Source organism: Populus trichocarpa, chromosome 10, assembly GCF_000002775.5.
Source record: "Populus trichocarpa isolate Nisqually-1 chromosome 10, P.trichocarpa_v4.1, whole genome shotgun sequence".
Lineage (NCBI taxonomy): Eukaryota > Viridiplantae > Streptophyta > Magnoliopsida > Malpighiales > Salicaceae > Populus > Populus trichocarpa.
Genome location: NC_037294.2, coordinates 8083940 through 8139664, shown reverse-complemented (window position 1 = coordinate 8139664; position 55725 = coordinate 8083940). Strand labels below are relative to the sequence as shown.

General features: G+C 34.3%; 6 protein-coding genes and 2 pseudogenes across 10 annotated transcripts; 3 read left to right on the top strand and 5 right to left on the bottom strand.

The window, feature by feature from the left end:
• Positions 1–10094: 10094 nt before the first annotated feature.
• LOC7460737 (E3 ubiquitin-protein ligase RGLG2) lies at positions 10095–14998 on the bottom strand. The gene is made up of 12 exons (XM_024610340.2): positions 14623–14998; positions 14174–14542; positions 13318–13402; positions 13086–13226; positions 12860–12973; positions 12669–12766; positions 11929–12008; positions 11694–11799; positions 11475–11602; positions 11169–11370; positions 10787–10843; positions 10095–10669 (listed from the first exon to the last, which is right to left on the bottom strand). The coding sequence occupies exons 2-12, from the start codon at positions 14459–14461 to the stop codon at positions 10589–10591; spliced, it is 1380 nt and encodes a 459-aa protein (XP_024466108.1). The 5' UTR covers positions 14462–14542; positions 14623–14998; the 3' UTR covers positions 10095–10588.
• Positions 14999–29773: 14775 nt separating this feature from the next.
• Positions 29774–31253, top strand: LOC18102413 (mitogen-activated protein kinase kinase 7). The gene has a single exon (XM_024609246.2). The coding sequence runs from the start codon at positions 30030–30032 to the stop codon at positions 30990–30992; it is 963 nt and encodes a 320-aa protein (XP_024465014.2). The 5' UTR covers positions 29774–30029; the 3' UTR covers positions 30993–31253.
• Positions 31254–35521: 4268 nt separating this feature from the next.
• LOC7477074 (uncharacterized) lies at positions 35522–39057 on the top strand. Its single transcript, XM_002314548.4, has 5 exons — positions 35522–37212; positions 37308–37384; positions 37493–37604; positions 37742–37858; positions 38466–39057. The coding sequence occupies exons 1-5, from the start codon at positions 35848–35850 to the stop codon at positions 38814–38816; spliced, it is 2022 nt and encodes a 673-aa protein (XP_002314584.3). The 5' UTR covers positions 35522–35847; the 3' UTR covers positions 38817–39057.
• Positions 39011–40809, bottom strand: LOC112328954 (cytochrome P450 71B36-like; annotated as a pseudogene).
• A 1091-nt stretch (positions 40810–41900) lies between these two features.
• Positions 41901–44255, bottom strand: LOC7460739 (cytochrome P450 71B36-like; annotated as a pseudogene).
• A 654-nt stretch (positions 44256–44909) lies between these two features.
• LOC7460740 (serine/threonine-protein kinase AFC2) lies at positions 44910–49345 on the top strand. 5 transcript variants are annotated; one of them, XM_024610864.2, is made up of 12 exons: positions 44910–45213; positions 45796–45982; positions 46535–46561; positions 46698–46851; positions 46937–46985; positions 47083–47197; positions 47452–47543; positions 47717–47861; positions 47945–48009; positions 48090–48187; positions 48303–48405; positions 49104–49345. In XM_024610864.2, exons 1-12 carry the CDS (start codon positions 45088–45090, stop codon positions 49122–49124), a joined length of 1182 nt encoding a protein of 393 aa, XP_024466632.1. In that variant the 5' UTR covers positions 44910–45087; the 3' UTR covers positions 49125–49345. The 5 variants fall into 5 exon arrangements, with proteins under 5 accessions (XP_024466632.1, XP_024466631.1, XP_002314585.1 ...); XM_024610863.2 differs by lacking the exon at positions 49104–49345 and adding an exon at positions 48550–49102 and having other exon boundaries at positions 48303–48433; XM_002314549.4 differs by lacking the exon at positions 49104–49345 and adding an exon at positions 48550–49102 and having other exon boundaries at positions 44912–45213.
• On the bottom strand, positions 49324–50863 carry LOC7477076 (NDR1/HIN1-like protein 6). The gene has a single exon (XM_002315621.3). The coding sequence runs from the start codon at positions 50596–50598 to the stop codon at positions 49435–49437; it is 1164 nt and encodes a 387-aa protein (XP_002315657.1). The 5' UTR covers positions 50599–50863; the 3' UTR covers positions 49324–49434.
• A 2998-nt stretch (positions 50864–53861) lies between these two features.
• LOC18102412 (pentatricopeptide repeat-containing protein At1g13040, mitochondrial) lies at positions 53862–55375 on the bottom strand. The gene is made up of 5 exons (XM_024610668.1): positions 55222–55375; positions 54676–54819; positions 54474–54630; positions 54248–54310; positions 53862–54162 (listed from the first exon to the last, which is right to left on the bottom strand). Exons 1-5 carry the CDS (start codon positions 55373–55375, stop codon positions 53862–53864), a joined length of 819 nt encoding a protein of 272 aa, XP_024466436.1.
• Between the last annotated feature and the right edge of the window lie 350 nt (positions 55376–55725).

Genomic DNA, 55725 nt, shown 5'->3' with positions numbered 1-55725 from the left:
CCAGTATGCATGGAGTGCTACAACAGAGGTAGAAGAGTGCGCATCAGGTGTGGGAGGGCATTGAAGAGTGTCATCCAGATATTTCATTAGATCATATCCAATGAGAATGGTGAGAAAAGTTGCTCGCCAGGAAGGATAATTTGAGGATGTGAGTTTGTATGGTAATTGGCTGGAGATGTTGATGGTAATGAGAGGGAGTGAAGATGCAGCAGACTCTGAAAGAGAAGTAGGGTTGCTACCGGTTGCCATGGAGATAAAGAATGTTTCTAACCTCGTGAGAGAAGAAGGCTCTGATACCATAAAAGGATTTCACGAATGATTTGGTGAATAACTTAATTGATATTCATTGCACAGTATTGCCTATATATATTACAAAACATATAACTATGTAAGGAAAGCTAGTAAAGGAATATACACGGCTGCAACTATTTAGGAAACATAATAAAATAGAGGTGCTAAACATATAATGAGATCATTGATGAGCTGAAGTCATGGTGTAGATCCCTGATGAGCTGAAGTCATGGTATTTTCCTTATAGACAAGATGTGGCCCAAGTGGTCTAGGGTTAAGCCTTCCAAAGTAGATTAGGGAATGCATTAATCACATGTCTACAAAATTTATGCACTTCTCATTTATCATGTTAATTATTTGTGAATCAGGTCCCACAAGCAATGGATCTTCTTCTTGCTGAGTTCCATAAAGCTTGCATCTACATTGTCCCAAAGCACACAGTCGTTTTTAATCCCAGTAGCTTTACACAAGTGTGTTTAAATAATACATCAAAATAAATCAAAAGGATCTTGAACACCCTTTATTTGGTACATGCTTTGTAAACAATAGAGGATACAAAAGGCAAGATCAGAGAGACTGGAAACTAGGGGAAAGAGTTCCTTCTCTTCAAATTCTATTAGGGTGATATGGAGTCTGCTATCAACCTCCTGTTGCAATCCTCTGTACGTATGAACACCATAAGAATTCCAATGTGCTATGTTTCAGTAGATCAAATGATGACCCTGTGAATTCTTGTCTCTATCTTTCAAACATTTCATCTTCGATTAACAGATAGCATCGCATCTAAAGGTGTTTCTATTATGTAAATGATTTACTTAGAGAACCTATCCAATATCCATGTCTTAGTTTCAATCTTGAAACAATTTCTCAAAGTAGCAAGATCGTCAACTGGGAAGAGCCTAAAGTTAAATCTGCGTCGAAGTGAATGTTTTCTGAAGTTTCCTCTAGTCCCTCACTTGTGGGCAACCATCAATTTTTCACCGGAAAGAAAAGCGCTACAATTTTCTCGTAGCTATTTTTGTGGTTCTTTGTTACTTTGGAACTTTATGACAAAATTATTGATGAATGATTTTCGCACACCACTTTCATTAATTTATCAACATATAAAAATAGAAGAAGTTAAGAAGGTTTGTTACAGATTCTAGAGATTGCAATTGATATATACAGCTAAGAAAGATTTTAAACAAATCAATTTTGAATGAGTCATAGCATTATCCTAGGACTAACAATAACATAGGTTAGTTAGAACACACATTAGTTTTCTGTTATGCCATCTTAAGATGGAGTACGGGTCTTCAATCTTGAATTTGAGATGAATAAATCATTGTCTAGAAACATGCTTGGTAAGAGCATTAACGAGTTGATTTTCAGAGAAAACATGAATGACATAGAGAGCACCACTCTGGACTTGATCACGAATAAAATAAAAATCAATAGCAGTGTGCTTCATTCTTGAGTGAAAAGTTAGGTTGGAACAAAGTTGGGTAGCTCTCACATTGTCACAATAAATGGTTGGACAACATGGAAGCTTAATACCAAGATCAATTAAGAGTGAACAAAGCCAATTTGATTCAGCAACGGTATTGGCAACAAAGCGATATTTTGCCTCTGTGAATGATCTGGCCATAGTCCGTTGCTTTTTAGAGCTCTAGGAGATGGGATTTTTGCTAAGATAAACAACATAGGCCCTTTATGGAGCAGTATGTGTCTTTGTCGTTAGCCCAATCAGCATCAAAGAAGTGACACCAAGAACTATGAGAGTTTGGAGCCTAAGTAAGGTCATCAAGGTATTGTGTTTCGACCGGTGGGATTTACAGTAGTTAAGAAGGGAGATGGTTCTGGCATTGTTATTTGTAAGGAGGCTTCAAAGTTTAGTAATTTTTCATGAAGTTCTTTAAAGATAATTAAGGAATCTCTAGGTTGAGCAACATGAATCAGTTCCTTGTAATCATCTCCAAGACCATATAGGACGTTCTATGTGAGATCCTTTGTATCAAATGGAACTCCAAGAAGAGCCACTTCATCAAATCACACTTTTATGGTATGTAAAAATTCAAATATGCTTTGAAAACTTTTTGTAAGGCTTTTTAATTGAGTTTTAACCTATTTAATACGTCCATGAGAGGGCTTGGTGTAAGTGTTGGTCAATATAGTCCATGCTTCACATGAAATTTTGGATTGAGCAATGAATGGAATAATGGTTGGGGATAGGAAGCCAATGATGGCATTAAAAATGAGTTGGTCTTATCTGATCCAAAAAATATGTTCTGGATTTTGGATGATGGTGTTATTGTGAGGGAGGTTGGTGGCTAGACATGGTTTTGATCCATCAATATAGCCTAGGAGGTCATACCCAATGAATAAGGTATGAAATTGCAATTTCTAGGAGATGTAGTTGTTGGATATTAGTTTAAGAGGAGTTTGGGCAGCCACGTTGATGATGACAAGGGTATTGTGAGTTTTTTTCGTGTTGTGAATAATGGTGTGAAAAGAGTTGTTGGCCATGAGTGAGGGAAAGCTAAGAAAGAAAGAGAAGAATTGGCTATCACTTAGATAAACTCTGATAACAGAAGACTAATGAGTGTTCTAACTAACTTTTGTTACTTTATTTACTGAAACTTCAGATTTTAATTCGTAAAGTGTTAAAAAAAGACCTCCATTTTATTGCTCATGCCAAGTATTCGTGACTAATAGATCTTATGAACTACCTATATAGCTTATATTTCTTGAATCTTACTTGAATCTCACCTCATTTTCCATCAGCATCCATTACGAATCCCTATTCTACTATTGTAGTCTTCAAATTTAAGAAACATAGTTCTAGAAATATTTTTATCAGAAACTATGAATGGTTATCTTTCTCAGCTTGACTTGCCATCCTGATTGAAATCTAACATAGAAATAAAAAAACTAATAACTAAGCAGTGGTCTATAAGTGGTAAGAGATAAGAGAGCAAGATTTGTTTGTGGCATTTCTTCCTTTTTTTTTGTTGTAGCTCCCATTCTTCATGTTGACTCCTTTTCTCTTTTTCCCCCTAATTTCAATTAGTCTTTGAATTAAAAGAGGGTTACTATAAAGACATCGGAGATCGAGAAGACTACAAAAAGATTGAGAGCGTTAAACATTATTTGAAATGTTTAAAATCTTACATGAAACTATATGTGGCTCTGGTTCAAGTTGTTGGAAATTTGTTTTAATTAAACAAATTATGAGTGAATGAGAAATTAATCTCAAAGAACCCTTGATTTTTCTAGATTTAATTCTTGATTTATGGTGTCTAATTCAAGGTTGATAATGATGAGAATTAATTCTTCAACATTTTAGCTTCAAAAATTCACTATATAAGGCGATGAATAAAGAGTTTTTAATTGATTTGTTTTTTAGATTTTACACACTCCTCCTCACCTTATTTTTAGTGTTTTTCTTTTTCTTTTTGTGCTTTGATTTTTTTTCCAAAACTAGAGTCTAGGTTCATCTTGTTGAGAGATATTTTAGTTACATAATCTTTGGTTTAAAGACCTTGTTTAAAAGTGCATCTAAACCAAGATGGAGTTATTGAAGTCTTGAGAGACATATTGCAAACATCCTAATTGCACAAGTAAGGAGCAATAAAACTTTAAGGAAAAATGATTCATTATTAACAACAACAAAATATTCATTATTTTAAAGTACTTCAACAAGTAAGTACAATTCTTGTTTTAATTTAAGCATAGTTAATTTTATTATTAGTATGCATGCTAATTTTTTTATATCAATTGCAAATTTGAATATATGCTTAGTATGCATACTAGTATTTTATTATTATTTTTGTATTGAAAGCATGTTTTCTATTAATTTTACTTTTGCATGCTTATAGATTTAAATTTCTATGAACTCTAGGTTTTTAATGAAAACTTTCTTATGTTTAGCCTGTCTTGTTATGATAAACTAAACATCATTACTCACTGGTCTAATATATATATATATATATATATATATATATATATAAACTATGGTTTTACAATCTTAAGGTTTTATTCTTTTTATATTAGAATAATGAAAATAATAATATAAATTAATTATGAAAGAGGTTTTTAGCATTTTTAAAATTTAATTTATTATTTAACTTTCTTTCAAGTTTTTATATTCTCTTATATGGATTTAATTTTATTTCTATATACTTTAATCTATAACCTTTTGGTATGCTATGATTTTTTTTTAATTGTAGAAGATTTCTATATATATTTGTTTTAAAGTTATAGTTTATATTTTAAAATTATTTTTCATGATATTTGGATGGTTTGATGCTTGTCACAAATCTTATTAATTTATATTTTCCAATAAATAAATTATTAATTTGTTTATGATAATTTATATTATCATGCTTATACTTTATAAGATTGACATTTGTTCACATATACATTATTATTCACATAAACAAAAAGTTAGTGTGATGAATAGATACGATTTAGAAAGTTTTGTACGAGAAGATTGAATTTTAAATGGGACCGTTTATAACCCCTTCAATCTTTCCTGAGAACATACTTAGTGAAAATATTATTCAAATTATACTATTTTGTACATGGTATAGTTCGTAAGTGAAATAATGATGATTGAATAAATATTAGTGAGCAAAATAGGGCTTAACATAATAATCTAAAGAAATGAATGATTGTGGATTATATCTTGAATAATTTAAATATTTTAATTTCAAATTTTGTTTTTTCCAAGTTTTATTTTATTACTTTCTTATTGTGAAGCCATGATATTTATTTAAAAATATTAATGGCTATTTATTTTTATAGATTATATAATGTCTTTTACTCTTTCAACTCAAGATTTGGTTGTGTCAACAAATGTTACTTTGACAAGTACTACTTTGGTAGTGAGGATTTCACCATCACTTTCTATGGTACATTGTGAGAAACCTGAGAAGTTCAATCGATTGAACTTTAAGAGGTGGCAACAATAGATATCATTCTATTTGACCACCTTGAACTTGGCAAAGTTCTTAACAAAGAAAGCACTAAAATCATTAGAAAATGAAGCTAATCGTACTATTGTGATATATATGGATGTGTGGAATCATATTGTTTTCATGTGTAAGAACTACATCTTGAATGGGTTGGACAATACACTATATGATGTGTATAGTTCAATCAAGAGTGCAAAAGTATTATAGAAAGCTTTAGACAATAAGTACAAAGTTGAAGATGACGGTATAAAAAATCTATAGTTGGTAAATTTCTAGATTTTAAGATGGTTGATTCAAGGACCATAATGAGCCAAGTTCAAAATTCAATCATGATATACATGCTGAAATTATATCTTTAAGTGAGTCATTTTGAGTGGCTACAATCGTTGAAAACTTATCATCATCTTGGAAAGACTTCTAGAACTATCTTAAACATAAGCGTAAAGAGATGGGACTTAAAGACCTCATTTTAAGCTTCATTTGAAGTTGAGAATAGAAAAGGACAATAAGTTATTCGAAAGAGAGAACCAACTCTTTTGGTGTCCCAAAAGCAAATATTATGGAACAAATAGTAAATCCCCACAATAAAAACTTCAAAATAAGTTCGTTGTGAAAGGTAAAAGAATTGCTAAGAAGTTCAATGGTAAGTGTTTTATCTGCAACAAGATTGGATATCTAGTCAAAGATTGCAAAAATAAGGATAAGCAAGGAAACCCTACAAAAAGGATTGTTCAAGCCAATTTCACCGAGGTTGATCACCTCACTAATAAAGTTTCAGAAATGAAATTGTCTTGCGTTGTTTCTGAAGTTAACCTTATCAATAATCATGATCAGTGGTGGGTTGATACTAGTGATACAAGACATGTATGCATTGAGAAGATGATGTTTTCCACTTACAAAAGAGTAGATGAAGAAAAACCTATACACGAAGAACTCATCAACCTCTAAGGTACTGGGTGTTGGAAATGTCATACTAAAGATGACCTCTAGAAAGCTTCTCACCATCAACAATGTATTGCGTATTGCTGACAGTAGAAAAAACTTAGTATTTGGCTCATTGTTCAGAGAAAATGGTTTTAAGATGGTTTTTTAGAGTGGTAAATTTATATTTTCTAAGAGTGCTATGTTTGTAGAGAAAAAATATGCGTGTGATGTTCGCTTTAAAATAAATGTAATAACTTTTTTAACCAATGATGAGAAAAAAAAAATGTCTCTTCTTTTTATTTGCTTGAGTCATGTGAAATGTGGCATGAAATGTTAGATCATGCAAATTATAATTATATACAAAGATTAATAAACCATGAATTATTACCAAGTATGATTTTTTAGAAAAGTGTTATAATTTTCTTATAGCTATTTTTATGGTTCTTCGTTACCTTGGAACTTTATTTACTAAAACTTTAGATTTTAATTTGTAAAGTGTTAAAAAGGGACCTCCATTTTATTGCCCATTTCAAGTACTCATGAATAATAGATCTTATGGTCTGCCCATATAGCTTGTATTTCTTGAGTTTTACTTGAATCTCACCTCATTTTCCATTAGCATCCATTATGAGTCCTTATTCTACCTATTATTGTCTTTAAATTTAAGAAATTGATGATGCTAGGAAAATAAAAGCAACTTGAGAGCAAGACTTTTACATTAGATAGTCGGATAATCTCTTGATTTCAAGAGTTGGATTCATTCTCCCTAACCAAAATGGTCGATATCAAATACATAGAGTTTGCATAACCATAGTGGTTGATGGTCAATACTTGCAAAAAGGTCCCTCTCTCCTGAATTTAGAGACTCTTTGATATTTAAGTAAGTATATTTTCTAAAGAGAAAAATAGGTGGGGGGGAGATCTTTTTGGATAAGATCTTGTAGAAAGAGAGACTCCTAAAATATATGTGTGGAAAACATTCAGAAAAATAAATAGATTACCCTTTTTTTTTCCTTATGCCTCCCCTTTTATATAGTCTATCATTCTTATTCTTTTATGGAGAGAAGGGCTTAAAGATCATATTTCCCTTATAGCATCAAATATCTTTGACTTTATCAGAGGAAAAATATATTTGACTGGGCCCAAGGATGTTGAGTGTAACAACCTTGCTAGAGCAATATATACTTAGGTTTGACTAGGCCCAAGGATGTTGAGTGTAACAACCTTGCCAGAGCAATATATACTTAGGCTCAAAGCTTGATTAAGCCCAAGAATGTTGGGTTTGGTAGCCTTACCAGACCCATGTATGCTTGGGCTCAACACAAATATGTTAGGCTTGGTAGCCTTACGAGACCATGTATGTTTGGGCTCAACCCAAGGAAGCTGGGTTTAGTAGCCTTGCCAAACCTATATGCTTGGGTTCAATCCAAGGATGTTGGGTCTAGCAGCCTTGCCAACCTCGTATGTTTGGGCTCAATGCTTAGCAAAGATATTGGGTCTGACAACTTTTTCATACCCATGTATACTTGGGCTCAACGTTTGGCTGAACTCAAGGTTTGTTTGGGCTATCACCCAACCCTTAGTTCTTCTCAACGAGGATTTAAGTAAAAAATAACATATTTGAAAAATATTGTTCCATCAATTGCCTCCCAAGTCTTTGTGTATTCAATATACATATTTTGAAAGGTCAGCATCTTTAATGAAAGACTTTTTCACCTTCCATGTGATATTTGTTTATCCCACGCAGAACTGTTGGGATCCTTGGATCTAGGTGGCTCGTTCTTATTAAGGCATGTGTCCTTTAAGAAACAAAAGGGTGGCTTGTATTTAATGTGGTAATTGAATGGATTTCTAGAGATTTAAGATGATATGAAAGGTCATTCATTCAATGGTGAGAGTGAAAAGATGTTCCCTTTGTAAACCTAATCATTATTGTTTGTCTTTTCTTTTACTTTTACCTTATGTGATTTTCTGGAAAAAAAAAAAAATTCTTTACCAAAAACCTTAAACTAGTTTTGTTTTACATTAATAAGAAAACTTTATTATAGGTATCTTCCATCTCAAGCTTCTTTTCCTTCTTTTACTTTTAAATAGAAATATGGACCCCAAAAGAGTCAGATCTGTCTCTAGAAAAAAAGATGTCGCTGTCTTTGAATAGGAGTTTAAGTTTCAACCCGGGACAAGGATGAGTAGTAGAGGACAATGGTTCATCAAACTGAGCCCAAGAACTAGAAAGGGTGCAGCCCTAGCATCCGCCTCAGACAAGGGGAAAGTGGTTCTCTCCACAGGAGAAGTACTTCTCCTGCTGTTTCCAGCGAACCTTAGGTGAGAGGGAGGCCTTAAACCCTAGAGGAAAACACTATTAACACACTAAGTGCAAAGGATAAAGAGTTTGTTACTCGCTTGCAATCAAGAAAATATATAACTCAAATGCTCGATAAAGCTGAGGCCTGAGCGTATTAACCAGGAGACCTTAGGCTCTACTCAAGGTCAGTTCTAAATTATAGGTCTCATTTACATGTATGTGTTGGGGTACACCTTCCCTATACAAGAATTTATAAGGGATGTTTTTAGATATTATTAGCTAGGTCCAAGCCAGCTGCATCCTAATGGGTGAATAATCTTATTAGTTTTTGATAAGTTTCTTAGGCTTGTAGGAATCGAGCTTATAGTTAATGTCTTTAGGACCTGTTACCATCTAGTTGTTAGCACCGATAGTGGTAATGACGTGTGTTAGTTCTTTACTTTCGTCAACTGACCCACTAAAGTTATGAAGGGAACTCTGCAGAGAAAACTTGCCTATGTCAAAAACATAGAGAGAGAGGTGGGATGTAACACATTTGGGGTTGTTCCCACTATTAGAAGGTACTTCCCCTTATGTCAACAATAAACCTCGTCTGGGTTCAGATGAGAAGAAGACATGTGTTGTATTAGCATTGACCTCAATCGAGTATGAAGTCAATAGGATGGCTAGAGGGCATTACCAAGCCCTCCCTTTCCTTTTTGGTTTATGTTTCATGTGTTCACTGTTGGCTTTGTTTTTGTGCAAAAATGACAACTGAAAGAGAATGAAAGACTTCAGTCAAGTCTACAGAGAAAAGTTCACAAAAAGAGTTTTTTTCTTATGCCTTAAGTAGAGGCAAGACTAGAGAAGAGATGGTAGGCAACCCCATCATCATCGGTGAATTCTCGATTCTTAAGAGAACTATGGTGGGAGTCAGAACTCCTATAGAAAGAGAAGTTAGGGGCAGTCATACTCTCCCAACCAGGGGTCAAGTAGATTTGACTCCTTCTAATATGATTGCGGGTGTTGCTGCCCCACTTCAAACTAAAAAGGATCTCCGCCTTTGTGGAGACTAGTTCTTCAGCCCTAACCTTAGAGGCTCATGTGCTGGTTTTCCCTTTGCCTCAATCCCAGTCTTGTCTGTAGAGGCTGCAATAGCTAGGTTGTCCTTGAGGAGGTTGATTTAAAGAATGCTTTTACCAACCTCGCTTTTGGTTGTGCTCCCTTAAATTTTGGGAAGACTGATCTTCAGATGGTAAGACTGCTAAAGAGAATCTTTTTTATTCCATCATATATCTCAATGAAATCTGATGAGAGTTACAATTGTCCATAACTGGACAAATGACCTTTAATATAAGGGATTTTTTTATTTCGCCTTTTTAGTTTGGTTTTGTAACCATCTTTTGCAGAGGATCCTCTTCATTTCATCAATATCTTGTTTCACCTTTTAGAAAGAGAGAGGGGGATGATTACACCTTTTCCATTGTTGTTTCTTATAGATGTCAACATGTTTTTTTTTTTCCCAGTTAATGAAAACTGGAATATTTAACTTTGGGCACATATAAAGCAAAATTTTGTGTGCAATGTTAATAAAATTATACAAGTTCCTTGGATTTACCTGTGTGCTCACATCTCCACGATACATAAAATCCAACTCAATTTTATAGACTCAATACTTCACCGTTACATCAAAATCATTCAACATTACTACAAAGACTCCTTCCCAAGCCAAAAACAAATGTATTTACACATATAAAAGAATAAATTTGCAAAGTGAACACAAGTCTGTGGAGGAGTCCTCAGCTGTGGTATACACTTGCATGAATCAAACTAGCTAGTTTCCCGAATTTCTACAAGGCCGAGGCTGGCAGTTTTATACATCTACAGCTTGGCCTTTATTTTGGCAGAAGAAAACATCCACTAAGAAACAGATCAACCCTGCACATCCTAAAACTGTTTCATTCTTCATGAAGGTCGTCTAGAAATCTCTCTCTAACAACAAATTAACAGGTGAAAATGGCACTATTGAATGGCTAACCTGCCCCTGCCTCAGAAAAATGAGCATTTGATTCAGCTTCCACCGAAACAAACATGTAGGGAGCAGAAATAATCTCAGAGATTGCATTGAAACTTATTAATAGAGCCTGATTCTGGTCTGTATTGGGCGTCGACAAATAGGGCACAGTTGGAGGTCTTCTCCACAGTCACAACAAGTCTGCAGAACAAAAGAGGTGTCAATAAAGTACTTGCGGTTATGATCCCATTGTCCTGACAAAATAGCATAAAGAGAACATGGTTCCCGCTTAAAATAAATAAAATGAACATGATTCACCTGGTGCCCGCAGCCGAAGGCCATGTCCTTTGGATTGGTAAGACAAATGACGCAAACCTGTCAAAGTTCATAAAAAGAAAGTGTTAATTGCTTCCACACAGATCAAAATGAGAGAACTGAAAGTGTTGGTATGGATGTGAATATTGATAGCAAGGGTTATTTATTTGCTTGTTAATGCCTATACCAAGGGAAGAAGGCTAATTTAATAGCAGAGGAATGAACTCAATATGTTCTTGTATTGTAGTTTACATAGAAACAATTAAACTTGTGAGGATAGATTGGAGACTAGACCTAAAGTATAAGGACATGTTGATCAGTAATGTAACAGAAAAGAAATATTAAAAATCAATAAAATGAACTGCATCTGGAAAAGTTTTTACACCTGATTATCGTACACAGAGCTAGGAGATGGAGCCTTCCCTGATGCTGTTTCGTATCCACTAACTGGTGTATCATATCCAGAATAAGAAGGTACCCGCCGCTGGAAGCTGCTTGAGCGGGAAGCATTTGATCTGCTTGAAGAATGCGGGCCGTAAAGTGGTGGGGGCAAAGGAACCCTCTCTGGCGCATTCCCACTATGGTGACTGTGTTATCCATGGAAGCATACAAATGAGATTTATGAAAGCTTACGTGACTAACGCATCGAAGTGTATCAGTGAAAAGGACTGGACTAAGACTTCATTCTTACCCTAATAAGCCAAGCTCAATAGTTGCTTGATGTTGAGAAGGTATTTCCATCAATGATGCAAGAGCAAATTCTGTTTCTTTTCTTGATTCACTCACATTTTTGGACATTATTTCTGTAAAATTCACAAACTAACAAGACAGAATAAAGTTTTCTAATTAGTATATGTGTAGGTGAAGGACTGCAATGTCTGAACAATTACATGACAGAACTACTGGTTACCTGGAAATTGTCGAAGGCTCGAGCAGGGATGTTATCATCGAACTCCCTCATCATGTCCCAAGGTCCATCACCAACTCCAACTAAGATGATCGATAGAGGGTATTTGCTGGAATTATCAAGCGTGTAAGCAAGCGGTCAGGCAAATCTAAAACTAGCTATTGAGACTGTAATATCACATATATCTACCTTGCCCACACACACACATACACAGAAACATGTAGCTAGACTGTGTTACCTTGCTCTGACAATTGCATCAATTGTCCTTCTCTCTTGTGGACTGAGCTGGCCAGACTGCGTGTCAACACTTCTCGTCACCTATCATTGATTAAGTTTTCTTTTAAGCGGAAGTGGCACAGCAAAAAGCATTGACAGGCCAAGTACATGGAAAAACTATGCATTTTGTGCGGGAGGAGTATCTTAAATATCAACAAAAAAAAAAAAAGAGTACATATCCTTTTGTTTTGCATTTTCCATGAACCAATAAAATGTCATGACCATCACAAGCAACTGTAGCTTCATGTGATCATTGAAAACATGCAATTCATTTCCGCCTCTGTCTGATTAAAAAAACTTCACCGTGGAGAGACCTGCTTAGAAAGTAGTCTTTCTGCGAACGGGCAGATATACTGGTCTGCAAATGTTCCTTTTTCCTTTTTATTCTAACTGACGCAAATGTTTCTGACCAGTTTTTGTTTCTTCAGGAATGGATTCATAGTGGTGTTCATATAACAAATAATTGCAACTTTGATGTTGTTATGTGTATGTTTTCGAAGGATTAGTATTGCCCAGCACTCAAAACCTTGAAAAATGAGGATTAAATGAGCTACTAAAGGCAGAACAATAAAAAATTCCCTGCCTTTCAAGGATACTAACCATGGATTGTTTCACCAATCTTAATAGAACATCTAGAATCACACATGATAGACCTAATCTAATCTACTCGAAAAGATAAAATCCATCTTTAAGGTGAAATACCTGTCCATCAGCAATTATCAGTAAAACATGGTACTGCCCACCACTTTGCTCAACAATAGTTATGGCCATCTCAATAACAGGTGCAAAAGATGTCGGTCCTACGATAACAAAACATAAACAAAATGCCTTAGAACCACCTGATCGAATGTTTAGAATAAGAAGACATGGTTAGACAATGAACAGAAGCTGACCTGCGAGCCGAAGGTTGGGAACAATTTCTTTGTATTGCATCAGCACCTCCTCGAATCCATTACAGAATCTCTCATCCGGAAAGAAACTGAAAACATCCTGATCATGAGTTGATGCTGCAAAAATTGATGTGAATATCATCTTCCTCGTAAGAATACTAATTCTACAGAGCTTAATTCAAGAGAATTCTTCAAAAACCAAAAACAAGAATGCTTAATATAAAATTACCATCTCCGAATCCATAACATGGAATTAAGTTATCCTCATCAAATGCAGATAAAGTCCTCCCAATAATTGATATTGCTTGTTCATATGGATTTTGACCATTTCCAATATGATGTAAGCTTCGCCGATTGAATGATCTTGCACCTGATATGATTTTGAGAAAAGGCTGAGCATGGCTTCTGTGACTGAATCATAATGGATGCTATACATCAAACAAATCAGGATAAGACTAAACCTGTCCACTCGTTGCTTTTTGTGAAGTCAATTCCAACAATGAGATTAGAAGACTCTAACCCAGCTTGAGCAAGAGCAGCAGTCACCTGTGTGCAGTGATTTACTTTGTTTAGTACTTGGCAGCATGTTGAATACTAAAATTATCTAGCACGTACATTTGGCCATCTACAGAATTTTACAGAAAATCATCTGGTATAGATAGAAACAAGCACTAATTCTTTCCCAGTTCCTTATCCTAAAGATCGAAGTGTCAATGCCAGCTGCCCCCATAGGAATGTTGCCATAGAAATCCGCATTAGCTGCTAACTTGATTAACAGGGGGGGATTTTATCACCAATGGTTCAACCACAAGAATCCACCACATTTTATAATCACATTTGTGTGCTTACATATGAGGAAGCTCTGAGTAAATTATAAGCATCAAGTAGCTAGTCTTATTTCTACTCAATCTTTTGGTAGCCAAAATGTTTTTCAATAACAACTTTATCTTTCTGAGCTAAAATCTAACGAATTTTCTCTCTTCTTCACCCAAAAAAAAACTAAAAAATAAGAATTAAAATCGCTTAAAACAATAAAGAATTAAAATGAATATTTTAAATAAATTACATATATTACTCTATTTTTCAATTCAACCTCCCCCAAAAAAATTATACAATTTGTAAGATGATAAATAGTGAAAATAGCAACAGTATTTTTCCATGTGCTTTAGTTTTCGTTAATGCTCCCACAACATTTTGATTAAAGTGAAAGAGTACTATCAATTTTTTTCAGTGTGCCACTAACACCCTTAGAAGTCTTAAACCATAGGAGCCATAAATAGAAGCACTAAAATTACAAGTAATTATGGTCCAACCAACCTGATCCAGGGTCTTGTAATTGTCAGCTATTCTCGAGTATTTCCTATCCAACCTCTTCTGTGGATGTTGGGGGGTTCTTTGTGATTCATAAGGATAAGATGATGAACTAGGAGCAGGCGCATGGTGATTCTGAGATGTGTAGTAGGAATTATGTTGAGGAGATGGATATGGATATGGTGATGCTGGAGGATAACCATTCTGATTCGATGAAGAAGAAGAAGAAGAATTGGCTGAACCATAAGAAGAATAATCTCTCCAACTGGACTCTTTTGAGCTTTTACCTCCCATCAGCAATCAAATTAGTTCCAGACAAAAAAAAAATCTCTCTCTTTACCAGTTGAGCCGAATAAGCACTTTATCTCTCTCTACCTGTAAAGAAAACTCACCATCATACACAGACGCCATGGATATTGAAGGTGTCAACTCCAGAAAACAATATCAGATCATACCTTAAAGCTTGGAAGACTCGGGGAATGCAAAAAAGCTGCAAGATTTATTTAATTATGGGGTATTTAAGTTGGAGAAGAAGGGGGGAATTAAAAGGAAGTTTCTGAGAGTTGAAAAACATTCAGGACTAGTAGCATGGAACAGAGACTAACGAGATTTAAAAGGCGGCTTATTGGAAACTAATTAACGACCAATTCAAAGACGGAGAACCGCCGACCTCAGCTCAGACGACACAAATGTTTTGCTTCATTGCTTGCGTAGAGAAAATTATGTCACTCTCCCGTAAGTTTCCATGATAAAGCACTCCTCCATTCCACGCCCCAAGTAACGAAAGAAATAAGAAATGCAGGAAAGCCAAGTGCGTTTTGTATGATGAACACGCAACTCAATATATATATGGAAATATTGATATCTTCATATTTATATAATTACTGTTTCAAAAGTAAATTATTTAAATATTTATTTATTTTATATCTTTAATACATTGAATCCGTTTGGGAACGCGGCGGCGTAAACCGCGTTCCTAAAAATTTTAAAAATATTTTTTTATATAAAAATAATATTTTTTTATGTTTTTAAATCGTTTTAATATACTGATATCAAAAATAATTTTAAAAAAATAAAAAAATATATTATTTTGATATATTTCTAAATAAAAAAATATTTTTAACCGTAACCACTATTACAATCTTAAAAACTCTATTTCAGTTAAATAATTTTTTTTCTAAGTTTTTTTTTTTTTTTTTTATTTTTGAAATACTAACGAAAAGAAGGCAAATACTTCCCAGTCAGCTTTCCTCTTCTGATTCAAGTTCTAAATAAAAAAATATTAGACTAATTAGCTATAATGAAAAAGCATATTCGAAGTATCGTGCATGTAATCTCCTCATCTTTCTATTTATAGGCCCCAGCTTGCTGTGACCTCTTTCATTTTTTAATTTAATTAATAAATAATAATGTTACTATCATCTAGATGCATTTTAGAGCGGGAAAAAAAAAAAAAAAGATTAACGTGATTGCAATTAATCCCGCATGTGCTGGGGACGTTATCTTCATCTATTTTTTAGTTTATTCGTGGGAGCCTTAATGGAGATGATGAGAGGTGGGGGTAGATTTGTCTTTTTGGTGATCAAGATATTTTAGAATATTTTAAAAAAAAAACTTTGACTTGATATTTGAGGAAATACAACAAATGTTTAACGATTAAATAAAAAGTTTAAAAGGTGAAATTGGTCAAACGATAAAGTAATGGAAGTTTCTCGTAATTGAAAAGGGGGGGGGAAAGTTCATGAGTTGATAATATACGATAATGGCTATGAGTCAACTATTCACTTTATTCTTAGATATGCTAAAAGATGGGACAAAACAGTGAAGTGTGGGGAAAACACCTATAGGAATTGTGGATTATAATACTAATTTATAGTGTTTTCTTTTTGTATTTTGATCCTTTTTTATATTAATTTTTTAAAATTTAATCTTTATATGATTTATTTATAAGGATTTAAAATTAATAATTTATTTTTTATATGGTTATCACGATATTAAAAAAAAAATTATTTCCCAACATTCATTAGCATTGGGAATTTAGAATTGATAATATATTTTAATTTTCTTTTTATATGATTATCGCGATATAAAAACAAATATCATAACATTGGGTTAGTATCAGAAAAATATCTTAGTATCATGGTATGAACTATTTTTAAAAAAAGTTTAGTTAAATAAAAAATGAAAATATTGTTTCCTCACACCCATTAACACTAAGAATTACAATAGTAATCAACGGTGTTGTTTATTTTTTGCATTTTGACCCCATTGTTTTCCTTTTGGCTATTGATTTTTTTATTTAGTTTTTATATGATGTGTTTATAAGGATTTAGAATTGATAATTTATTTTAATTTATCTCAGATATAGTTATCGTGGTATAAAAAAATATCTCAACATCGATTTGGTATCGGAAAAATATTTCAGCATCACATATGGTCTATTTTAAAAAAAACAATAGTTAAATAAAAAATAATTTTGAAAAAAAACTAGGTTATTAAACTTTGTGAAGTCAATGACCCGGTTTACAAGTTTAGTAAGGTAACCCTAGTTGTTCCGATTCACGGGTTTAGCAGGATACCTTTTTTTTTCTTTTTTCTAATTAAACTTAATTATGTGATCGTCTATTTTTATTTTTATCATATATTTAAAAAATATAGTTTTGGAAAAAAAACAAATTATTAAATTTTAGAATGTCCAACGACATGTTGACGAGTTTAACTTTTTTTTTTTAATTTATTTTTTATGATTTTATCCTTCGATATTGGACTAATTGAGAATTGAATTCCATAATTTTTTTTGTATAGTTAAAAAAACACTTCATATACCTTGATAAACCTATATATGACCTCAAATAACCTAAAAACCGGTCAAAAACCCGAAATCAATATGAAACCAAAAGGCTCTTTAAGCTTATATCTACCATCTCAGGCGATGGGAGGTCCAAAGATCACTTAGGTGAAACTCTTCATATTAAATGGAACTCATTGACACCAAGATCGATCTTTTTCGTGGAATAAATCGGTGTCAACTAGGACTTTTTTTCTCTAACACCATAATCGAGTGACTTTCTCACATAAGAAAACAGAAGTTTCATACCATAATTGAATTTCCAAAACTTTGAGGAACTGCAAAGGTATCATTTAAAAAGCAAGAGGATCAAAGTGCTCTTTTGATTCCATTTTTGAAACAACCACCCATTTCTTTTTTTTACACTTTGGTCCCCCTTTGTTTCAATTTTTTTTCTCTCCTTAACAATCTTTGATAAATTAGCCATGAATCTAAACATCAAGGGATGCAATTGGAAACAAATAAAGTTAGAGAACTAAATTGTAAAAAAAAAAAACTACAGTGAAAGACCTAGAACCTACGTGTTTTAGATTTTCTTTCAAATTTAATTAATTTTTGCTAAAGTGTTTTCAAACTTTAAAATAGTTATCAGTTGACAATTAGCATCCACTTGTACAGGTTGCTTTCTAATCATTTTCTTGGAAGCCAGTTAGCTAGTCTTTGAACAATATAAGAATCTCTACTTATTTTTACTCTCTTTCATCTACGTTTCCTTCTTTTCTGAAAAGCTTTTTTTTTTTTTTTTTAATATTGTGCTCTGTTTTCCTGGTCATGATCTGAGACTGTTCGGATTGATTCTTCAGCTAGCGCGTGGCGTGGAAAATGGTGCTTTCAGACTTTCATTGATCCTGCGTTTTTCAACGCAAAAATTATAAGGCTCATGCATAATAAAAAATTGAGTTTTAATAATTATTAAATATTTATTTTTATAGTTAATTTTAAAAGCAGAAGAAAAAACAAACATGCTATAATTAAATGTCCCTTAATATATAAAGTTATTTGATCCTCCAGCTTGAAGTATTTGGTTAAAGAGATAATATAAAATAAATATGTTGTTATGATAGTTTTGTAATGAGTTTTTTGTATTTTAAAAACAGAAAATATATATAAATATTTTTTTTATCTCTATTATCTTTATTTTTTATCTCGAAACAATAAATAAACACTAACTAATAGAAATAATAATAATGATATAAAATAAATATGTTTTTATGATAGTTTTGTAATGAGTTTTTTGTATTTTTAAAACAAAAATATATATAAATATGTTTTTTTTATCTCCATTATCTTTATTAATAGAAATAATAATAATGATATAAAATACCTATAATTTTTTATCTTGAAACAATAAATAAACACTACCCGGCAACAAAACTTAGCACGACTGCGTGGAGAAGTCAATCTTTTTCTTACCTAATTTTCTCTTGGGTTAGGTGGATTTGCAATCAAATTGTGTCTTCGGTACAAAGAATTTCCTAACCGTTTTAGTATTTTTCCCAACTATTTTGATGTATTTTTTATATAGTGTGCAGTGTATTTGTTTCTACTTAGAAGTTAAAATTACTTGTGTTCACCCTATATATCCAACAACACATAGTTATCCCGAGATATTATAAGATTATATAAACCACTTAAAAGTTTATAAATGTGATAGAAATCTCATATTATACTTGAAATGTGATTAATTATTATTTTCATAAACAATGGTTAAATTAAGAAATTAAAAAAAATCAGAGAGAATATCAAAAAAAAATTGAAAAAAAAGTTGACTAAAATTAAATAGCGAAATTAATAATTTTCATGTAGTCAGAAATAATCATATGTTTTTTATATTACTTCTCTAATTTTTTTTAAATTCTTAATTTACTATATTTTCTAAATAGTAATTAAGGATATTTTAGGTATAAAAAAGGTTTATGAAATGTATTTTTTTTAAAATATGGAGGAGAGTTTTGTCAATTTCTTAAAACTTTTTAATAATTATTGTAATTTACCCAAATAATTATTACCAAAATCATTTATCATGTGTATGAATTAAAAGCTTTATCTATTTATCATGATTCTTCTTAGCTAAGAAAACATCTACTGCTTCCAATCAAGTAGAATATGTACCCTCACCACTTTAAGATGAGGTTCTAAAATCCAAGATACTTAAGAATAAGATTAATGTGTTGGATAATCAATTGATCTCTTAGTTCAAGCAATTTGATTCATTTTTCTTAGCCAAAATGTCTGGTGGCTTAATATAGAAAGCTCAAATGGTTGGTAGCTTGTAGCTGGTGGCGTTTAGTAGTTGGTACCTGTAAAAGGTCTTTTTTGATGGATGTAAGGACTCTCAGATGCTTAAGTCATAAACTTTATACTGAGAGAAAGTGCAATGATATTTTAGAAAGATAAGCTCTAAAAATATATATGCTGAAAATGTTAAAAATGAAGAGATTGTGAACCTTAAGTTTGAAGGATTCATGATATATTTATAGCTCATGAGTCTTTTTTTTTTTTTGTGGAGATGAGAGGCTAAAATGTAATTTCACTCTTATGATATTTTGAGTTGTAAACTACTCAAAATAATATGTATTGGATCAATATAAAATACTAAGGGAAACGCATGGGATCCTAGAAAAATTATCAATTCAGTGTTAGGCTCAGGCAAGGTGTTTGAGCCCATTAAAGGTGAAAAATAGATCTAGACGTGTTGTCTAAACCCAAGCACGTTAGGCTTAGGCATGATAGCCCAAGCCTATGTGGGTGATGGGGTGCATGCCCAGCACCAAGGGTAGTGGGCAGCATGTCCAGCACCAGCTAGGCATGTCACGCCCATGCTAGGCGTACACCGAGCATAGGCTCAGGCTACCATGCTTAAGCCTATACACCTTAGTAGTAGTTGGGCTCGAGTGTGGTAGCCAGATCCTATAGGGATTTGTTTTGGGTTTTGGGGGGGTTGAGGTCAATTTAGGGGGTTTTTTAGGCCCATTAAATCTAGGTTTATTAGTAGCCCCTAATTCTTGGTGATATTGATACGTAAAGACTTATAAAAGTACCCGGTACAATGAGTTTTGTAGAGTTTTTTTTTTATGTGAAAAGGGGTGAAAACTCCAGGTAATATATTGAAAAGCCCGAGTGTAAGGGTATGCATTATGGTTGAAGAAATAATTTCTAAGTATATGGAGGAGAACCATGGAGGAACTCATACTTAGAAAATTTCTAAGTAATGAGGGGAACCTATGGAGGGTGGAGCCAGTACTTAAAAAGTTTCTAAGTGGCTAGGGTGATGGACCTATGTTGATGCCCATATATGGAAAAATTTCTAAGTAGTTAAGGGGATGTATCTATGTCGATGTCCATACTTAGAAAAATTTCTAAATGGATAGAAGGATGGACCCATATCGACACCCATACTTCGAAAAAATTATAAAGGGCAAAGATGAAACCCAATGGGGTGGAGCCTATACTTAGAGAAATTTCAAAGTGGCTAGGGGATAGATCCATGTTGACATACATACTTAGAAAAGCTTTTAAGAGGAGGATGAGACAGATTCATGTTGATGCCTATACTTAAAAAAATCTCTAAGAAGAGAAGGGGACAGACCTATGAAGGGTGATGTTATTGCATCAATGAGATGAAGTTCATCTCTTGGAGAGTGTTCATATTAGAGTGTAAGAAGTATATGACCTCTCTAGGTTGGCATAGGGCATAATAACCCTCAATTGGAGAAAGATCTCACTAAAGAGTGAGAGGTTTATAGCCTTTCTAGTGATGGTGTGGGGGTTTGGGAAACCCCCACTGAAGAGTGTGCAAGATATGTGACTTCTCTAAAATTGTCATGGGGCGTGGGAGCCTCCCACTAAAGATTAGTTTTTTTTTCTAAGAGTGAGTGGCATATGACCTTCCTGACAATGTAATAGGGTGTGAGAGCCCCATATTGGAGAAAGATTATACAAAAGAGTGAGCGATACAAGATCATTCCTGGAGATAATATAAAACTTAGGAGCCTTATTAAAGATTCATGTCAGTTTAAGACTATATTGGAGATACGGGAGATCTATGATAAATCCATGGCAAATTGGTGAAAGGTTCATTAGCATCACTTGGATAATGTGCTAGTTTGAGATTGCACTGGAGAATGAGAAATTCGAGATCAACCTATAGCAAATTAGTGAGAGATCTTTAGGCATCACCTGAAAAATGTGTTAGTCCAAGACTGCACTGAAGAATAAAGGATCCGAAATCAACCCATTGTGAATTGGTGAGAGGCCCTTAAGCATCATCTAAAAAATGTGTCAGTTCGAGACTGTACTGTGGAATGGAGAATTTGAAATCGATCTCTAGTGAATTTGTGAGAGACTTTTATGCTTCATCTAGAGAATGATGCTATTGTAATAGAAAGACCTGAAACCCATCCCTTGGATATTATAGGGCTATTGCCTTAGAAAGCTCAAGTCAATCCCCTTTAAAAAGAGTGATGTTATCACACTAAAGAGACAAAGTCAATCTCTTTTCTAGAAAGTATCTGCAAGTCCCGACTAAAGATATGTAGATAGAAAATGTATAATGGAGATTCATTATTTTTATTTAAAAAATAAACTTATGTTTCTATTAAAGATTATGCATCCTAAGGTGATCTGAGTGATAGGTTTATGGGAAGTTCTTAAAAGGAATATGTTTTAAAGGTGGCACCAAGGTGTTTGTTTTGACTGCCCTAATGACTTTGAATAAGTTATCCTATTTTAATTAAAGGGAGTTATAAATCCTTAGAATACACCAAATGTCTATGAGTTGATCCCTCATGGTTCTTCCTCAACCTTTCATTTTTACTAGGAGAATGTTTTCACATAAAAGGTCTTTTATGCTAGTTATCCTTGTAAATATAAAGAGATTCATGTCGTAGCAAACTAGCATCTTCTACCCATATGTGATTTTCATGACTTTCTTCACTTTAAGTAAGTTTTGTCTGGTAAGCACATAAAATTTTCTCTAAAGGACATGTTTCTTTACCCCTCTTATCAAGGCCTTTAAGGCTATTGAATCAAGCAATTCTTCTACCTTGAGCATCTCCTCATTGAACCTTTTAAAATATATCCGTATAGACTCATTCTCTTATTGGGTAACACCAAATAGCTCTGTGGAGTTTTTTTTTTTTACAGGTATACTGGTGTTAAAGCGTGTCACTAGCTTGGCACAAAGGTCACTAAACACTTCAATAGAGCTTAACATTAAATTATTGTACCATGTATGCACAAACCCCCGGAAGGTTATAGGGAGGATTTTGCACATTGAATCATTATCCTAGATGACCAACTCTAAACTACCACGTACATTATGTACATGCTCTCTCAGGTCGATCAGGTTATCATAGTTGTCTAGACTCATTTTTGCATAAATATAGTCCTTAGAAAATTGAATGTTCAATACTTTTTTGGACAAGGGAGAACCCCTCTACTAATGAGGGTTGTAGTTATTCTCCTAGGTATATTCATTTATAGACCGTCTTTTAGTCTTTTATCTGTTAGGCTATTAGGAGCCTAAAGAGTTTGGTATGAAACGACGGTTACGATAATTGGTGTCCTTCTCATGGTAGCTAGAAAGAGTACGATCGGAATACCAACTTTGTACATGAGTATCATAATGGCACGAGCGACCCTTTAAAGGACTCTTGTGAATGCAATTTTTATCAATCTTTTCAAGGTAGAGCAATTATCTACGGACACTTGGTATGGTCGGTGGTCGTGGCACTAGGATGTTATGTGTTGCTGAGGATGTCAAGACTTATTGGGGTGACAATGTCGAATTTGGCCCTTAGGTTGCACCTGACTGATGAGTTATTGAAGGTCTGATTGGGTATAAGTGTATGCAATAACAAATAGATTTGTCTCGTGTCCTGGCTTAGGTGTGTCTTGGTTATGTGCCATGTAATGGTCTAGAAAAGTCAAAAACAAGTTTTAGAAATTGATGGCTTTTTTAGTTTCCCACAGGTGGTGGCACCAATTGATGAGGTTCTAAAATCCAAGATGTTTAGAAATAAGGTTGATGTGTTGGATAATCAGTTAATCTCTAAGTTCAAGCAATCTGATTCGTTCTCCCTAACCAAAGTATCTGGTGGCTTAATATAGAACGCTTAGGTAGTTGGTAGCTTGTAGCTAGTGGTGCATGGTAAGCCAAGATGGTTGATAGTCGGTGCTTGTATAAGGTCCCTTTTAATGGATATAGGAACTCTTAGATGCTTAAGTTAGTAACTTTGTAGAGAGAGAAAATGCAATGATATTTTAAAGAGATGTGCTCTACAATTTATATGATTAAAATGTTAAGAATAAAGAGATTGTGAATCTTAAGTTTGAAGGATTCATGATGTATTTATAATTCACGAGTCTAGTCTTTTTATGGAGATGAAGGGTTAAAGTGTAATTTCACCCTTATAATTTTTGGAGTTGTATTCTACTCAAAATAATACGTATTGGATTACTATAAAATACTAAGGGACCCGCGTGGGGTCCTAGAAAAATTATCAAGGGAGTGTTAGGCTCGAGTAAGGTGTCTAAGCCTATTAGAGGTGAAAATGAATTTAGGCATGCTGCTTAGACCCCAAGCATATTAGACTCGGGTATGGTAGCCCGAACCTATGTTCGTGTTAGGCAGCACGTCTTAAACCAACTGGGCATGTCACGCCCAGCCTGGGCTCAAGCTACCATGCCTAAACCCATGCATCTTAGTAGTAGTTAGGCTCGGGTGTAGTAGCCCGGGTCTATAAGGATATATTTTTTTGGCATTTTAAGGTTTTTTTTAGGTCCTTTAAGGGTTTCTTTTGGCCTGTTAAATTTGGATTTATCACTTTCAATTCTAATACCATGGGTAATCTCGTTCACTCTAAAAGATAGGTATGCGATGAAGAGATAATTAAAATATATGTATTTTTTATATATTTAGACAGATTTATTTTTGTAATTTTTTTTTTGAGTTCTAATATGATTTTCTAAATTAAGTAAAAAATGATAATTAATGATTAAATATTTTTAAAATTTATCTAATTCAATAGGCACCCATGTCCTATTATGGAATCTGCTACCCAACCCTCTCTTTTGTAAACAACTACAAAAACAATAATGAGTGATGCAATTCCATTACTTCAAATGATGAAAGAAAAAGGCTTAAATTGTCCATTACCTCAGTTACTTTAACGGATGGAGGAAGAAGCCCAGATCAAGGGACTTTTAATTCAACAACGATTGGTCATGTGGAAGGGATTTGCAAAATAAAAGGATATTATCAAAATTAGTTTACATATTAAATAAAATTATTTTTTAAAACGATTTTTAAGGTATGACTTTCATATTAATTAATTTAGTGCATTTATGAAATTAAGTTCTTATAAATAATAATATTAAAGTTCAAAATCAAAATTTGTATGAACAAAAACAACAAGTCTTTTTAACTATAAATATATTAAATATATTGCTTATGATTAAAAACGTCGGTCACATCATCACAAATGAGTATTGTGGTAGCTTTTATGGTTGTGGTTTGAAAAAAAAATTGTTTTATAAAAAGTAATTTTGGTTGAGGTTGGTTTGATATTTATATATGTTTGATTAAAACTGTGGTTGAAATTGAGGTTGAATAAAAAGTAGTTTAATGTGTTTGGTTAAACATGTTTTTCAAATTGAGGTTATAAAATAACTAAAAAAGATATATATTGTTATTGATGGTTTTTAATTTAAATATTGTAGATTTAACTATCACTATTACATCATTAAATAAATAATACTTTATATCAAATATTTTTTTATTATTCTATTAACTTATCTATAATTTCATCATGTATGAAATTCATATGATAAGGACTATAGTTTTCATAATTTTTTGAGTGTGCAACAAAATCAGGTAAAATATCATCAAAAACAAAATTGGAATTGCAATCAAATTCCGCAAATGCTACGTCATCATACGATGTCTTTCTAATTTATGTAGTATTATTAAATAATATTAAATATTAGTTTTTCGAGTAAAACACAATTTAAGTAGTTAGAATTCACCTGGCACTGTTCACGTGAACAGTGCCAAGTGAATTAATCTTACCTAGACACTGTTCACTTCTTGAAGTGAACAGTGCCCAGGTGAATTAATTCACCTGGCATAGACGCGGCAGGGGGAAAAGCAGCTCTCAGCTACTTTATACAAACCGGCGGTTTCAACATAAAATATATGAGTCCCACATAAACAGTAAATAGCTTTTTAATGTTACCAAACATGATGTTTACGTGGTTTGCTTTAAAAGTTAAAACTACCGCGTAAACATACACGCTCTATAAGCATTATGGAATAGGATAGCCCTTCCTTAATTTTGAGATTTCCTTCTTATTATTTAAAGATTTTGAAATTGAGATTATTTAATAAAATATCAAATTTAATCGTTCAAGTGCATGCTTTAAAGGGACAAGGTTTTTTTTTTTTTTTTTGATAATCTATTCAAGTCGATTAAAAATAGTTAATCCTCGAGAGTTACATTGCTGGTTAATGTAATATGTTTGATTATATATATATAACAAATTTTATGTTAAAACATTTGATTTGAAAAAAAATATATTAAGAATTATCATATCATTAGGATGCTTTTATTGATAAATACTAAATATATTATCTTATTCTAAAAATACTCTACATGTGAAAATTAAAAAGACTTCTAAGTACTCTCTATATAAAGAGAAATATTTATTTTCTTATATAAAAATATAAAATATATGTCAATACTAATATATAAATTCAAATTTATCTTTAATTGAGAAAGAAATTAAAAATTAATATAATTAATAAAAAAAGGTTATTCTCATTTTTTTCATTATATATCTATTTATACATCACATAAAATCTCAAATAATATAAAATAAGCTTCATAAATCACTCCTAAACTATATAATAACTTATTGGCACTTCATTATGACCATCAAAACTCTAAAAATGCTTTAAAATAGGTAACAAGAGCCAAAAGTTATTATAAAAAAAACACAGTAATTAAAATCTAATCAAAACTAATAAATTTATATCAAAATTTATCAAATTACAATCAAATAAGATCCTTTTCTATATGATATATATCCTTGGTTATTGTTTTATGTTATTTTTCCTCATTTACACTAAAAGATTCATATATTTTTATTCCTTTTTACCATCGATGCCAATATTAAAAGAAGACTTCTTTGCATAAAACAATTCATAAATTGGTTTTTTATATCTATATATAGTTTTAATTTATGTTCATCCCATATATATACATATAATTAAAACTTAAAAACAATAAATTTATATAAAAATCTAAACCCTTTGTTATTATTTTTTAAAGGATGTTTTTATATCTATATATTATAGTTAGAAGGTTTCGACACAAATTATGAGAGGGGAGAGTATTGAGATAAAATGATCTCATCTAAGACTGGTAGAACATGTAGTTAACGGAAAACAAAAGGAGAGAACTAACGTCAGTTCATGTCAGGTTAGCACTTTGATTGGAAATGAAAAGGGATTTCCATTCTCCATGCTTGGTACGATGTTGTTTAATTCACGATTTAGATGTTATACTCGCATGATGCCGCGGGTTTGTAGTATGTTTGTGCGTTGTCGTGAATTTAAAAAAAATCATAAAAAAATCATATGAAGAAAGACTATTATAATCTATAGTGTTTACAGGAAAAAAACTATAAAGATAATTTTAGAAAAAAAAAACATAAAAAAACGAAAGGGATAAAAACTATGTAGGGAAACACTATAGCAAATTTATAGTGTTTTGTAGCGAAATATACAGTTGTAATTCTCAACCAGCTTAATATTAAAAAAATTAAATTGACAAAGATAATTTTGATAAAAATCATAATAAAAAAAAAACCATGTAGGGAATGACTGTAGCAATCCATAGTGTTTTAAAGAAAAAAAAGTACAAAGCTAAATTCTCAACTAGCTTACTATGAAAAAAAATAGAAGCAACAAAAATAATTTTGAAAAAAATCATATAAAAAACAAAAGAAAAAAAGAAGAAAAAAGACCTATATAGGAAAACACTACAACAATCCACAATGTTTTGCAAGGAAAGCTACAGTTGTAATTCTCAACCAACTCAATATTAAAAAAATAAAATCGACAAAGATAATTTTGGAAAAAAACATAAAAACCATGTGGGAAAATATTATAGCAATCCACAATGTTTTAAAGAAAAAAACTACAAAGCTAAATTCTTAACCATCTCAATATTAAAAAGATAAATTCGACAAAGATAATTTTAGAAGAAAAAAATACGGAAAAAAACTGTAGCAAAACAAAAACCATGTGGGGAAATACTGTAGCAATCGACAATGTTTCAAAAAAAAAAAACTATAAAGCTAAATTCCCAAACAGTTCAATAGTAAAAAAAAAATCGACAAAGATAATTTTGAAAAAAAAACACAAAAAAATGAAAAAAAGAAAAAGATAATTTTGGAAAAAAAATGAAAAAACAAAAAAAATGAAAAAACATGGAGAATGGAAAAAAAAATGAAAAAGAAAAAAAAACAAACATGCGGGAATGAAAAAAAAACAAAAACACAAAAAAAATATTAAAAAAAACATGTGAAGAAAAGTTACAATACTTTTCCCACAAGTTTTAGAGTATTAACGAGATGACATGTCCGCGCGCTGCCGCAGGCTTATAAAACAAATGCACTTGATAGTGTTATAATTGTGAACCAGCGCTAGATAAGTAATAGAAATTAAAGGTATGATAGAGCAAATATTTCATGACGGAAAAAAAATTGTGTTGGTGATCAAAAACTTAGAGACTGAACAAAATAATTTGTAGCAATCTACAATGTTTTGTGAGGAAAGATACAGTGCTTTTGCCACATGATTTAGCTTTTCAGTTAATAAAAAGAAAAACAATTACAAAGCTAAATTCTCTACCAACTTAATATTAAAAAAAAAACAACAAAGATAATTTTAGAATGAAAAAAACCCATGAGAAAAAACATTGTAGCAATTGACAATGTTTTGTGAGGAAAACTATAGCGCTTTTCCCAATAAAATAAAATAAAAAACCATTTAGAGAAATATTGTAGCAATCCACAGTGTTTTGTGAGAAAAACTACAATACTTTTCTTATATGATTTAGCTTGATTGTAATTATAATTCTTAACCAACTCAATATTAAAAAAAAAATCGATAAAGATAATTTTGGAAAAAATCATAAAAAAATCACATGGGAAAACACTGCAACAATTCACAGTGTTTTAAAGAAAAAAATTACAAAGCTAAATTCTTAATCAGCTCAATATTAAAAAAAAATCAACAGAGACACTTTTAGAAAAAAAAATAACAAAATAAACACTAAAAAAAGGAAAAACAAATCATGTTGGAAACACTGTAGCAATTCACAGTGTTTTGTGATGAAAGCTACAATGCTTCCCCACATGATTTAGCTTTATTTGTAATGACTTGCAATTTAATTCACAAACAACTCAATATTAAAAAAATAAAATTGAAAAAGATAACTTGAAAAAAACTATAACAAAAAAAAAACCATGCAGAGAGACACTGTAGCAATCCACAATATTTTATGAGCAAAGCTATAATGCTTTCCCCACATGATTAAGCTTTATTACAAAGTTAAATTCTAACCAACTCAATATTAAAAAAAATAAAATCGACGAAGATAATTTTGGAAAAAAAATATTACAAAAAAAACACAAAAGAAACTGGAAAAAAAAACCATGTGAGGAAAAACTGTATCAATCCATAGTGTTTTGTGAGGAAAAACTTGTATTTACTTATAATTGCAATTCTTAACAGTGTAGCAATCAATAGAAAAAACAATGTGGGAAAAAACATTGTAGCAATCAATAGTAATTTTTGAGGAAAGTTACAGTGCTTTCCTCACATATTGTAACTGTAATTTTTAACCAGCTCAATATTAAAAAATAAAATAAAAAAAGATAATTTCAGAGAAAATCATAAAAAAAAACCATGCGGAGAAACACTGTTGCAATCAACAATGTTTTAAAGAAAAAAAATTACAAAACTAAATTCTCAATCAGCTCAATATTAAAAAAATCGACAAATATAATTTTGAAAAATAAAGAAATAAAATAGAAAAACATCGCAGCAATTCACAATATTTTAAAGAAAAAAACTACAAAGCAAAAATTTTAACCATGTCAATATTTAAAAAGTAAAATCAACAAAAATAATTTTGAAAAAAAAATAAATGAAAAAAAAAAGAAAAAATAGGAAAGTTGAAAAAAAAATTTGAAAAAAAAAGAAAAACAAAGAAAAAGTTAGAAGAAAAAAAAAAGAGAAAAATCACTATGAATTACTGTTGTAATCCACAGTGATTTAGGTTTTGGAAAACAGTGATTTCTCTATATCTTTTAAAATATGTTATAATATAATAATTAATAATAATAATAATATATATTAACAACTCTACCGAGAAATGAGATATTGCATTAGGAGATCGGTAAATTGCTCCATTGATCAGTCGGTACGAGGTAACTAATTCCTTTTTCAATAATATATAGATTAACCACAGCACTGGTTCTTTCCGAAACACCGAAACACGGACATTACGGGACATAGGTGTGGAAGAAACGACCAACCAAAATATCTCAAAGTGTTCTATCCACAGGGAAAAGAAAAAAAAAACCGGAGATAGTGGCTTTGGATAGGTTTTCATGGCGAAGACTGTTTGCTCAAACTGTCTCTAAAGTGCCATGTCCACTATAACCATGTTCTCAGAAGTCCGAGAATTGTCCATCCTCGTTTTTGTACATACGATATTATATTGCTAGTTGTCTAATAACTTTGTCGCCAGTGGCACGATCATCTTCCCTAAATGCACTACGTCCACCATTAACACCATCCCTCGCGTCTCTTTCGCGTCCTAATTTGGTCTGTAGACAGTATATAACAATAGCAACTGGAAAATCAGAGGAACAAAATTACACTTATCAAATTTTCCTTGAATCCCTTTTGTCAAGGAAAGAAAACCAACAGTTAGAAACATGGTTCTTATTAGACACAGAATGCAACAGCATCTTAAGCTTGATCCCCTTCCAGAATTAGAGATCGATGAATGCGCTCTGTGTCCTTGGTTCCCTAAGCCCATGTCTGGCACTACGATTCAAGGGGTGGGGGACTTCTTGGACTTGGAAAAACTCTGCGTTCTAGGCCGTGGTAATCAAGGCAGTGTCTACAAGGTACGCCACGGGCAAACATTAGCCATCTATGCACTGAAAATCATCCAGCAGGGTATAAATGACGCTTATGTATCCCACGAGACAGAAATCTTAAATTGCATAGACTCTCCTTTCGTCGTCAAATGTCATGGGATTTTTGAGCCACGAGCTGGAGAAAAAGCTATACTCATGGAGTATATGGATGCAGGAACACTTGATACAATTTTTAGAGCCAACGGTCCCTTCTCTGAGACTTCACTTGCCAACATTGCCTACCAAGTACTCAACGGCCTCAAGTACCTCCATGAACACAATATTGTCCATCTAGATATAAAGCCTTCAAATCTTCTTGTCAGCAAGGACATGAAGGTGAAAATTGCTGATTTTGGAGTGAGCAAGATTGTCCATGGGACTGGAACTAGGGCTGCCACTAACCATCACAATATGTGTGAGGGTACACATGCTTATATGAGCCCTGAAAGGTTGGACTCGCACACATTTGGTTCAGGCTATGTGTATGCAGGAGATGTCTGGAGCTTGGGAGTTACTTTATTGGAGCTATATGTGGGGCATTTTCCATTTTTTCCAGCTGACAAGAGGCCCAGTGATTGGATGGAGCTTGTATTGGTGGTATGCTTCGGAGAATTCCCTAGCTTCCCGAAGGAAGCATCAGAGGAATTCAGGAGCTTCATCAAGTGTTGCTTGGAAAAGGAACCAAGTAAGAGATGGACAGTCTCACAACTCCTGTCACATCCCTATGTTTGCTTGGGGGAGAGATTGGGGAAGTGACGGTGGGATAAATCAAAGCTTTTTCAAGAATTAATAAGGTAGGACGCATTCACTGGTAGCAGCAGCTAGGAGTTTTGAAGATTGTGTAGTGTAATTGACCAAAATAAGAACAAAATTAAGGGCCTTTTCAGCTTCTTCTCCTTTCTTTCGCCCTTAGCATTACAATGAATTTTTGTTTTTGTTTTTGTTAGTCTGGCTTAATTACAAAAACAGAAGTTGAAATAAAGTCGGGGAATTTCTAACCCTATTTATTGAACTTAATTTTTTGTTCTTTTTTGTGGTAAGAACGAGCGAACAGCTTAAAGAAAGCAAAGCAAAAGTACAGTGGCAAAGTGCACCGGAGACCAAAGAAGCCGGGAACCAGTAGTAGAAGAAAGCTCTACGAATGGAAACAGGCAAAAACACAAGATTGACAGCAGCCGAAACTTGATTTATATAATTAATGGTTTTGCGCGGAGTAAAAGCACTTTATTTATTGACTTTTTTTTCTGTCTTTGGTTTTTCTTGCACGTGGAAAATGCCTTCTAGGACGCGCCGCATAATGCTGTTTATGCTTACAGAACACCCAATAACTTGATCCATAGTTAAAAGATTTTTTTTATTTAGATTTTTCCATCAATATTTTTTTTTAAATAGTAATTTCTTTAATACATAAAAACGATGTAAAAGGTGTAAAAAAAATTAAAATCATAGGAATGGTGTTGGTTTCTCGTGCTCCTAGTCTCTTATCTTGTATCTAAAAATAAATTAAAAGACTATTTTGTTCACTTAAAGGAATTTAAAGTGGTGTTTAATATAAAAAATATATATTTCATTCGTTTATCGAAATTTCTAATCTATTTTTAACTCTATTTTTCAGTTTTTCAATGAAAAACAAAAAATGTTTATTTATTACAATTTCAAGATATTTTTCTATTTTTTTAAGTTAAATTATTCTACTAAATGAAAAGAAGGTGATGATGCACTTGATTAAAGAATGCTAGGAGATAAGCAATATGTTTAAATAAATGTAAAAGATTATGTTTGTTGAAATAATATATTTAAAATTATAGTTTTTAAATTTGGTTTTATAATTAAATAATCTAAAATAATATTAATATGATCATGTTGATTCAATCACAACTCTTATTAAATATTAAAAAAATACGAGAAACCACCTAGTGTAGGAATTTAGTTGATGAATTGAACATTAGTACTTTTGGCTAGTCTAAAAAAACTTTGTCAACTCAATGTGAAAAAAATATAGTTTTAATACTATATTCTAGTTTCAAATAAAAATAATTTGTGAAAGAAAAAATATGTGAGATTTAACTCATGCCCTCTCCTAACTCATCTCATTAAAGCTAATTATAAAAAAAAATTAATATAAAATGACAATTAATATATTTTTGTTTAATTTATATCACCATAATTAATTCATGATTTTAATAATTTAAAAATCGAGGTTAAATTTAAATCAAGCTCTAATTCAGATTCGACTATCGTGCTAAAAACAAACTTTTTATGGCATTTTCTCTTCTCTCGCAGACAATAATTCAAACTTATTGTTTTGAATAAATTTTATTATTTTGAAACCTTTTAATATACGGGTTAAAAGAAGTGTTTTTTTAATTCCTTTTAAACACTTTGTTTCACACTAATTAATAAATAGCTACTATGCAATTGGCTAATATTTTGTATTATCATTTTTAAGAATTAAATATCAGTTGCTTACATGCATATTATAATTTTGCACTGGCGTAAAATAATAGTTTAATCCGATTTTTCATTGAAGTAATTAAATTAACATTTTTTTCGTTTATTTAATAAAAGAAATTAGTGTTTAATACATAATATATAAAAAGAAATCTATTGTGGGGCAATTTTCATTCTACTCTGAGTATAGTGATTTGTTGAAGTGAGCTATTGAAAAGGTGTTTTTAATGAAAAGGAATAATTATAGGTATTTTCTATTGATTAGTAACTAATAAAATTGTTTCTTTATATATATAATTTATCTATAAATCAGTCATTTTATTGGAAATCGTCTGAATAAATCGAAAAAACGCGAATTTTCACATATGTCTACGTCTAGCGTGAATAGCATTTCTCTTTCGTAGAAATGTTTTTTTGATATTATTATAGCTGATGTGATTGGAATTTAAAAAAAAATATTTTATGAAAAATATTTTTGGTTGAGGATGTTTGTTTACGCGGTAGCTTTAGCTTTTAAAGCAAACTGCGTAAACATCATGTTTGGTAATATTTAAAAGCAATTTAGTGTTTGTGTGGAACCCATATATTCTATGTTGAAACCACCAGTTCGCACAAAGCAGCTAAGAGCTGCTTCTCCCCTGCCGCGTCTATGCCAGGTGAATTAATTTACCTGGGCACTGTTCATTTCAAGAAGTGAACAGTGCCCAGGTAAGATTTATTCACCTGGCACTGTTCGCGTGAACAGTGTCTCCACTGTTCATTGGACCGCGTTTGACCCGGTAAAAAAAAAATTATTTTTTTTAAAATTATATTTTATTCGAAAAACTAGTGTTTAATATTATTTAATAACACTACATAAATTAGAAGGACATCGCATGATGACGTAGCATTTGTGAAATTTGATCGCAATTCCAATTTTGTTTCTGATGATATTTTACGTGATTTTGTTGCACGCTCAAAAAACCATAGAAACTATAGTCCTTATCAGATGAATTTCATACGTGATGAAATTGTAGATAAGTTAATGGAATAATAAAAAATATTTGATATAAAGTATTATTTATTTAATGATGTAATAGTGGTAGTTAAATCTACAATATTTAAATTAAAAACCATCAATATTAATATATATACTTTTTAGTTATTTTATAACCTCAATTTGAAAAGCATGTTTAACTAAACACATTAAACTATTTTTTATTCAACCTCAATTTCAACCACAGTTTTAACCAAACATATATAAATATCAAACCAACCTCAATCATAAGTACTTTTTATAAAACAATTTTTTTCAAACAACAACCATAAAAGCTACAACAATACCAAACACATATATGTTTGGTTGAAATTGTGGTTGAAATTGAGGTTGAACAAAAACTAGTTTAATGTGTTTGGTTAAGAATGCTTTTCAAATTAAAGTTATAAAATAATTTTAAAAAATATATATTAATATTGATAGTTTTTAATTTAAATATTATAGATTTAACTACTGCTATTACATCATGAAATGAATAATATTTAATATAAAATATTTTTTATTGTTCCATTAAACTATCTACAATTCCATCACGTATGAAATACATCCGACAAGAACTACAGTTTCATTGGTTTCGTAAGCGCGCAATAACATCAGGAATAAAATTGGGATTGCGATCAAATTCTTTTAAATGTTACGTCATCAAGTGATTTCTTTCTAATTTATGTAGTGTCATTGAATAATGTGAAACACTAGTTTTTCGAATAAAACACAATTAAAAATAAAAAATTTAATTTTTTTTTTTTTATTTTACTAGGTCGGACCTGGTTCAATGTATTTTTAGCTTTTGACTAGATCCGGTCTGGTCAGAATAATAGAGACAGCCTTCATTGTTTATGTGAATAGTAAAAACACTCTTTATGGAGAAAGAAAAAAAAAAAAGAAACAGATAAAAATTACTTTCCATAAATTAAGGTTCGGCCTCAGTTTTTAAATGGGAGCATGTGAAAAAAAGTGTGGTTTGTTAAAAGTTTTTGCTTCTTGCCCGCTGCCGCAGTTGCAGCTATATTTGATTCGATCTCAACGAACACTAGCTAAGCTAATGATACAGCCCAACGAGCAACAACGGACCCGAGGGGACCATCAGGGCCTTGGCCCTAAGATTGAAAAAAGCTTGACCCACTCAACCTAAGCATTCATACATTCAATCTTATTTAACCTTTTCATTTTGATCCCTGTAATTTTAAACTTCATTCCGATTTTCGCCCCTACAGGTAATATTTACCTCCGTAAGAACGGATTTTTTTCTCTCTCTTTGCCTAACGAGTTAATTCAGTTATTCATTGACCTGGAGCTTGGTCAATAAAAAAACCTCTTTCTTTTCTATTAAAATTATATTGTTTTGATATTTGTTTTAAAAAAATAAATAAATTAAAGGATGAGTTAATATGGATCAACTCAAGATCAATCCTTAACCCATAACTTAAGTCTTGGACTGAATCGGCCTCGAGTTGGCTGTTATAATTATACTGAAAAATATGATAAATGTGTTTTATATTTTATTTTAAAATTTTCAGTGTGATCCACATAGTCAAGACTTGGTTGTTAATCTCTACCTGTTCAAAGAAAAACATTCTTTAGGTTCCCAAGACTTCTTTCCTGATTCTATCACTGAATTACAATCTAACTATCACAATATAAAATATTGAGTAGAAAATTGAACTCATTATGAAACTTTAGAGCCTACCTAGACCTTCTAATTATTTGAGGGACCAATCATTACCATCCCAAATAATCAGGGACTAATTTGTAACTTCCTTGCTCTTGTTGTAAATTTCCTTTGAAGAAAAACAGACAGAGACCGGTTGTTGGGAAGTCAGATTGCAGCTTCCTGTGATTGTCTCATTCTCTCTGGCCTTCAATTTCGCTTCTTAAACTTACAATTATCTCTCTAATCAGTCCCTCCCTTTCCCAATCCGTATCAAATTCCAACTCCTCCTTTCCTTCTGTTTTCCGTCTATTGCAAGTTATCCTTACTTGTTCCATCAAACTTTTATTTTCAATTTTTTATTTTATCTAATAGCGGGTGCTTAAAAAACAGACTCCTAAATTATAGTAATTAAAAATAAATCATGGTCTGATTTCTTCGATTGAAAAAAAAAATTATAGTACTGGAATTTTCAAATGGCGAACACCGTCGACGATGACGCCGATGCGGTGTTGAGCGATGTGGAAGGGGAAGATCCGGTGGAGATTGTAATAAAAAGTCCGAGTCAAGAAGATATTTCGGTTGAGAAATTCCGTGAGCTCCTCGATCGCGAGCGAGCGGCACGGGAGGCAGCCGAGACTTCGAAATCGGAACTGCAAGTGTCATTTAATCGATTAAAAGCTCTCGCGCACGAAGCATTAAAAAAGCGAGACGAGTGCTCGAGGCAGAGAGACGAAGCGCTGAGAGAGAAAGAAGAGGCGTTGAAAGCTAACGAGAAATTATCGAATGAATTGATTCAAGTGAACGGATCAAAAGAGGAGATTGAGAAGAAATTCGATGATTTGCAATCGCAGATTGAGAATTCGAGGCATATGTTAGTTAGTGGAATTGATAAGATATCAGGGAAATTTAGTAATTTCAAGAATTTCGCAGCGGCAGGATTGCCTAGGTCGCAGAAATACAATGGATTGCAGGCGGTTGCGTTTGGAGTTATTAAGAGGACGAATGAGATTGTCGAGGAGCTTGTTAGGCAGATTGATGTCACTGCAAAATCTAGAAATGATGCTAGAGAACAAATAGAGCAGAGGAATTACGAGATTGCCATTGAGGTTTCTCAGCTTGAGGCTACAATTAGTGGATTGAGAGATGAAGTTGCCAAGAAAACGACGTTGGTTGAGGATTTAGAGAAGAGTGTGGTCGAGAAAGAGGGGAAAGTATCGGAGATTGAGAGAGAGATGTTGGAGAGGAAGCATTTGGTGGAGAAGGAAGCATCGGGGTTGAGGGACTTGGTTGGTGAGTATGATGATAAGTTGAGAAATTTGGAGTCGAAGATGGAATCACATAGACTTTTGTTGTTTGATCAGTTGAATTTGGTGGCGAAAATTCATAACCGTCTTTATGATGTCATTAAGATAGTTGATAGCAATCATTTGGATTCCGAGGTGTCAGAGTCATTGTTTCTCCCCCAACAAACGGAAGTGGAGGAGAATATACGTGCTTCTTTAGCCGGGATGGAATCAATTTATGAGGTGAGTAGAATTGTTGCTGAAAAAACAAGGGATTTGGTAGAGGAGAAGAATCACGAAGAGAAGAATTTGAATGAAACAGTGGGTATATTAGTGAAGGAGAAAGAACATATCGGTTCTTTACTTAGGAGTGCCTTGTCGAAGAGGATTGAATTACACCCATCCTCCAAAACAAGTGAGTTGTTTCAAGTTGCTGAAAATGGTTTAAGAGAGGCTGGGATAGATTTCAAATTCAGTAAGGTGGTTGGGGATGGTAAGGTATCTTATGATAAAGGCGGCTTGCCGGACACAGAGAGTGATGAAATATATACTCTGGTAAATATCTTTTAGAGTTGATTTGTTCAATCATATTTGTTATGTTTGTATGTTTGAAATCCGAATTTGTCGTTGCACTTGTATGTTGTACACAGGCTGGTGCTTTGGAGAATATCGTCAAGGCATCTCAGCTTGAGATCATTGAGCTGCAGCATTCTGTGGAGGAACTAAGGTATTTCAAACGATTCATCTAATAAGGCTGCATGTAGATAGTGAACATATTTTATTTGTGTACTGACTAGGTATTCTTCTGTTATGTTTTGTGCTTTCCTTTATGAAGGGCAGAGTCAAGTTTACTTCAAGAGGATGTAGAGGTTCAAGCGAAGGAACTGAGCAATAGAATGCGCAGGGTAGAAGAGCTTGAAGAGAAGGAGAGAGTGGCAAATGAAAGCGTGAGTTTTTAATGTTGTGTTGAGCCAGTTCAATATTAGGCAGTTAACTGCACAGTTTATGGACAACTTCAGAACGACAAATAATTTTTAAGCGTTTTGGTGTTTTGATTACCAAGTTGGCCTCTCCGGCATTGTAGGTTGAAGGACTTATGATGGACATTGCTGCTGCAGAAGAAGAAATTACAAGGTGGAAAGTAGCAGCTGAGCAAGAGGCTGCTGCAGGCAGAGCTGTCGAACAAGAGTTTGCGGCTCAGGTATACTGGATAAATTGGTCATAAAAATTATGCTAGACATTTTACCTGATATTTGATGTCTGATTGTATGAACTCGTGAACCCCACTTTCTTTATATCGTAATTTACTTGAATATCCTAATGATAACAGAAGATGGTTGCGCAAGTAACTTTGGAGATAATGGCTTTTTGATTGGTGATAGCGATTTAATTTGAGCAAAATAAACAGTGAGAGTTAAGCTAGAAGCTTGTTATTGTTAAAGCCAATGAAGGAATGATTTGTTACAAAATCAGAACCAAGCAGGTTTTGCTGAATAGAAAATGCTTTAGAATAATGATGTCTTGAGAATTTTGGAACACTTGCTTAGCCTTATTATAGTTGAATGCCATGATTGATTCCATATCCACTTTTTTGCTGGTGCTACTCATAGACTGAAACATGTGAAGCATAATTGGTTATTTGAATGTTGAAATTATGGAATCGGGTTATTATGTTTACAGTCAATATGGTTTGCGGCTGGTTGATGAGGTGTTTAAAGCAAAGTCAAATTCCAACGTATCTTATACTCAATATACTTTCCAAAGAAGTCCTGGTTGAATCTTGTGCTTAATCAATATGTACTTGGCAGTTGTCGGCAGTTAAGCAAGAACTTGAAGAGGCAAGGCAAGCCATGTTAGAATCAGAGAAGAAGTTAAAATTCAAAGAAGAAACAGCAACTGCTGCCATGGCAGCAAGAGAGGCTGCTGAGAAGTCATTGAGTTTGGCAGACATGAGGGCATCTAGGCTGAGGGATAGGATAGAGGAGCTCAGCCACCAGCTGGAAGAGTTGGAAACTCGAGAAGATTCGACGGGACGAAATCGGCCTAGATATGTATGTTGGCCTTGGCAATGGCTTGGGCTGGACTTTGTAGGCCATCACAGACCTGAGACACAACAACAGGGTTCGAATGAAATGGAGCTTTCTGAACCCTTCTTATGATCGTCTCCTTTATTTTTCTTTTTTGTGTATGTATCATGAACTTTCATGATCTTAGAAATGGTAGCTAATCCACCTTCATTCTTCAAGCTAGCTTTTTTTCTTCTTTTGTTTGTTTCTTCATACAATGATGAAGATTTGCACTAGTGCCTCTTTGTTGTATACGACTCTGATGACCTACTTCTCACTGTTCAAGATTATGATGATGTGCTTCACAGTCAAGATGGAGCAGTTTCTTGTCGTATCTCTTCAATTCAAACTCTCTTTTCTTCTCAGTATTATGATGCACTTAAAGGTATTATGCCGCCTTCTCCACGATCCTTTTGTATGAAGGGAAGATCTCTTAAGTTGCCCGTGTGCATCTTGTATGCTACTTCAGCTTTTTGAGACTGATTTTTTTTTTTTCTTTTTCTCTTTAGCTGAAGAAGATAGGTTCTGCAATTCATAACAAAACAGCGCATCCTCCACCACGTAAATTATACACAGATATCGTTAACATACAGACAAACCGATACACAGGAGTATACAGACACGTAAGAACACGAGTTTGGAGATGCAAAACAGTGGTATTCAGCACATTTTACCATCTTTTTAGAGATGGTAAGACCAGCTGCCTCTTCCATGTTGATATCTATTGCTTTGGCTGATTTCCAATCCAAACAGTATAAGAGATTTGCTAGAGCAAGCTCCACCATTGTTACTCCCATAAGTATCCCAGGACAACCTCTTCGTCCTGATCCAAATGGCAAAAACTCAAAATGTTGCCCTTTCTAGTCAATGGAGCTGTCAACAAATCTTTCAGGGAAGAACTCCTAAGAATCGTTCCAGTACGTGGGATCGCTTCCGATTGCCTAAACATTAATTTGTATCAGTATTTTGGGGTAAATGTGATAACCATTGATTTTACAGTGAGACATGGTTTCTCTTGGGAGAAGTAGTGGAGCAGGAGGGTTGCCATCTCAGAGTTTCTTTTATTACCAGGGTGAAGCTCATCTATACTCTCCTCGGCCAGTCTTCCTTTCTTCCCAACAGAGTTCCTAATTTCATCTTGTGCTTTCTTCATTGTTCTTGGATTCCAAGCAAGCTCCTCCAATGCCCAGATGACAGTTATGGCACCAGCGTGGACTCCGCCTAGGAATATATTATGAAACTCGCGCCTCACAGGTAAGTTGGATAAGATATCTTCATTTCTTTTTGTCATAAACATGACATGCAGGAGAGATATCAGGATCTTAGTTTCATTGAGTCCTAAAAAATCATAAGTAAATAAGCACAGAATGTGTTTCTGCTTTATTGCAACAACTTGAGGAACATATGGCAACAAAAACTAGGCTTTTTTCCACACGATATACAAGAGTAGCACCCTGCTTCAAATTGGTGCTACTCAGCCCACATATAGAGAGAGGTCAAGTAATCTTGAAAATCTCAATTCTATAAGCAACAAAAGTGTCATGGGCTCATGGATGGAGAACTCGTTCAATTCTTGCATGATGATCTGTAACCTTGTCAAGAATTCAACCTGCATAGGGAAAGTACAAGCATCCCAGTACTGCCTCAACTTCATGAATCACTTGTCGAAATCTTTCATTATCAAAATCACTTCCTTGAAACTCTTCCCAAAATCAATCCTAAGGACTGCACTTGCAAGTAGAGAATACAGCATCACTGTGAGATAAACTGGAGTTGCAGGTGATGATGACTGAGGTATGGAATTCATAATCCGGGCAACTTCTCCCGTAATGAACCTAAATGACTGCACTCTCTTCAAGATAAAAGGCTCAAGAACAAATAATTTTCGCATCTCTCACCAATAATCACCATACGGCGCAAAAGCAACATATACATGGTTGTACGTCAGTCTTCCTGAGCCGGATAAGCGAGGTCTACAGCAACAGTCAAGATCATGAGTTTTCAAGACCGCTCTTGCAGCTTCAGCAGAGGAAACTACAAGAGTTGGAGTACGACCGAGTGATAGAATTTCTGTTAACATTCCAATGTCAAGTGATAGGTAGACCGACAAGTCAGGTAACAGTGACAAGTGTAAACAAATTTAAATTAAAAAAAAAATGTTTGAAATTATAAAGCATGGGCTTCTTATGGTTACTTCAACCCACGATAGTGCCTTGTGTTTTATGAAATAATAAATATCTATATTTATTATATCATAATAACTATAATGCTAATTATTATTTTTTTAGTTTACGTGGGTATCCGGGCCAGCTTGCGCGTACCTCGACTAATCCCACGGGCCCTGAAGTTAACGACCATGTAAATCTTCAGTGGCCATTATATGAGCAACCACAAGGCTCGAACCTGAAACCACAGAGGAAGCAAACCTCTTGGTCTTAAATTCTTACTATTGGACCATCACTTAGATGGTTACTATAATGCTAATTATTAATATTATTGTTCAAATATGATTCTAAAAAATATTATTAGTTTTTTAAGAAAAAAATATTATTCATTTTGTAAGGAATATCTTATCTTTTCATAATTTAACTAATTAATTTTTTGGTGATTATGATAGTCACATGCAATTAAATATAATCTTAATTAAAAAATTACTATTTAAATTATAAAAAACCGTTAGTAAAACTCTGTTACTGAACACAGCCTAAAAATTCCACTTTCTTCTTCTCGTAAGAGCAATAACTCTTAAATTAATCTCGAATCTATTAATTGTAAAACCCACCAGTTATCTTTGACTATATCTATCCATACACAGCAAACAGAGCATAATCTGGGATTCATGCCGCAGAGAGTGGTGGTAATTTTGAGTGATTATGGAGATGAGGTGATGTCGCAGAGGGTGACGCTAGTGCTTGAGATGGATTTGAGACTTGAGGAGAAGGGAGGTGAGGATGGTGAGTGAAGAGACCGGATGATAAAAGAGAGATTTGGGTTTTTTTAGGAAGGGTAAAGAAAGGCAAGAGCAAAGTTATGGTGTAATAATGGTGTCTTGTGATTTCTTCACTGTCAAATGATTCTGTTCTCTCTTTTGACACTATAAAGCATATGAATTCTACAGATTCAATGGGATGATATGATATGCTATGCTATGCCCCTGGCTCAAATGGCATCCATATCTACACCCCGAAAGAGGTCTTTCCTGCTCGACCCTGTTCTTTATTTTGAACACACATGCAAAAAAAAGGCACGGATCATACATTATTTAGTGCATACAACTATTTGAATGCTTATGAGCTTATGAAATCTTCTGATAGTCACTGAAGGTAGTTGACAGGTACGAGGATTACAGGTGTCTTCTTAGAGGGAGCAAGGCTAACACCAGCTTTCTCTTCCATGTTGATATCTTCCTTCTGCATCCCATGGGGCAAAATCCAATCAAAACAATGCAAGAGATTTGAAAGTATAATCTCTACTGTTATAGATCCCATATGAATTCCAGGACAAATTCTTCGACCAGATCCAAATGGCAAATACTCAAAACTTTGTCCATTGAAGTCGCAGGAGCTGTCCAGAAATCTCAGGAAAAAACTCTTCAGGATCCCTCCAGTACTTGGGGTCACGTCCAATTGCCCAGACATTAACATGGACCAGCGTCTTCGGATAGATATTGTAGCCACTGACTATACAGTGAGACATGGTTTCTCTTGGGAGAAGTAGAGGGGCAGGAGGGTGCAGTCTCAGAGTTTCTTTTATTACCATCCTGAGATACTCAAGTTGATCGACATCCCCTTCAGTAACTCTTCCTTTCTTTCCAACACATTTCCTCACTTCATCCTGCACTTTCTTCATCACTCTTGGATTCCTGACAAGTTCTGCCATTGCCCAATTCACCGTAAGTGAACTAGTGTCTACTCCGCCCAAAAATAAATTCTGACAGACAAACATCAGAATCCAAGTAGACAGTTAATATGTTGGAACTATAGGGAAAAGTAGGCGATTAATTTCATAATAACAGGAAGCAAATATTTGTTTCTAGCTTTAGTTTATAACAACAATTTCATCGCATGATGCTGCTGGACAGCAATCTGCTTCATTAGCATGTTGCTCATGCTATCCCCATACACTTACAGAGAGATGAATCCCAAGAATCATGCAAATATATTAAGCACAACAACTTATTTTTAGATTATATTCAAAGGAATGTTTTTTTTTGTAAATGGGACGTCTTTCATGCCACGCAACATCAACACAAGGGCACAAAGCACATACAACAAATTTTTATGATTAAATTCAGGTATGTTAGATTGCATTCTTATGATATCAATTTCATCATTGTAATAACACGTGAAACTATCTAACTTTGAGGCTTATCAGCTAGAGCATGGCACTAGATGAATAGATTCCTGTTTCAGACAAGCAAAGGCCAGTAGTGCCTTGTGCTGCCTATAAGCCTGGTAGCAAATTCTGAAATATGCTAGCAGCAATGAAATGACAGGCACTGCATATACAATAAAAAGAGGATTTCATTTAATATATGATGATCTGCATACCAGGAGGACTGCCTTAATATTATCACTCGTAAACTGAGATGCACCCAGCTCAGTTTGTTCCTTCTCTATTCTCAGCAGAACATCTATCATGTCATCGTGATCCTTTATCCTTCCAGGTTTAAGATGATTATCAATTACATGCTGGAAGAAAGTATCTAACTCGTGGAAAACTCTTTCCATCCTTGCACGGTGACCAGTAAGCCAGTCTACAATCATCCTAGATATGGGACGTATTCATCTGCTGAGATGCTTCCCACCACAGCCTCGGTGTCATGAACCACTTCATGGAATCTATCTCGATCAAAGGTAGTCCCTCGATAATCGAACCCATAAGCCACCCTGAATGTTATATTCGCAACCAGAGCATATACCTTCTGAGTAAGATCAACTGGTGCTGCTAGAGCTGATGACTCGGAGAGAGAATTGACCAGAAAGCCAACTTCCTCTTCCCTAATGAATCGGAAAGATTGCACCCTTTTCAAGCTGAAGAGCTCCAAAGTAACAATTTTTCTCATGTTTCTCCAGTGATCGCTATATGGTGAAAATGCAATGTCTAGATAATTGTACGTGAGTCTGCCAGCGCCAGATAACAAAGGTCTACTGCAAAAGGCAAGATCATGAACTTTTAACACCTCCCTTGCTGCCTCAGCGGAGGAGATTACAACAGTTGGTATTTGACCAAGTCGAAGGAGCATGACAGGGCCATATTTCTTGGAGAGATGCCACATAGATTGGTGAGGCAGTGAACTAAGCTGGTGCAAATTGCCTAAAATTGGAAGCTTGGAGGGCCTGGAGGAAGAAGCTGCTCACTTTGTCCCGCATCTTTCATCCTTTTCATAAACAAAAGCAGTAGAGGCAGAAGTAAAATAAGAGGAAGCCACAAAGGCACAGCATAGAGAGCCATGAGAGCTTTTTATCTAGAAAAACTGACTGGAATGCCTCGAGTATGAATGTCCTTTAACCTATATATATATTATCATCCAACCTAACATATCCAACTTCGAGGGTGTTTGGGAGTGTGGTAGTGGTTGCTTTTCAAATAGCTTTTCGTGTCGAAATACATGCCAATGATGTTTTTTTATTTTTTAAAAATCATTTTTGATATCAGCACATCAAAACGATCCAAAAGGTACAAACCGCACTCAATTTTAGCAAAAAAAAAAAAAAAAAATTAAAATTTGTTGAAAAGCAGGTTGAACAGCAGAGCCAACCGTATTCATATTTATAAATCAAACTAGACATTGATTAGTCAAACAAAAACATAATATAAAATAATCGAATTTCTAAATAGTTTTCACTTAAAAAAAATGGATACTCTATAAAAAAACAAAAAAAGAGATTGCTTGGATACTAATATTTGACAAACAACCATGACAAATGATTATTCTATTTGAATGTATAACTTTTTCATTATTTAGTGGGTGAAATGGGTTGTGATGGTCTTTGTTTTTAGATTTTTTAAAAAATATATTTTATTTTATTAAAAAAACAAAAAAAGAAGATTGTAGGATATTAAAGATAATATTAAAAAAGACAGTATATTAATAGAGATAGAAAATGAAAAAAAAAAAAAAATGGATGTTAACTGAACCACGGTTAAGTTGAACGCGCATCTAGCCTACTATGGTCAAACAGAAGGAATGGCCAGTTGGTCACTACCTCCAAAAGAACAGGGGTTTAAAAAAAACAAATATATTATTATTCTGTTGCAAATAAATAAATAATTGAATTAATTTGATCGATCGATCAATGAAAATCTGATGATCTGCAGGTGGTTAGGGTTGGGTTTATTGTATGAATGAAACAATTAAGAAATGGAGATGGAGTATGTGAGTGAATTCCCTCACAATTACATGGATCGTCGTCCCAGAAAGAGGCCCAAATTAGCAGCAGCAGCTTGGGATATCCCTCCTCAACCTCAACCTCACACTCACACCAAGGTATGGTATTCTATTGTTATTATTACTATTATTATTTTGGATAATTACATGTGAGAATTGTTCATATATAAAAAAAAAAATCGTTTTTGGTAGTATTTTGATGGTAAAATGCATGGAGTTTGGCAGAGGAAAAGAAATATCTGATCTGTTTTTTAATAATAGAAAAACTTAGATTTGGATGCTATTTTTTTATTGTGATTTTTTCCTAGAATGAAATTGCAATTCACCCATCAGCCTATAACTGAAATTGTATTATTAATTGTTGAATTTCATAACAAATGGAGCCCTTAGGTCTAAAGATCAATTGTTAAAGTAGTCTTTTTTGGGGTAGATTTTGAAAATTTTAAATGGTTTTTCTCATGTTTTAATGAGTAATTTGTTAAATATGTCTGAGATGTGTGCTTATATAATTTCATCGTTTTGGATTAGGACTTTTCAATAATTTAAATTAATTTCAGTATCATGTTATGTTGCTGTTTAAAACATTTGGAGTTGTTCTTTGGTCTGGTAGAATGCAAATGCAAGGGAACATTTTGCGATTACTATTTGTTTAGTGGAGAATGAACAAATGCCTGTGTGTAGGCTCAGTCAGGATTGTATTATGGGCAAGTGGTTGGAAATGGGACAAGCACTGGATCATCAAGGATGCTCCCCGACCATGCCAGTCTTTTTGTAAAGGGATTAGCACAAAAAGGCTCTCCCCCATGGCGAGGCGATGACAAAGATGGACATTATGTATTTGCTCTTGGAGAGAATTTAACATCCCGCTGTAATTACACTTAATCACCATTGCAGAGGCTTTTGCATTATTATTATGTCTTGCTATGTTGCATGCTGAGTTTCATGCACCTCATTGCCTGTTGTTACATAATAATAGTTTGTTCCTTTGCATTAGTTACTTTTTCAATTTTTAGTTTTATTTTTCTAATAGGGTGCTGAGTTTTAAATCACAAAGGATTTTAAAGAGTATTGCTGTGGCCTTTGTAGTTTTCTTTTTCTTCGATTTTTTATTTATACTTTGAGTTAAAAGTTTTTTGTGTCCTCAGTTATCTACTCTGTTCTGCAAAACTAGATCTCATTGTCCCCTCCAAATCAGATATTGCCAACTAGTGATCTACCAGATAATTAGAATTAATTGACACCCACTCAAGATTTATTCATTATTACCTTTCATTATTTCCACCTCATGCTCTGGGTGTCGAAAAGTCTGTCTAATTAGATAAAAGCCTTGAAGTATATTGGTTTTGTTTCATGGGTCTTGATCTAGTTTGATTTTTATTTTGTGAATTTTCCTTCTGTGTTTTTTTTCATCTACTTGCAGATAAGATTCACAGAAAGATTGGTGAAGGTTAGTATTCTTGTTTCTTTTGAAAGAAATTCTACTAGCTTTTAGAACTGATACCGTTCTCTTCTAATGTCTTTCTATCTACACGTAGTATCTTTTTTCCGCTTAGAGTGCATTCTGAATCCTTTTGATTTCACAGGCACTTTTGGTCAGGTTTTGGAATGCTGGGATAGGGAAACAAGAGAGATGGTTGCTGTAAAAGTTGTGCGAAGTACTAAGAAATATCGTGAAGCAGCCATGTTAGAAGTTGATGTGCTCCAATTGCTTGGAAAATATGATAGAAATGGCAGTCGGTGAGTGTAATTTGTCTTTCAATTTTCTAATCTGCCTACTTTGATGTAACTTCTGTCAGTAGTTTAGTGGATGTGTTCTTTGCAGCTGTGTTCAAATACGAAACTGGCTTGATTATCGTAACCATATCTGTATTGTAAGTATCACTTAATTTAGTTGCAATTGTTTTATTTTTGCCTTGTTCACAAGTATTCTAGGGCTTACTTGGTGGTGAATTGAAATGGTTCTAACAGGTATTTGAGATGCTGGGACCAAGCTTATATGATTTTCTTAGGAAAAATAACTATTGCCCATTCCCAGTCAATCTTGTTCGCGAGCTTGGCAGACAGCTCTTGGAATGTGTAGCATGTGTGTAGCTGTTGCTTCTGTGATTTCTCTTACCTTTTTAAACTCCCTGGTTTTTTTTTTTTTTGAGTTGCACTGACCTCATTTGTTATACTGCTCAAGGAACTAAGTCACTTTTCTATAATTTGTTTAATAGAAGCTCCCCCTTTCTTTATTTTTATTGCATGTGGACATTTATGTATCTTACAAGTAAGCTGACATTGATGTTGAGCTGGATTAATAAGATAGTTGCTTTGCTTGCTTATGAAATTTTGCAGTCATGCATGATATGCGCCTCATCCACACTGACTTGAAGCCAGAAAACATACTTTTTGTTTCTTCAGAATATATAAAAATACCAGATTATAAGGTATTTATTTCTTTTGGTATGTTTTGCTGTGCTAGCAATTGAAATCTTCTTTTAACGTTTATCCTTTCCCTTTATCTTTTGTCAAGAATTTTTGCACTTAGCTTTTTTGCTTCTTGTATAAATGATCTTCTGTTTTTAACTTGTCATTAACTTGATCATTTCTTCCACTGCAGTCACACACTGAGGGGACCTTTTACAAGAGGTTGCCAAAGTCAAGTGCTATTAAGGTTATTGATTTTGGCAGCACAGCTTATGGCCATCAAGATCACAAGTACATTGTCTCTACCCGGCATTATCGTGCTCCGGAGGTTATTCTTGGTATGATATTGTTTAGTCCTCTGAGTGGATCTTATGTCATTATACATGTTGAGATTAATGAGTAAGTGAATTGCACCTTTTAGGACTTGGATGGAGTTATCCATGCGACATATGGAGTGTTGGTTGTATATTGGTTGAACTTTGCTCGGTACGTTATGTCCTAGAGGTCGGGAAGGATATTTAATTCCTGAAAACTTAATGTGAATGCCCATGTATAATTGTTTGCAGGGAGAAGCATTGTTTCAGACACACGAGAACTTGGAGCACTTGGCCATGATGGAAAGAGTTTTAGGCCCATTACCTCAGCACATGTTAAAAAGAGTAGAGTGTGTGCTCTTCTGAGACTTCTTTTAGTAATAGCCTTTAAATAATGTGAAGAACTTCAGCACACATCAATATTTTACTTATTTTATTTTGGTGGATTGGGGGTGGTTGGTTCAGCCTACAGGCTGAGAAGTACGTTAGAAGGGGTAGGTTGGACTGGCCAGATGGTGCAATGTCTCGGGAAAGCATTAAAGCTACTATGAAGCTACCTCGCCTTCAGGTGTGGATGCATTACTTTGTTACCTCAGGTTATATTTGATTCATTCATAAGGAACATGTTCCAGAAATTTGTGCTATATGCAAACCTATGAATCTTCTCCGGACTCATTTTTGTGCTACATACATATTATTGTTTCCATGGCAGAACTTAGTAATGCAGCACGTTGATCACTCTGCTGGAGATATCATTGATCTCTTGCAAGGCCTCCTTAGACATGACCCTGCGATTAGACTAACAGCTCATGAAGCCCTCAGGCACCCTTTCTTCACAAAGTACAGAAGATTTTGAGTGGAGAGTTCAATAATACTCTCTTATGTTGATATTGGAAATGATTTATTAAGTGAAAGGGTGGAGCTGGCTGATGTGGGTTCCTGGATTGCTTTCAATTACCATGTTACTGTATTTCTTGACTTTGTGAGAGAGTGGGTGGCTTAGCCTGGATTTCTGAGCTGCTTGTGCAATTTTCCTTCAAAATTGAGCATTTGTACATAGCCAACCTGTAATCAGGAGAGGCATTCTCCAAGTCCCAAGTTTTGTCCTCGGAGTAGTTTTGTAGCAGTTTTTTCTTCTTTTTTTCAAAGACTGATTTGCCTTGACAAGTACCTCAGTGTTGTAATTTATTTTTTGTCCACCTTGGTGTTGTACAAGGGAGGAATATTATCACAGAAATTGTTGAAACAAGGCTTTTTTCATTGCAGATGTGTGGTAATTTCCAGTGAGTGGTTCTGAATCAGTAAAAGACCATGTTACTCCTTTCCATCTTGCACCGTCTATCCACTCCAAAGGTATTGCTGCGCTTTGCTATAATAATTAGATGCATGGACATGCATGCGAGCAAGGAAAGAACTACAATCGAAAAGGACACTAAGCGATTGTAATCCTGAAAGTTCTTGAAAATTAGAAAAGAGTAGAAAACAATAGCAAGGAAAAATCATTTCAATTCTGATACTCTTTCAACAATGTGCAAAATCCATCAATGTTTGCCAGTCGGAAAACAATAGCATGTATTGGCAAGTTACAGAATGTTTCTCATCGTTTTGTTCTGCACTTGGTAGCTCGAAGGACTCCACTGGGAGGAGCTGTCACCAAGATAGTGCAGTGACCATACAGCCTATACGAGTACTTGAGTAAAGTCCCCAGTTTAGATCGCACCCGAAATACTCCTTTCACGTCAAATATGGCTCCATTTTTACTAATCTGCTCCTGGAGCCGTGCGCTTTCCAGGACGGGAAGCCGAACCTGACTTGTAACCATATGAACATTTACGAACCTCGACTCAGCCCTCTCTGCTGAAAACGGTTCTATATATTGGGTAGCGATAAGAGTGCTTCCGTAGTATAGATCAATGATCATGTAACTGAAGTCCACGCTCACTTTCTTGTTTGGATTGGTGAAGTTTGCTAGCACAGTTAGATCAGCATTGAGTAGAGAGCCTGCATCGATGTAGGCCATGTTTAAGGAGGCACTGGACACATCAAACCGTGGACTACGTGGGCGATATACCAGGTAGACTATAAGGACAATTAGGCCTCCTAGGAATATTACGATCCAAAGAATTGCGCAGAAAACTGCACCTAACCATATTAAGGGTTTGGTTCCACCAGGTTTCGGCAACCCAGAAAACTGTGCTGGTCGGTCTACTAGACCGGGGGGCTGCCGGGGGTTTCGTTCTTGATGCTGTGGAAGTGTCACCCTAGGACTAGGACCACGGTCTTGATCATGATTCCTCGGTGGTACATGAGGTTCACTATCATGCTTGGGGCCATGTGGCTGGGGGTGAGGGCCACGGGGCAGTGGTGGAACCCATGGGCTCTGGAAAGTCACATTATGCGATGGAAAATGTGGGTGGTCTTGATGCTGCGGTGTCTGCGTTGGTGGACTTTGGACTTGGTTGTCATGAAGTGGAAAGTGTGAATCGGGATGGTGGCCCGGATGCTGTTGTGCTGGTATGATCCATGGACTGCGCAATTGGCCTTCATGCTCTGTTTTAACCACCCGTGCACCGTTCTTCTTGGAACCTTGGCCTTTGCTCCTTAGTCGAGTCACCAGTGGGCCCTGAGGTGGCTGGTTTTGTTGATCTTGACGACCTGACGACGGCTCCCCGTGACTAGGTGGTGTCTGGGAGGGTTGGCCTTCACGCTGTTGCAGCGGTGTTTTAATAAAATGAGGGTTTGTTTCTGGATGCCAAGACATGGTAGCATGGAGATGTTGAGAAATGAAGGATTGCAGAAGGAGAATAAGAAGAGAGTTGTTGCTGGACCTATGAAAAAGAGGATGACTTCACGAGAACTTAAAGTAGGATTCATGTCCAGGCAAAGAATCAAACATAAGCTCATCAACGGAGGCAAGTAATCCTTGAGCGGTTCCTTTTCTCTTTAAGGTTGTATCTGTCTTAAGATATAATCAGTCGGCTATGGTCCCAGGATACAGGATTGGCTGCTTCCTAATTACACCGCACCTCAACGGCTGAACCAACCTCCGCTCCCCCATTTCAATTTTGATTTTGATTTTAATAATTAAAATAATATTTTTTACTTAAAAATATATCAAAATAATATTTTAATATTATTACATTGAAATGTTTCGAAAATATAAAAAAAAATTAATTTAAAGTAAAAGAATTGTTATCAAATCAAATATTTTAATACAGTTATGAATGGCGTGTGCACTTTTGAAAGAAGCAAACACAGCCTAATAGTCCATAACGGTGACACCTTCTCAGATTCTCCTTTATTTATTTATTTATTAGGTCCTTTTCAGTTAATAACTAGGGTTACGAAAATAAAGGCCAAGAGAGTTGGCCTGGAATCTGTAAACCATGCATGAAATTGTCTCGGAATTGGCTGGGATTCCGGACGTTAATACTATCTTCTGCTCCCTAAGAACAGTTTGGTCACAATACAATATAGGAATTCCCAATCTTGCATTTCTCTTCCCACTGGAGCAATGATAAATGATTAGAAACAATCTACTGCAGAATGGCCAGCAAATTGGAGAAAAGGATGGCCTCTGTATATCCAGGGAAATTTTAGGTGCCATAGCTGTTCTTATAGTAAGCGATAGAACTCGCAGTAAAATTTAAATCATACAAGAGAGGATGCGTTCAATTTCTTCTAGCCTATGGATAATAAATATCATGACACTGTAAAGCTCTATTTCTGACCTGAAGCGGCCAGCAACAGGAGTCCAGGGTGCTTCTAAGGCACACCAGGTTTGAAAAAATGCTGAGTGCCATAAGAGAAGCCCCGCTTCATAAGCGACCAGTTCTTAAGTTTAATGTCATCGTTGTTGGAGGCCCTTCTATTGGAGTCACAGTTTCAGCCCTGAGCTTTCCTCAGAATGTAGTGTTTTATTAAATTCAGATATCGGCAAAAAGGGCAGCCAACAACTATTTGGACAACACGAGAAAACCTCAGCTCCATTCCCTTTTATTAGCTCATCTCCTGCAAGATCCAGAGAAGATATTAGCAAGATTTAGCAACAGCCATCTCACATATGATATCTGACTTCAGTTTTGTTTTGATTTTAACATGATATGACTTGGAATGGATTGCCAGGATGCCACCTTGATGTTTAATGTTCGTTTTTGTGGGCTCGAGCCCCCCGGTGTGTGGGTTCTCTTAAATAGGCACCAAAACCCTAATAGCATCCTTTTTAAATAAGTAAAGTCAACAACAACAATTAAGAGAAGAATCCCAACCAACTTAAACAACTCAAATAAAACAAATATTAGAACTTCTTTCTCAGTATAATTGGTTCTCCATCATTTTTTCACTACCACCCTGTCCTACAGCACACCTTTGACACATTTAGGATTTGAGAAACCATACCTCTGTACTGGGTTATAAAGCTTGAACTCAATCATTAGTGATCCTGGATGTCTGACACTGTTGAGGAAACCTAATCACACTGAAGAAACATGAATGGTTTGTTAAGTGGGTGGGAGAGAGATCGTAAGACATTCTTTAATACAAGAACACTGACATGTCACAATTATTTCTACCCTCGTGACGAGAGACAATGTTTTATATGGAAGGGGATAAATCTTACAAGGATAAGCCCCATGTTCTTCGAAGCATCTGACTTCAAAGCACCAATCCCATCATGCACTGCATATTTTCAGTTAAATGTTACTTGACAACATTTCAAGTGAAATTATCCAAATAGTGAAAAGTCACTCAAAGAAAAAAAAAGAAGATAGTCATGAAACCACATTCTTGCTGTGTCCATATCCCTTTTCTTCATACCATTTCCCGTTTCGTACATAACCAGCAGAAAATTAGAATTAATTGTATGGATGAAAAAAAAAAGTCCAAGAAAAGACTGTGGCTCAAACCTGAGAGCCCTGTTATTGCAATTCGCGAAGAAGCCAATGGAATAGCAGCAATATAGGCATGCTAAGATGTACTCCAAGTCTCCAACCACACAGAAGACTCCAAAACTCGGGCTTTGTGATTGACTGAAGAGGGGAAGAGAAATACCAGTTAGATGAAGGGACAATCTATGTTGTTCGGTTGCTTATCCATTAAGGGCACAAGCAGAAACAGTAAGAGATTAATGTGACACAGTGAACTCGAGTCAGCATTATACATGTTAGCAATGCACTTGCTCAGTAATATTGAAAGCCTTTGGTACCATTTCCTGATGAAAATTAGAATTTGTACAAAAATAGACCTGCAACCTTTAAGGGCCATTTGCAAATTCATACCACTCTACCAAAGAGCATGCAGTCATTTTCAAATTCAGTCAATGGCACAACTGATCGGTTGGCCCAATAACTAGTTAGCATCAGTAATAGGCACTGGAAAATGTGGTGCCTAAGAATCACTAATGGCTTGCAAAACAGTAAACTCTCCATTCTGTACTCTATAGACATCACGTGAACAAGGATTGCTTGATAAAGATCTGGAGCATGGTAATGGCAGGTTTAACAGGATTTCTTGCATCTAAGAGCCATCATTCGTCTGTGGTCATTTTGCAAATAATCGCCTATTAAAATCACTCCACTTAACCTTGTCATTCATAATTGGCATTAGAAAAGAAGAAGAGTTATTGAATTTAAATTTCCAGCCACTGTAATTCATAATCGCCATCATACAAAAAATTCCGGATTCCATAAAATTTGCAGAAGATGGGCACTGAAGTCCAGTGCAACCAGTGGTATTGCACAATTGAGAGGCACTATGTAGGCATTGAATACTACAGAAATCACCAATACCAATAACAAATAATCCAGAACTGGCCCAATAGAATATCATTCCAATAAAACTTTTTGTTATTGTATCAGTCAGCACGCGAGCGCACAGACACACGCACACACAGAGGGTCTGGAGATGGAAATTATAAAATATACAGACCATTTCTCATTTCAATGAAGGTTCTCTTGATTGGATGGCATTGATCAGTGTTTCAGATACAGCTCTGTCGAGAGTAAAGCCCTTCTCCATCATCTGGTCTCACACCCTGCAAGCATCTGAAAGCTTCTTTCCCCGTATAAGAGCTCCAATGATCAACTTACAAGTCACCTTGTCAGGAAAGGATCCACTTTGCAGCATTTCCTTGTATAGATGCATACCTTCACCTACTCTCGAAGATTTGCAAAATCTATTTATATGGGCATTATATGAAACCACATCAGGAGTAATACCCTTTTCTATCATATCATAGAAAATGCTGTAAGCCATCTCAACTTTCTCATTCTTGCAGTGGTGATCAATGATTGTTGTACAAGATATACGATCAGGCAAAGGCCCATTCCTGCCATCAAATCAAGAAGCTTCTTTCTTATATCAGAACTACCTTCTCTAAGAAAAGCTTTTTAAAGTATTGTGAACGTTACTACATCTGGGGCAATCCCCTTTCACCCCATTTCCTCAGCTTAAAGGCCCTTCTGGTATCGCAAATACTGCGAAATTCTTTGATAAAAGTATTGTATGAAACAGCATCGCAAAACCCTTTTGGATTCATCATGGTCACCATAAATAGATAAGCTTTATCCGGGTGATTAGCTTTACAAATTCCCTTAAGAAGCTGATTATAGCTATATACATTAGGTTCTATCCCGCTACTCTCCATCTTCCATCTTCGTCAACAACTTCTCCGCCTCCTCAAACATAAACTCATCACAATAATAATAATTCAACAACACATTGTATGAAACCAAATCTGGCCTGCACCGATTCCTCCTCATAAAAGACATTATTGCCAGCGCCTCATCAATCCTACCTGCTCTACAAAACCCACAAATCAATGCATTTTAAACCAATGTACTATCCTCAAACTGACAACCACTAATTACACCAATAACAAGCTCATAAGCTAAATCCACTTCCCCCCCATCACACAACCCAACAGCAAGCGCCCCACACGCCTTATTGTCTGGTCTGATCCCTTTATCTAGCATATTACGCCAAACTGAACAGCAGCATCAACTTTCTTCATTTTACACAAACCATCAATAATAATAGTAAATGTTACAGCATTATGCTAGTCTTAGTGACCGTTTATTTAGGAGGTTGCGTCAGCATTTGCAGCAAAATACAGGTGCAACCTATTTGGTAATATCAAAACATAGTTTATGGTGTACCTAGGATCCATGTGTTAAATAATATTTATCTAGTCTTATTTATTAAGGATAGAATAGTATTTTTAGTTTAACCTATATATAATTCCTTTGTATTTAGGTTAACTTAAGCACTCATAATAAATATATTATTGAGAAGTCTAGCCTCCTTTTATGTTTGATCTGAATTACTTTAACATGGTATCAGAGCCTGGTTGGTCGAACCCTTGTCTTGCTAATTTTATGGAACTCACTGCCCCTGTAGAAATCATGTTCACCAATGTCAGAGCCACTGCTAGTATCAAAATCGTTATCATCATCCACTTCATTCCCTGTAGGATGTTCCAGCACACTCAATGCATTCCTTTGAAGTTTAACTTCAGATCCATTTTTCAAAATATCAGACATGGGTTGTTTGACCTATTAAAAGATGGAGGATGAAGATCAAGTTTTGTGCTTGCTACTAAAGAATTAATATTTGAACCTTTATTTTGGATTCTTCAGCTTCTGCAATTTGGTATTTTTGTTTTGTCTCTGCAATTGTTTTGGTATTTCGTCTTCTCTTCAGTTTCTGCAATTTGGTATTTACGTTCAGTTTCTGCAAAAAAAAAATTGGAGTGATATTTTGTCTTCCACTTCTGCAAAATCTGGTATTTCAACATTCCTTCAGCTTCTGCAATTTGGTATTTCTGTTCTGTCTCTGCAATTGTTTTGGTATTTCGTCTTCTCTTCAGTTTCTGCAATTTGATATTTGCGTT

Bases quoted from the DNA above. Each gene is read 5' to 3' on its own strand.
- LOC7460737 (XM_024610340.2), bottom strand. From the start codon at position 14,461: ATGGGAGGTAAAAGCTCAAAAGAGTCCAGTTGGAGAGATTATTCTTCT. The intron at 12,974-13,085 runs GTAATTTTATAT...CAATTTTTGCAG, and splicing joins ATGTTATGGATTCGGAGATG to CATCAACTCATGATCAGGAT. The intron at 11,603-11,693 runs GTAACCAGTAGT...CTGTCTTGTTAG, and splicing joins GAGCCTTCGACAATTTCCAG to TTTGTGAATTTTACAGAAAT.
- LOC7477076 (XM_002315621.3), bottom strand. From the start codon at position 50,598: ATGTCTTGGCATCCAGAAACAAACCCTCATTTTATTAAAACACCGCTG.
- LOC7477074 (XM_002314548.4), top strand. From the start codon at position 35,848: ATGGCGAACACCGTCGACGATGACGCCGATGCGGTGTTGAGCGATGTG. The intron at 37,213-37,307 runs GTAAATATCTTT...TGTTGTACACAG, and splicing joins GTGATGAAATATATACTCTG to GCTGGTGCTTTGGAGAATAT. The intron at 37,859-38,465 runs GTATACTGGATA...TGTACTTGGCAG, and splicing joins AACAAGAGTTTGCGGCTCAG to TTGTCGGCAGTTAAGCAAGA.
- LOC18102413 (XM_024609246.2), top strand. From the start codon at position 30,030: ATGGTTCTTATTAGACACAGAATGCAACAGCATCTTAAGCTTGATCCC.
- LOC18102412 (XM_024610668.1), bottom strand. From the start codon at position 55,375: ATGTCTGATATTTTGAAAAATGGATCTGAAGTTAAACTTCAAAGGAAT. The intron at 54,631-54,675 runs GTACATTGGTTT...TTTGTAGAGCAG, and splicing joins TGGTTGTCAGTTTGAGGATA to GTAGGATTGATGAGGCGCTG. The intron at 54,311-54,473 runs GTAGCGGGATAG...AGAATTTCGCAG, and splicing joins ACGAAGATGGAAGATGGAGA to TATTTGCGATACCAGAAGGG.
- LOC7460740 (XM_002314549.4), top strand. From the start codon at position 45,088: ATGGAGATGGAGTATGTGAGTGAATTCCCTCACAATTACATGGATCGT. The intron at 45,983-46,534 runs GTAATTACACTT...ATCTACTTGCAG, and splicing joins AGAGAATTTAACATCCCGCT to ATAAGATTCACAGAAAGATT. The intron at 47,198-47,451 runs GTGTGTAGCTGT...GAAATTTTGCAG, and splicing joins GCTCTTGGAATGTGTAGCAT to TCATGCATGATATGCGCCTC.